General features: G+C 39.1%; 4 protein-coding genes and 1 long non-coding RNA gene across 9 annotated transcripts; 1 reads left to right on the top strand and 4 right to left on the bottom strand.

The window, feature by feature from the left end:
- The first annotated feature begins 1,134 nt into the window (after positions 1 to 1,134).
- On the top strand, positions 1,135 to 7,678 carry LOC148199047 (exosome complex component RRP41 homolog). Of its 3 annotated transcripts, none has more exons than XM_088111192.1 (12): positions 1,135 to 1,603; positions 3,438 to 3,503; positions 4,339 to 4,385; positions 4,471 to 4,531; positions 4,700 to 4,735; positions 4,827 to 4,894; positions 5,670 to 5,748; positions 5,834 to 5,870; positions 5,990 to 6,106; positions 6,231 to 6,316; positions 7,285 to 7,374; positions 7,475 to 7,678. In XM_088111192.1, exons 2-12 carry the CDS (start codon positions 3,450 to 3,452, stop codon positions 7,520 to 7,522), a joined length of 723 nt encoding a protein of 240 aa, XP_087967318.1. In that variant the 5' UTR covers positions 1,135 to 1,603; positions 3,438 to 3,449; the 3' UTR covers positions 7,523 to 7,678. The 3 variants fall into 3 exon arrangements, with proteins under 3 accessions (XP_087967318.1, XP_087967319.1, XP_087967317.1); XM_088111193.1 differs by having other exon boundaries at positions 1,144 to 1,585; positions 6,246 to 6,316; positions 7,475 to 7,669; XM_088111191.1 differs by having other exon boundaries at positions 1,144 to 1,585; positions 7,475 to 7,537.
- Positions 7,679 to 8,914: 1,236 nt separating this feature from the next.
- LOC148199045 (putative glucose-6-phosphate 1-epimerase) lies at positions 8,915 to 26,461 on the bottom strand. 3 transcript variants are annotated; one of them, XM_088112176.1, is made up of 11 exons: positions 26,188 to 26,461; positions 25,997 to 26,085; positions 23,246 to 23,341; positions 12,013 to 12,226; positions 11,826 to 11,900; positions 11,304 to 11,360; positions 11,058 to 11,221; positions 10,765 to 10,899; positions 10,045 to 10,147; positions 9,721 to 9,820; positions 8,915 to 9,605 (listed from the first exon to the last, which is right to left on the bottom strand). In XM_088112176.1, the coding sequence occupies exons 4-11, from the start codon at positions 12,121 to 12,123 to the stop codon at positions 9,397 to 9,399; spliced, it is 954 nt and encodes a 317-aa protein (XP_087968302.1). In that variant the 5' UTR covers positions 12,124 to 12,226; positions 23,246 to 23,341; positions 25,997 to 26,085; positions 26,188 to 26,461; the 3' UTR covers positions 8,915 to 9,396. The 3 variants fall into 3 exon arrangements, with proteins under 3 accessions (XP_087968302.1, XP_087968304.1, XP_087968303.1); XM_088112178.1 differs by lacking the exon at positions 23,246 to 23,341 and adding an exon at positions 12,314 to 12,450; XM_088112177.1 differs by lacking the exon at positions 23,246 to 23,341.
- On the bottom strand, positions 18,409 to 22,911 carry LOC148199046 (uncharacterized). The gene is made up of 3 exons (XM_088112046.1): positions 22,749 to 22,911; positions 22,554 to 22,645; positions 18,409 to 20,738 (listed from the first exon to the last, which is right to left on the bottom strand). Exon 3 carries the CDS (start codon positions 20,137 to 20,139, stop codon positions 18,409 to 18,411), a length of 1,731 nt encoding a protein of 576 aa, XP_087968172.1. The 5' UTR covers positions 20,140 to 20,738; positions 22,554 to 22,645; positions 22,749 to 22,911.
- An 11,947-nt stretch (positions 26,462 to 38,408) lies between the features above and the next one.
- Positions 38,409 to 43,881, bottom strand: LOC148199044 (uncharacterized). The gene is made up of 2 exons (XM_088112045.1): positions 43,524 to 43,881; positions 38,409 to 41,706 (listed from the first exon to the last, which is right to left on the bottom strand). Exon 2 carries the CDS (start codon positions 41,106 to 41,108, stop codon positions 38,409 to 38,411), a length of 2,700 nt encoding a protein of 899 aa, XP_087968171.1. The 5' UTR covers positions 41,109 to 41,706; positions 43,524 to 43,881.
- An 810-nt stretch (positions 43,882 to 44,691) lies between these two features.
- LOC148199043 (uncharacterized) lies at positions 44,692 to 47,448 on the bottom strand. The gene is made up of 3 exons (XR_015786047.1): positions 47,159 to 47,448; positions 46,968 to 47,056; positions 44,692 to 45,416 (listed from the first exon to the last, which is right to left on the bottom strand). It is a non-coding gene; the product is annotated as an uncharacterized LOC148199043 (long non-coding RNA).
- Between the last annotated feature and the right edge of the window lie 24,131 nt (positions 47,449 to 71,579).

Here is a 71,579-nt window from a genome sequence, read left to right as displayed (position 1 = left end):
AAATGTTGGTTTGATTAGCGTTCGTCCTTGTCTGGGGAGCGTTCGGTCTTAGGGGATGATATTAACAGCGTTCGGTCATTGGTTTAAATAACGATCGCTCAAGTTATGGTTTAGTAACGATCGCTCAGGTGTTGGTTAGTAGCGTTCGTTCAGTTGATGGTTTAATTAGCGTTCGGTCAGAGGTTGAATTAGTAGCGAGCGTCCATAAGTAATAGCGAGCGTTCATGTTGGTGGCGTTCGGCCTTGGTTTAGTTGCGATTGTGAGCGTTCAGCCTTAAGTTTGTATTCTTAGGGTTGAATCTTAAGCGTCCGGTCTTGATATTGGTTAGTGATCGCTAGCGCTCGGTCTTCATGTTTGATCGTTGAGCGTTCGTCCAAACAAAGTCCGCCCAAGGGATTTTGACGTTCGTTCAAACAGTGTCCGACCAATGGGTTTTGGACGTTCGTTCAAACAGTGTCCTCCCAAGGGCTCTTGGCGCTCGTCCAAATAGTGTTCGTCCAGTGGTGATATTTTCTGTTATGTTTTCTCTCATTCCAGTAAGTTATGTTATTTAAATATTTCGGTTACAATTTATGAATGCATCTTCATGTGATCCAGATTGGTTGAAAGTGTATGGTTATAAGTGGTTTATGATGTACATTGTTGATCCAAAAGGAATATCATAAGATTTAAAATGGTAGGATTGAATCGGAAATTTAGATCTCTCGGTGGGATCAGTTAGTGTATTGAATGAATGTAAGAGGCTTCCATATGGGGGGTTATTCCTAACACTCCAACGGTCTTTCATTCTCACTTAGAGAGGATTGACGCGTGTGGTGGGAGTAGTGGGAGGTCCTAGGGTAGACGCTATCACTGGAGGTCTATTCCGCGGTAACGGACTAGCCTTGTGTATGGTCGGGTGGAACCCCTCGGCAATGGCTTTGCAAAGTAGTAGAGGCCATCACAAGTGCACAACCCGCCCCAGCTCTACATACATTCTATGTCCGGACGTGTCTAGAGTCTTAACATGATAGGATGCTTGTCTTGATGAATTTTATGAAATAAATGCTTATGTTTATGATGACTAAGGTCACTACAGGAAAAAGCGTTATTATCGACGGTTATTTACCGAGGGCCTTTAGACCTTCGGAAAAATTTTGTGGACATAATATACCGAAGGCATGTAGGCCTTCGGTAATGTCAGTTATAGGTTAAATCAGAAATTTGGGTTTTTTTGCCCCAAATTCTCAAATTTCAGAATTCCCCCTCTCCCCTTCTCTCGTCTCCCCAATTTTAGAGATCCCTCTCTCCCCTTCCCTGTCTTTGCCCTAAGTTGAGGTTGGTCACCGTAAGCCATTGTTGTGTTCCTAACGCGGAGGTGGGTTCGTTGGTGGCTAGGGTTCGTGGCGCTTGCGGTAGGGTGGTGACTCGTGGAAGTTGGCGTTTACGTCAGGAGTGGTGGCGGTCAGTCGATTCAACATTGCGGTTTCACGGTGCACGTTTGGTGGTGTGGATGTTGATGGAGGTTCGTTGGTAGGTGGCGCTCTTTCATTCCCTGCTCTCTATTCCACCACTGCTCGTCGTGCTCAATTGCCACAAGAAAAGGTCGTGTTTTTGTATGATGTGAGATTAGTCTTCAACTTACTGACTAGTTGTACTAATGTAATGTTGTTGTATCCTGTGTTGAGTGCATAATTGCTTGTGGTAGATTGTATATTAGATTTGGGTTGTATGTGAGGATGTTGGCTGGTGCATACTTCATCTTGGGTGTGAATGCTTTAGTAGTGAGTAAATGTTATTTGATGAGTGTTGCCTGTATGTGATATTACAAAGTGCCTTTGTACCTGTCGTGGTGCCTCATTAACCTATTAAGGGTGTCTCTATTGTGCATCCTTCCTGTCTATTCTAGTGGTTATTTATGGGTTAATAGTTAGTGTATTTATGGATTAAAGTTGACTGAAATTAACTAGATGCTATCTTGGGCAGTTTATTTGGAGACTGGTACAATTTTGATTGGTGACTGATGTTTTTTATTTCCTGTTTCTTAGAGATAAGAAATATAAAAGTGAATATGTGTACTATGTTCTACATGTACAATGATGATAGAATGTGGAATGATTGGGTTAAATCGTGTAAAATTGTTGCTGGAGTCATGAAATAGATGTTTTAAATGTGGAAGTGATAAATGCCAAGATTTAATCCATGTGTATTGTAATAATGTGCTTGAAAGTGAAGAGAGCATGGTGCTGTGAGCAATATTGCGTTATTGGAATGTTGTCCTGTCACTTTTAAATGCATTAAATCAATTGATGGATGATAATCAAATGATAAATGTTGTAGTATAGGTAAATAAAACTGAGTTATAGGTAAGTTTGAATAAAGTTGCATGATCGATGTACTGTGTCTCTTTATATGTATAGTTAATATAAGTTGGCTATGGATGCTTTGGTTGTGTGTGATCGGTGCAATCATAAATGTTGTGAGTACTATAATATGACATGAATGGTTAATCTTTGGATTTCATATTAGATGCTACACATCAGTTATTGTGACTGCATGAACTCTGTTGCTGAATAGGATAATGTTGACCATGGAATTTGAAGGTTATTTCATTTGGAAGTGGCAATGAATTTGGGCAAGATTAATAACCTATTGAAAATTATTCCAGTTGTTGAATGGTAGATACTAGGTTTAGAGGTATGTTTGAAAAGTAGTAAGTCGTTGGTGTTAAAAAAAATTTGAATTAGCCTAGATGATGTGGGCCATATGGTGGGATTAATAGGACATTGACAGGGGAGGGATTTTGGTACGTTGGAATTAATAAGGGGTGGGACCCTTTGTGTACTTATGATGATATAGATTTAATGTAATTAATAAAAGGCCTAGGTAAGTACGTAAACAAATGAGGTTGATGATAGAAAACGAATCTTAGAACCCAATAGAAGCTAGATTACGGAAGAAAACGAAATGGGTTGCATGCAACAAGTTCAATCACATGCTTACAACCCTAGGGCACATGAGAAAGGGGGTTTTCTTACCGGTTCTGATTAGAGAAATTGATCGACTAAGAGCAAGACCCGCAACTTTGTGATCGTTGGGGCAGCACCTAATCGAGAATTTAATGGTTCAGTGTGAAGAAGGGAAAGGGAGAAGATATAGGGGGAGGAGAGAGCTTGCAGGAAGAGGAATGGTTTCTCAGACAAGAGGAATGAGTTAAAAATCAATGTTTCAATTTTTATTTTAAAGTACTCAACCTCTCATCTTTTGCCACTTGTCATCCCCTTTTTGCTGACTCAAATCCAAGTCCTTACACAGATTCTGCAAAATCTCACCATTTTGTTTCAATAACTTTAGTAGAAAATATCATTTTTTTTTGGAAGCGAAGAATATAAAGCAAAATAAAACAAAATCCAGCTGCTTATGTCTCATCTTTGTCTCCTTTTTGTCTCTGCCATAGATTGACCTGAGGATGGAATACGTCAGCCCAGAAGGACTTCGACTGGATGGTCGCAGACCCATGGAGGTACAGCTATTATTTTTTTCTTGGGCTTTTTTTTTTCCTCCTTTTTTTCTTCACTTAATATTCATTCCAAAAAAGGTTCCTTTAGATCTTTCAAGAATACTCATGAAGCGTATGAAATGCGGAGTATTAATAAATAATAATATCCTACATGAATTCTTACATAGTCATGAATTACTGAAGCTTTATGTTAATTAGTATATATAAGATCTGTAGATAGTTCTGCATATGGGTTATACATAGATGAGCCATGCCATGGGTAATGGAAATGTGTAAGGGCACATTTTGAACTGCAAAAAAACATATAAACAGATTAGAAGCAGTCAATAACCTTAGTTCTGATAAACATTAAAACCTATCACTTAAAAGCTACAAATGTTGTAGTTTGCCAAATGATAAAAGTAAGAAAATGGAGGGTTCTAACCCTAAGGATGTCTAACCAACCTTTTTTAGTGAGATATATGAACTTGGTCCTATGACAAAATGAGCTAATTGAAAGCAGCATTTTAAGGTCTGGCCTATGGAATTCAGTCCTATTTAACAGCTGTGATTTGGACATGATTTTGGGATTCGACTATTTAAAATGAGGAGATGCACTTTAGAGGATAAGGTGAAGTTATTACTATTTATTAAAAATTTAGTATTTAAGAGTGTGATAAAATATATGTACATGTATAAGAAACTATGAAGTTATTAAAATCTCAATGACTATTACTGCAGTTTATCCTCTAAAGTGTTATTCCTTCACTGCAGAGGATCTAAATCTATGATTTTATATTTCTTTCTCTACTGATCTTTTGCCTTTAACTTTTTCTCCTCTCTTTATGGTATATTGTAGATGCGACAAATTCGTGCAGAAATTGGTGCTGTATCCAAAGCAGATGGGTAAATGAATTTTAGCTTTTTAGAAAATTAAGTTGTGATATCATTTGAAGCATTTGACCATAAAGTTTTTTTATTTTGAAAACAGTTCTGCCATGTTTGAGATGGGTAATACAAAAGTTATTGCTGCTGTCTATGGCCCTAGAGAGGTACTGTTTAATTATTTACCTTGCTAATGAAAATTTGTCTATGTAATTTAAGGATTGTTAACTATCCTTTTTCAGTGTTAGTTGGTTTAGACATTTAAAAAACTTTGATGTTGTAGTTGAGCTTTAGATGATTTGCTGTTTTTCTTTAGTAACTTCTCTGCATTTCAGGTGCAAAATAGAAGCCAAATAACCAACCATGCTCTGGTAGTTTTTCTTTTTCTAAGTTTTGTTGTCTGTATTTATATGAATTGTAACAAAAACTTAATTGTTGCTTATGTGCAATGTATGTCTATAGGTTCGGTGTGAGTACAGCATGGCTAATTTTAGCACTGGAGATCGCATGAGGAAATCAAAGGGTGACAGGTTTTGCTCATTTACTTGCTTTTGTTTAACTTCCTATTCTTTTTGACCTTTCACTTATTTTTTATATATTCGTAGTTTTATACTTATCAAAATGGTATTGGAGCATAGACTACTAGGATGATAGTGAATGTTGCATTAGTAGAATCTATCTTAAGAGTGCCTTGTAATTTGTAAATTGGACTTTTTGATCTTTTTACTGAGGTAAGAATTTAATAGCAATGGTGGTAATGCATGTTTAGACTTTTAGAGTATAAATTTTGATTATTAATTAGTAATATATATATTATTAATTAGTAATATATATATATATATATATATATATATATATATATTGCATTCGTTCATGTGATACAGTATAATTTTTTGTTTAATCTTGCATTCATAATTTTCTATGTAACAACTATCTTGCTATCCACTAACGTATTGTAGTGTTTTTGGGGCTGGCTGCTCCATGCCTTTGATATAGCTGACTACAGGCTCAGCAATGGGTTATGTATCATAAAACAATGAAAAGCTTAACCCCATGCACCCTTTTACTGCCTTTTCTCATTTTTAATCTTTTTTGCAAGCTTTGACTTTTTTGAGTAATCTTTGGCCAAAACTCACTGAATAGTTTTGAATGGCTTAACTATCAATGTTTGCAGATATAAATGTTATCCTGTTTTGCTTTTCCTTCATAGTTTTAATATGGTTCTCATTGTAAGGTTCTCTTACAGAAGGATAATAGGATCACTTCTTATTTTTTACTACGTGATTTGAAGTTCTCATTCTACAGGAGATCAACTGAAATTTCCCTGGTTATTCGGCAAACCATGGAAGCATCTATATTGACACATCTATTGCCTCGATCTCAGGTTTTATTACACATTAAGAACTTATTTTGTCATGTGCTTTGCTTTCCCCTAGTCCTCCCTAATGTTTTACTTATTAAATTTGCAGATAGATATATATGTCCAAGTTCTCCAAGCAGATGGAGGTAACTAAGACTTGATAATGGGATCTTGTGATTCTCTTCTGTCATTGCCATTTTATTTTCTCTCTTTACTCATTTAATATGTACATTAATTTTGGGTGATGTTGACATGTCTTTTATAGGAACTAGATCTGCTTGTATAAATGCTGCAACTTTGGCCCTTGCCGATGCTGGGATCCCTATGCGTGATCTTGTAACATCCTGCAGTGCCGGATACCTTAACAGCACAAGTCTGCTTGGTATATATCTGTATTTACTCTAAATTTGAACTGGCTAAATACAAGTGTGGTATGTCTGTTTTGTTTCTGTCTACTTCTGATGCACGGGCTGCCCTAATTATTAAAGGTTTCTGAATGTGTACAGATTTGAACTATGTAGAAGACAGTGCTGGAGGTCCTGATGTAACCCTAGGAATTCTGCCAAAGTTGGATAAAGTAACACTGCTTCAGGTTAATTCATGTCTTGTTATTTTCTCTGTATCTATTGTGTAGTCAACCAGGTAAATTAGTTCAACAGAAAGGAAAACTTTTTATTGCTCTCTCAGTCATTGGTACTCACGTAGTAAAGAGTCTGGTGGTGTTGAAGCTGTAATTCCTCTTCCTTCAAAAACTGTTCTTGTTATTAGAGATTTTGGAGAGAACAGTAGAGTTTTAACCCTTGATTACTCGAGGGAATAGGTGCATGTTCGGAAATCCCCAAAAGAAGCTTATCTAAGCTCGCCTCAGATTTAACAACTTAATAGTTTGCTGTACACATGAATCTTTTTTCAAATATCAGTTGTTTTTTAATCAACAGATACTTCTTACGAAGGTTCCTGATAGAGTGATTTGCTGTTGTACCCTTTGATGGAGTTATGTTATGACAAATCTTCTTTTTAGTCTGAGTTAATGTTTGATCAAGTGTAACTTAATTTTCACTAGTATCATACTTGGTAACTCTTTATTTGGAATTCCAGTTCAGCATCTTTTACTTTTTTAGTTGCAGATCTTTTGTTGATACTTTAAATTTTGACTGAAGAAATATAGTTGATATATTCTTTCCGCCACCTTATTATAGGATGAAATTCATGTATGGTCCACAAAACAGAGAGGGAGGGTAACTTCATTTGGTGGGGCTGGCATAGATTTTTTCCAATGACAGTTTATCAGTCAGTTTATTGCTCCCATTCTTAGATTGATATTATGGAGTTAAATTTGTTTCGAACACGTGCCACTATGTAAAGGCTGGTTGAGATTGTGAACCTTCAAAGTTTTAATCAGAAATTTACTACTATCATTATTATGAAAAGCATGCAATGCTTTTCTTTTCTCATCCAGCTTATTTCATTCGTTCACTCCCTGCCATATTCCGTAGTTTAGAATGGAAAAGCTCCTAGTTTAATTTTATTTGCACTAATTACTGTTGTTACTGTCTATAGATGGATTCTAAACTACCAATTGACATTTTGGAAAATGTTATGCAACTGGCAATCGAAGGCTGCAAAGCAATAGCAAACTACATTCGAGAAGTAAGAACCTGCTGACACTTTTGTGATTATACTAAGAGGAGTCCAAACAAGTTTTACATTAATTTCACTGCTTAAATCCTGTTTCTTTGATGGCTGACAGATTTTGCTGGAGAACACAAAGCAACTGGAGTATCGACGAGGTGTATAGTTTTTATAGCAGAAATGATGCTATGATTATTATTACCTGTGGTCACGGTTTTCCAGATTTGTAGGTCCGTTCTTTCAGCATTTGTGCTTTTTTTTGGTTATGGAGGAGAATTCTCTTGTATTTACGTGGAACAATTTTGTTTTTAGCATACGGTGCTGAATAAAACGGAAAATTGTTGTAGAATTCGTTTCTCATTTCTGTCACCTTATCACTATGAATAAAAGGTAGCAAAATTATGATTTATTTTGGGACCACTTTCTGAATTTCCACCAATCCCCCAAAATAAGACGTGTAGAATGGAACTAATGATCTGACACTTCAACGAATGAAGAATTAATGATTGAAGTTAGAATCGAAATAATCATTGGGTTGGTGGAGTGTGTGTACATGGTGATTGCATCCTCAGAAAAAGCAATGACATCAGTATTGACAATTTAATTGCTAACTAATTTCAATGGTTAGTTTCCTAAATTTCCTTTTTGGGTACGATACAGTTTGATAAAGACAGCTTTGGTGTTAAATGTTTGTATTGCAGTTAAAGTCTTGATATAACGAGTTAAACTGATTAATTATGTAAATATAAAAAGTAAATAATTTATAGTAATTTCTAAATCCTGGTAAATATAAAGTAATTTAATTAAGTTAACATTTTTTTATTTCTTTTAAATACGTATGCTAGAGCGGAATACTGAAGTTTTTTGGTAGAGTTGAATACTGTAAGTTTGAAACATCACTAATACAGATTTAGAAGAAAAAAAAGTATTTGAAGTAATAATATTGTATGGAAAAATGTTAATTTTTCTGGGAAAAAAATTTCACAGAAAAAGTTAACCTGAAAGTTAATGATCAAGAGAATTTTAGGATTATTTCTATGGTAAAGGAAAGTATTTTGATGGTTGAGTTTGTTTTCAACTAATACCAGACTTCATTAAAAAATATATTATAATACTAACTATTTATAAAAATAAGTTTGAAGTTATGAGAATTATGAATGGAGAGTGATATAACGAGAATATAATTGAACACAAAAATTTTACCTCTTAAAAGAAACCACTGGTAAATGATGAAAAAATTAAGATAATTATAAGTGCAGATGAACATATGAAGCTCAGTTGGAAAAAAGTAAATACCGATTCATAGTTTGAATAACCAACCGCAATGTCTCGAATCTCAAGCAGGAGAAGTGCTATTGCTTTTTGACGCACCACTTTTGACCCACTTTATTGAATACAGACATGAATTCAATTACATCACAGTCAACATCAGAATTCTTGACAATGTCATTCAATTGTAAACATCATTTATAATAAAAATATTGACTTCTAGATTACTTTAAAAGCCATTTATAGCATAATTCAGCCAACTAACCATGAAATAAAAACAGTGAGAGTATACAAAATTTATGTGAAGGTTATTGAATTATGCACGTATCACTGTAAAATGGAAAATGCCAAAAAAAGATGCATGATCACATTGTCCACTAATCACTCGTTTTATCTCTGTCATGAGAGGCAGATCATAGCCGTAACCATCCAATATAAGCAAATTGGAACACCAAAGCTAAATTATCCATGCCGTGGAACATATCATCAAATCCATGGAGAGAATAAACTCGGCACCAACTCAACAAATCTAATGCTTAAAGAAGGAGCATCCATAGCAGAACGGAAGGAACCAACTGACTAATGACCTGGTAACACTTGAAAGCCATTCTCACAAAAAACATAGGCCTCTATAAAGCACTATTTCTAGCCTAAGATCATAACAACATAAAACCTGACACTCCTACTGAACAGCACTATTTCTACAACTAGATGCTGCTACATTGCTGGATGTAGTAGCAGCATTAACTCAGACCCATTTTGTACAATTCCTCAAAGACCACTTCTGTCAAGACCAAGACGGTCACTGCAAAAACTTGATGGCACAACTGATAGCTGCAGCCGACCGGTCCATTCCTCTCCCGGCTTCAAGCTCACCGGTTTCTCTATCACCGCCCCGTCAACACAAAGCATCTGTTTGTACTCTTCATCACCAAAATCTACCATGGATTTTGATTTCTTTTCCCATGGATTCCACACAGCTGAACACACCATAAAAGTTAAGATGAAAAGGACTGATTTTATATTTTCTACAACTCGAAACCTTATCTACGTTTGTATTTTGTTTGTGGAAAAAATTTGCTACTTAGAGCTTACCAACATCAGGGAGACCTTCCTTCCTTGTAACAAATGTTCGCTTCTTCTCATGATCTAGCACTGCAATTATGTTTGGAGAGCTAAGATAAACTCGATCCGCCTGCCATGAAGGAAGTATGGATATTAAAAACATCTTCATTAGCCTTCATTGTGTCAAAACCAAAAGACTTTAGTAGTGGATACTGTGTGTTATTGACAAAACTGCAGCATAGGCCAGGAATATAGTGCTCTATTTATCTCAACCTGAAGTAATAGCTTAAATTGCAGCATGGAACTATAAATGTCTACATTTTGTTAACATCAATATAACCTAGAAGGGTTTACCTCAGATTCAAATGTTATTGCATCTCCTTGTTCAGTAAATCGTTCTTTTTTGAAAAGGTTGTCTAGGTAGTCCAGTGTCTCCAGACCTTCAATCCTTATCTCACTATAAAAATTGTTAATGTGACGTTAATAATGATCGTCAATCTTAAAATAAAATTTCCTGTTCTAAAACAATCAAAAGAGAGGTAGTTCAAGTAAAAATATGTAAACAAGAATCTATATAGGTAACAAGCATTGCAAACAGTAGTTTGCTTCAAATGCTTACAAATTCTATAGGCTGTGTAAGAACTTTGTACTTTCATTACGACTGATCACTTGTTTACATATTTCCCGATAACTGACATGAATAAAACTCATAATTCCAGTATTCGGAGAAGAATCCACCTAATATATAGAGTATCCATGCTAGTTTCAAATGATTAGAGTGTAAGTTGTTATTAGTTTCTAAAGAAGAGAAACAGTCCTCTAAGATCTGCTTGAATGTTAAAATCCCACAATTTAAAGCATTCAGCAAATGCAGAAACTACACGTTTCAGAACAAAAACCAAATATATTTGTCTACTATAAATATTGAACAAGGAAGTACCATTAGTGCTAATAAAACTCCCATCAAGTGTTCAGCAATCAATTTACTATGGAAAAGAAAAATGATGGTTGGACATCATCCCACACACTCAGAAAAGGGAATGCAGACCAAGTACAACAAAGAATTATCCATACCTAATGTCAGAAACCAATAAGTATGTGTGATCCGCGAATGAGAAACTAAATGGCTTGCCATTTATATTCCTGACTCTAGATATCAAAGTCAGGTCCCCATCTGCTGCAAGAGACACCCGAAGACGGAATTCAAAACTGGTACAATTATTAAACAATCGTTAGATTACTACTGCTTGAAATTTACTGCCAAACACAGGAAAAAGTAATATCGAGTGCATATATGCCAGATTCAAATTATCAAACACATGGAGAGTGGATATCCCTGTTATACTGTCACATCATGCTATTCATACCTGTGTGGCCAGCACTTCATATCTTCTTCAGATGATTTTAGCACCAGGTCAATGAAGGATTTCCCACTGGAGTCATTCCCAGGAAGAGGAGGAGGGTTTTCATCAATTGCCCACATTCTATTTCTTGCAAAACCATGCTGCTCCAGCGATCCACAGTTTTCAAACTGTGAAACAAATTCAGCTCAAGATATGTAAGTATGCATGTTACAAGTTATATAAAATGAACGTAAAAAGGAATAAGCTTGCCTGTGGAAAACACATGGGAATTCCTCCTCGAATTGCTTTTGGAGCCTTGAAAATTGCCTACAGATAATGGAAAAGGAAACAAAACAGTTAGTTATTACTACTTGCCTCTTTAAAAAGTATAATTGATTAAAGTTCTGTGTTCCTACAAAAGCATCAGTTAAGAAGTTGGTTTTGCCGTCAAAGTTTTTCATTATACCAGTATTCAACCCCAGTGGTTCCAAAGGACAAAAGCACTACAATGCACCATTCTTCCCTGTTTTTCTCTTGCATCGATGTGATTGATGGACAGCATAGAATACTATGATTCATCAAAATCCAAACTCTTCTTAAATTTATTGATTATTTGGGCAAATGCCCTTCACATGCCAGTTGCAATATAATGCAGATTATCCCAAAATGAAAATTTTCAGAAAGCAAGATTATGAAATATTGACATGTTTTCCTTATCAGCGCTGACAACTAACAAAATTCATATAATTTAAAATGTACAAATTGATTTTCAATCAAAATTGAAAGACATACCTTGCTGCTTGTGAATAGAAGTTCTTCCCCGTGCTCATTCCGCCATGAAGTGACCTGCGCCCCATGTAAGCTTACCTAATTTCGAGAAAAAACAGTTAATCTAAGTAATCGTAGTAATTAAATTTTAAAATCATAACTTTACCAAATGTTAAAACCGACACCAGTTTTGCAATGAACAATTTCTCACCCGTGCCGAAGAACCCCTTGGGGTCCGAAGCAGAACTTGATCAATTCCATTCCAGTCCTTTGTAATTTCAGTTGCTGCTCTATAGTCCCATACGGCTGCAGAATGCCCCATTCAAATTAATGCAGATCCTAAATTTCTTCAGCAAAATCCTATTAAGCTTCTCAAATTCAGAACATGCAAATGTCAGAGGATTGAAGGGGTCTCCACCTCACACCTATACCGTAACAAACACGTGAATTAGCCTCCTCGTCAGTTAAATCCAAAATCCCAACACCCAATTTCACTGAAAATTTCTTCTCACTGGTATGATTCAGATCTACGGAACAATAGACCTATTTAAACAAGAATCTGGAATGTGTGATAGAATTCCACGAAAACTCCAGAAAGCCAAGAGCAGAAACATTACACTGAACATTTAGCAATTGAATACCAATCTACCTGATACACATCCAAACATGTCCTTAAAACTTGTCAGATTCACAGCAGAAAAAGACAATTAAACACTGAAAAAACATAATAACTATCAGTAAATAAATAAATCACGCACGCATACATACATATACATACACACACATACATATATTACAGCTGTAATAAAATTAAAATTTTCTTTAATATAAGCAGAATACAATAACCATAATTTCTTCAGGAAAATTCAAATTAAGGAAGAATGTAACATCCCAATAAATGATAATTACCATTAATCAGAACTAATCACATTTACAGTAAACACAATACAGTCTTAATATAAATAACAGCTGTTCCAAAATAAAACAGCACGTACAGTAATTTACAGAAGCTGTTCAGAAATCTAAAACTGAACATACAGCACATAACAGTACTCAGAAATAAAAAAAAAACAGAACCAGTTACTGGACCAACGTTCTGCAACACTATACAGTCAACGCCAAAATGCTATACAGGAAGACTAACTATTGCTAATACTGTATAAACAGTGCTGTAAAACTACATACAGAATATCAAAATACAGCACCCAAAATTCTAAAAGCTGCTATAGAACGAGCCTCTACTGCTCAGCTTTAACTTCAACTTCCACAAGGTTGGCATCCTCCAAATTTTCTTCTTCCAGCATAGATTCAAGGGGAGCCTCACCGTCTGCTCACATCCACAACGGATGATCATTGCATTGACAAGACGGACATACAGAAACAGTAGACAACACAAGGAAAATTGCAAGGGTAAGCTTAGGTAATTTAATTCAATACAATCAACATGATTTAACATAATAAAATCAATCATACAGTTCATACAACATTAAACATAAATCCACGCATAAAGGAACTCATTCAAATTCTCATAATTATAGACTGTCCGGACTGTATGATCCATGTATCTACAGGCGTTCTTTGCACCCGGGTGATGTAGTAACTGGGATACCCTCAACAGCTGCCACCCGAGGTTAACCCTTATCAGCCCAAGTACTATAAGGACTAGGGCCTCCTGCCATTCCCACGCATGAACTACTCTCCTCTACATGAGGATGAGCAATCACGGAATATCAGGATGAACAGCCATCAGTAGCTTATCCATGGTCATACTACACTACTTCTCATATTCACATCATGGAGACGTTCCTCCTTGGAACGCTCTTTCACAATCCATTCCAAAAATCCATTCAATCCATAATTCGCACATATTCACAATTTCTCTTAATCAAATTTTCATTCTGTATTCACTCTCTTACTTTTAAGGAACAACCATCACTCAATAGATAGGAAGGAACATATTGCAGTACTCATACATCCACGTTTCTGAACGATAGAAACGAGCCATTTATCCCTTGATACTTGATGACACTTAATACTTTAAAAAGCTTGATCTTAGAATTTATGGATAATACTTAGAAAATTTTAAGTATAAAGACTCCAGGCAGAATCCAAAGAATTAAACCAGTAAGAATTATTTAGATAAACAACCAAATATATTGAATTCAGAAAACAACACTGCCAGTCTAAGACCGAACGTTAATTAATAATTTGGACGAACGCCAGATACGTTCGCTCACGAAGCCATGAAAGACGAGCGTTCAATTACAAAACCGAACGCTGCTCAGAACGAACGCCAGATCAATGATCGAGCACCAAGTAGAACGAACGTGTACTTTGAACGAACGCGCATTTGAACGCACGTGCACTTGAACGAACGTCCGTTATCAGACCGAACGCTAACTAGGACGAACGCTCAATCTAAGATCGAGAGTTACTTTGGACGAACGCTCAGTAAAATACTAAGCGCCCCTTATGACGAACGCTGGTAAACAAAACCGAGCGTCCCAACTATACTTAACTATTTTTCAATGGTTGGACACGCTAGGCTAAGCCGAACGCTCACGCCTAACTCTTAACACCAATAACGCTCGTTCTAAATCAGAGTCCTTTCCAAATGAAAGGATCCTCATTTTAAGTGATGTTCCAGGGAAACCGAACGGTATAAGACCGTTCGATAACGAGCGCACATGATCAATCAGAGAAGATGAAATTTCCAGATTTTTCAACTCGATAACTTCACCGATTTTCATATGATTCATAAACTTAGAATTTTATTTCCAACATTATTTCATACCTTACAGAATTTCCCAATTCAAACGTATCATTCCAATCATCCAGAATTCAAATCATAATACAGTCCATACATTTCATTTTCTGCATAATTTCAAACAACATTTCTGATATACATCCAGTTCAACTCTGCTGATTCATGCACACACTCAAAATTCATCTATGGCATACATTTCAGACAACCAGCACACTTCCACAGTATTCATCTTTCATATGCAACCAGTACAACAAGTTCTTTTCACACATAATTACACATCACGTATTTCATACATTTCAGACATTCAACATTATTCATTACTGTCATACAGATCAAACATATATTAAATGAAATTACTAAGCTTCCCTTACCTGTTACTGCAGTATTCTCCAAATTGCTTAAAATTTCACTCTAGCACTCACGGCTTTCTATCCAGTAAATCACTCAACCACTTCCACTAAATCTAATACACCAAAATCATCACAGATCAGATTTCTAATTCTGCATGCAACCAGAATTTTGGTTCGCATAAACTAAATGAACAATTATGCAGAATGAGAACTTACCAGTTCAGTTCTCAATTCTGTTCGGATCAACTTGATACTCACGGTGCAGGGAACTTTTCTACTGGTTCTGAAATGGGATTGGAGTAGATTATGGTGAGTTACTTCAGAGAGGAGATGAAAGAGTGCAGAGAAATGCAGAGAATATGGAAGATCAGAAATTGGAGAGGAAGAATGTGATTGCATGGAATGAAGAGAAGTGTTTTTCAGAGAAATCACTTTCTCTCCCTCGTCAAACGTTGAGCAGTTATTCACTGCCACCTGGTTTCCAATACTGATTTTAGAAGCTTCCAAATTGACATATGGCATTCAGTGCATGTAGAGAGGATTTAGTGGAATTTTGACGTGGCAGGTAATTTAAAACAGTGATCAGAGAATGGATTTAAGTGTGTTAATTTTATCAGGTTCTCACATTCCCCCTAACTACAAAAATTTTCGTCCTCGAAAATTCTAAGGCTTACCAGGGAATAGATGTGGATACAACTCCTTCACTGCCTCTTCAACCTCCCATGTTGAGTCACCAGTCTTTGCATTCCACACCACTTTCACAAGACGAACATCCTTCCCTTTGTAGAGTCTGGTGCGGCTGTCTTCCACACAAACAGGTTGCATCTCCAGTGTTCGATCTGGCCTAAGTTGGATATCTTCTAACTCCAATACGTGTGATGGATCTGCTATATACTTCCGGAGTTGTGAAACATGAAAGACTGGATGCAGGTTGGACAGTTGAGGTGGCAAAGCCAGTTCATACGCCACTGCTCCAATCTTCTTCAGAATTTGATAAGGTCCAACGTACTTGGGAGAAAGCTTCTTTGGACGCAGGACTCTTCCCACACCAGTGACTGGATTCAACCTCAGGAAACACGTGATCTCCAGCAGCAAACTCTAAGGGTCTTCTTCTCTTATCTGCATACGATTTCTGCCTACTTTGAGAAGTCTTCAACGTTCTTGAATCAATTTCACTTTCTCTGTTGTTTGCTGGATTAATTCTGGTCCAGTTACTGCAGTTTCACCTTCTTGGAACCAACACAAAGGAGTTCTACATTTTCTTCCATAAAGAGCTTCAAACGGTGCCATTCCTATGCTTGCTTGATAACTGTTGTTATAGGTAAATTCAACCAGTGGCAGAACTTCATCCCAAACCCCCATATGATCTATCACACATGTTCTCAACAAGTCTTCAAGAGTCTGGATGGTTCGTTCAGATTGGCCATCCGTTTGAGGGTGATAAGCAGAACTCATTTGCAGTTTGCTTCCCAATTCTCCTTGCAGTGACTGCCAAAAACGAGATGTGAATCTCGTGTCTCTATCTGATATAATGCTTGAAGGAACTCCATGCAGTCTAACAATCTCCTTAACGTACAGCTTTGCCAAGTTGGTCATAGACATCTTCAAATTAACAGCAAGGAAGTGAGCGCTCTTAGTCAATCTGTCTACAATCACCCAAATTGAATCGTGGTTCGGACTGTGCGCGGCAGATGAGTCACGAAATCCATAGAGATGCCATCCCACTTCCATTCTGGAATTTCCAATGGCTGCAGCAATCCTCCAGGTCTTTGGTGTTCAGCCTTAGCTCTTTGACAGGTTAAGCAAGTTGACACAAAACGTGCAATGTCACTCTTCATACCCGGCCACCAGAAGGATAAACGAAGGTCTTGATACATCTTAGTCATGCCAGGATGCATGCTAAGACGGCTGCGATGTCCCTCCTCCAATATAATTCTTTTCAACTCTCCATCGTTTGGAATGCACGTTCTACCCATGTAACGTAACATGCCATCCGTTCCAGCATTGAATCCCTTAGCCTGATCTTTACCGAGCACGTTAAAGATTTTCACCAATTCTTCATCTTCACGTTGCTTCATCCAAATTCTGTCAAACACATCACTGGAAATTCTAAGATTACAGCATCTGATAACGTCCGTTCCTACATCAAACTGCAATCTTAGATCTCTAAAACTCTCCACCAAATTCCACTCCTTTATCATCATTGCCGAAACCCTTACTGCTTTCCTACTCAATGCATCAGCCACCACGTTTGCTTTTCCAGGATGATACAGTAATTCAAATTCGTAATCCTTCAAGAATTCAAGCCACCTCCTTTGCCTCATATTCAACTCCTTTTGATCAAAGAGGTACTTGAGACTCTTGTGATCACTAAATACTTGAAACGTTGCACCATACAGATAATGCCTCCAGATTTTTAAAGCAAACACGACTGCTGCCAGCTCCAAGTCGTGTGTGGGGTAATTCTTCTCATGAATTTTTAACTGCCTAGAAGCGTATGCCACTGCCCTTCGTTCCTGCATCAGTACACAGCCCAAACCTTGATACGATGCATCACAATATACCTCAAAAGGTTTGGCCGTGTCTGGAATGACCAACACAGGAGCGCTTGTTAATTTCTTCTTCAATTCCTGAAAGCTCTCCTCACATCTATCAGTCCAAGCAAACGGCTGGTCCTTCCTGGTGAGGTAAGTTAGAGGGGCTACTATCTTAGAAAATCCCTCAATAAATCGCCTATAGTAGCCCGCAAGCCCCACAAAGCTCCTAACTTCTGTTACAGAACGTGGACTCTCCCAATCCAGCACTGCCTTCACCTTGGCTGGATCCACTGCAATACCACCAGCAGACACAACGTGTCCCAAAAATTGGATCTCCTTCATCCAGAATTCACACTTTGAACGCTTGGCATACAGTTCTTTCTCCCTCAATACACTCAAGACAGTCCTCAAATGGTCTTCATGCTCTTCAAAGCTCTTGGAATAAATGAGGATATCATCAATAAACACCACAACAAATTTATCCAGGTACGGTCTAAAAATTCTGTTCATGTAATCCATGAAGATTGCAGGTGCGTTTGTCACTCCAAAGGGCATCACCACATACTCATAATGGCCATAGCGTGACCGAAATGCAGTCTTCTGAATGTCCTCCTCTTTAACTCTGATTTGATGATAGCCCGAACGTAGATCAATCTTAGAAAATACACACGCACCATGCAACTGGTCCAGCAGGTCATCAATCCTTGGAAGAGGATACTTGTTCTTGATGGTCAGCTTATTGAGTTGTCTATAGTCAATGCATAGCCGTGAGCTGCCATCCTTCTTCTTTACCAACAATACAGGCGCTCCCCAAGGAGAAGCACTCGGCCTGATGAACTTCTTATCCATTAAATCTTCAATTTGCTTCTTAAGCTCTACCAACTCAGCTGGTGCCATTCTGTAAGGTTGAACCGAGATGGGTGCAGCAGTAGTTACCAACTCAATGGTGAATTCTACCTCACGGATGGAGGTAGACCAGGGACTTCATCCGGAAAAACATCCGAAAATTCATCTATTACAGTTCGTCCTCCACTGTTATCAATAGTGGATGAACGCTCTATCTCATCATCTCCATACGTCATAATCAGAAAGCAGCTTGCTCCCTCCATAATGTCCTCCTTAAACTGTCCAAGAGTAATAGACAGTTCTTCTTCTTCTTCATTTGGGAAGATCAACTCCTTCTTCCCACAATCAATGAGGATCCGATTGACATTCAACCAATCCATCCCCAAAATTATTTCTAAGTCTTGAAGGGGTAGGCAAATGAGATTAACTTTATATTTACGTCCCTCAACTTCTATAGGACATCTCACACAAACTGTAGATGTCTTAATCCCACCAGCTGCTGGGGTTGACACCACCAGATCAAACTGTAATTCGCTCTCCACTAATCCCAGCTTCTCAACACACGCCTTCGAGATGAAGGAATGAGTTGCCCCCGAATCATACAACACATCACACGGCTTCCCAAACAGTAAGCAAGTACTGGTGATTAGTGTACCTGAACGAGCAGCTTCAGCACCAGTAATGGCATACACCCTTCCTGTTGCTTGTGCACGTCCACCTCTTCCCTGTTGAGTTCTTCCAGCATTTGGAGGTCTCATCACTGCACGGCCTCCCATATTACACTCCTGATCCGAGTGTCCGTTCCTCCCACATTTGTTGCAATGTTTCCCTCCAGCAAGTTGAGGACACGCCCATCTCAAATGCGGTCCTCCACACTGATAACACGTCAGACTCCTCTGCTGCCCAGTTTGGCCAACAGTGACCAAGGCTTGTGATCCACCTGATGATTGAGTTGGACGAACGTATGGGGACCTTCTTACGTTCGTTGTGTTTCTGGATACCACCTGCCCCCTATTCATCTGCTGCTTCTTCAGTTGTTCAGCCTCAGCAACGTTCTTCTCCAGTACCTTTGCTCTTTCAACCATGGCAGGGAAAGACCGAATGCACAGGCAGGATATCAACACTTTCAAATCACTTCTAAGTCCATTCTCAAACTTCCTGCACTGCCATTCTTCGTTTGTAGCCATGGTGTTAAAACGGACCAGATGCTTAAATTTGTTGGTGTATTCCGAGACGGACATACCACCTTGCACCAGTTGAAGGAACTCCACTTCCTTAGCAAACCGCACACTATCAGGAAAATACTCTTCATAAAATTTGGTTCTAAAAACCTCCCAGGAAATTGGATTCTGCGCATCTGTTAGGATGGCCTTCATGCTCGCCCACCAATGACTAGCTTCACCAGTCAATAAGTACTCTGTAAATGCCAAACGATTTTCATTTGGACATCTTTTGGCATCATAGATACGCTCCATATCCCTCAACCATTGATCAGCTTCATCCGGAAGCCCTTTGCCATTGAATTTGGCTGGATGGTGCTGCAATAAACTCTCTAAACTCCATTCTGCATGAGGTGCAGCGTTAGAAGAAGAGGCTCCTGGTGTGCCTCGGCCAGCTGCCAAAATATCCATTAGTTGTCTCTGCGTTGCTTCTGAATGAACACGAGAAGCCTCCATACTTTGCATTGCTTCCTGGTTTTGCCTCATCAAGGCAGCGTTCTGCTCCACCAAAGTTGCGTTCTGTTGTTGAAGCCTGTCTATGACTGCCTCCAACACACGGGCACTAACTGTTGCATCAGATTCGTTCGGCTGAGGTGGGGGAGGAAGTCTAGGAGCCATTCGTTTTCTGGATCAGAGAAAACGTACGTTAGCTATGTTCAAGAGTTAAAAATTACTAACTCATCAAACACATATCAAGCACACAACGAAAAGCACAGTGCACTCATACCCTATATGTCCTTAAAAGAACAAAACTGCTCTGATACCAATAAATGTAACATCCCAATAAATGATAATTACCATTAATCAGAACTAATCACATTTACAGTAAACACAATACAGTCTTAATATAAATAACAGCTGTTCCAAAATAAAACAGCACGTACAGTAATTTACAGAAGCTGTTCAGAAATCTAAAACTGAACATACAGCACATAACAGTACTCAGAAATAAAAAAAAACAGAACCAGTTACTGGACCAACGTTCTGCAACACTATACAGTCAACGTCCCAAAATGCTATACAGGAAGACTAACTATTGCTAATACTGTATAAACAGTGCTGTAAAACTACATACAGAATATCAAAATACAGCACCCAAAATTCTAAAAGCTGCTATAGAACGAGCCTCTACTGCTCAGCTTTAACTTCAACTTCCACAAGGTTGGCATCCTCCAAATTTTCTTCTTCCAGCATAGATTCAAGGGGAGCCTCACCGTCTGCTCACATCCACAACGGATGATCATTGCATTGACAAGACGGACATACAGAAACAGTAGACAACACAAGGAAAATTGCAAGGGTAAGCTTAGGTAATTTAATTCAATACAATCAACATGATTTAACATAATAAAATCAATCATACAGTTCATACAACATTAAACATAAATCCACGCATAAAGGAACTCATTCAAATTCTCATAATTATAGACTGTCCGGACTGTATGATCCATGTATCTACAGGCGTTCTTTGCACCCGGGTGATGTAGTAACTGGGATACCCTCAACAGCTGCCACCCGAGGTTAACCCTTATCAGCCCAAGTACTATAAGGACTAGGGCCTCCTGCCATTCCCACGCATGAACTACTCTCCTCTACATGAGGATGAGCAATCACGGAATATCAGGATGAACAGCCATCAGTAGCTTATCCATGGTCATACTACACTACTTCTCATATTCACATCATGGAGACGTTCCTCCTTGGAACGCTCTTTCACAATCCATTCCAATAAATCCATTCAATCCATAATTCGCACATATTCACAATTTCTCTTAATCAAATTTTCATTCTGTATTCACTCTCTTACTTTTAAGGAACAACCATCACTCAATAGATAGGAAGGAACATATTGCAGTACTCATACATCCACGTTTCTGAACGATAGAAACGAGCCATTTATCCCTTGATACTTGATGACACTTAATACTTTAAAAAGCTTGATCTTAGAATTTATGGATAATACTTAGAAAAATTTTAAGTATAAAGACTCCAGGCAGAATCCAAAGAATTAAACCAGTAAGAATTATTTAGATAAACAACCAAATATAATTGAATTCAGAAAACAACACTGCCAGTCTAAGACCGAACGTTAATTAATAATTTGGACGAACGCCAGATACGTTCGCTCACGAAGCCATGAAAGACGAGCGTTCAATTACAAAACCGAACGCTGCTCAGAACGAACGCCAGATCAATGATCGAGCACCAAGTAGAACGAACGTGTACTTTGAACGAACGCGCATTTGAACGCACGTGCACTTGAACGAACGTCCGTTATCAGACCGAACGCTAACTAGGACGAACGCTCAATCTAAGATCGAGAGTTACTTTGGACGAACGCTCAGTAAAATACTAAGCGCCCCTTATGACGAACGCTGGTAAACAAAACCGAGCGTCCCAACTATACTTAACTATTTTTCAATGGTTGGACACGCTAGGCTAAGCCGAACGCTCACGCCTAACTCTTAACACCAATAACGCTCGTTCTAAATCAGAGTCCTTTCCAAATGAAAGGATCCTCATTTTAAGTGATGTTCCAGGGAAACCGAACGGTATAAGACCGTTCGATAACGAGCGCACATGATCAATCAGAGAAGATGAAATTTCCAGATTTTTCAACTCGATAACTTCACCGATTTTCATATGATTCATAAACTTAGAATTTATTTCCAACATTATTTCATACCTTACAGAATTTCCCAATTCAAACGTATCATTCCAAATCATCCAGAATTCAAATCATAATACAGTCCATACATTTCATTTTCTGCATAATTTCAAACAACATTTCTGATATACATCCAGTTCAACTCTGCTGATTCATGCACACACTCAAAATTCATCTATGGCATACATTTCAGACAACCAGCACACTTCCACAGTATTCATCTTTCATATGCAACCAGTACAACAAGTTCTTTTCACACATAATTACACATCACGTATTTCATACATTTCAGACATTCAACATTATTCATTACTGTCATACAGATCAAACATATATTAAATGAAATTACTAAAGCTTCCCTTACCTGTTACTGCAGTATTCTCCAAATTGCTTAAAATTTCACTCTAGCACTCACGGCTTTCTATCCAGTAAATCACTCAACCACTTCCACTAAATCTAATACACCAAAATCATCACAGATCAGATTTCTAATTCTGCATGCAACCAGAATTTTGGTTCGCATAAACTAAATGAACAATTATGCAGAATGAGAACTTACCAGTTCAGTTCTCAATTCTGTTCGGATCAACTTGATACTCACGGTGCAGGGAACTTTTCTACTGGTTCTGAAATGGGATTGGAGTAGATTATGGTGAGTTACTTCAGAGAGGAGATGAAAGAGTGCAGAGAAATGCAGAGAATATGGAAGATCAGAAATTGGAGAGGAAGAATGTGATTGCATGGAATGAAGAGAAGTGTTTTTCAGAGAAATCACTTTCTCTCCCTCGTCAAACGGTTGAGCAGTTATTCACTGCCACCTGGTTTCCAATACTGATTTTAGAAGCTTCCAAATTGACATATGGCATTCAGTGCATGTAGAGAGGATTTAGTGGAATTTTGACGTGGCAGGTAATTTAAAACAGTGATCAGAGAATGGATTTAAGTGTGTTAATTTTATCAGGTTCTCACAAAGAAAAACCAAACACTAATAAATCTCAAGAGAATACTGAATAATAAATCTCCCATTAACCAAACACTGGTAATAAGTTTACTTACTTCAACAATCCGGAATCAGGAATTCTAAGTCTAAACCGACACCAGGTCTTGGATGCAGAGAGAAGCAGCAGTAGGAGCCAGAATAATGCATGACCTCTGTGAAATGAGTTAAGAAAATTCACACATCCAATGACACGAGCAGCACATGCTCATCAAGTACATAGATACATACATGACGAAGAAGAAGCGTTCAAAAAGTTGAAAGGTACCCTTTTCTTAGAAGTATGCATTCAAGACCATACTTGCAATTGAATCAAGAAAGTTCAAAACTTTCAACAACCCCAAGATTTGAAAAACCAAAAAAACTACAGCAAATGGTAGGTGGCAATGTTGTGTGAAGGCGAGATAAAACTTTTACAGAAGCTTAAGATAAGGAGCAAAAACCGGTCTTGTAAATTCTGTGTCTGTTGGCTGCTGAAGAGATCTAGTTCTTGGACGTGGAGATACGAAAAGTAAATGTACACATGTACAAACCGTTAAAAAATTTAAACATTTTTTAATGACAATTAAACTACATTAATTTTGTGTACAAGATTTAAAACCAGAATAAAATATACACCATTCTAGTACAGGGTTGAAAGCTACTTTTTCTTTGGACTGTGGTGGACAGAATCAAGAGTCACATACACAACACACAGCACAACACAATCGAAGGTGATGGATGAATCCATCTCAAGATGTAAACCAATAGAAAAAACAAAAAAAAACATTTATGTCTTAAACACAGAACACACAACACAGAGACATCACATCACTTCAGCATACTATTATAAGGGCATGCGTAGATGTTCGGTATTTCTTCCAATGAGGTGTGCAAAATGGATTTGTCACCGCAATCCCGGGCTTATCTTTCAATTTCTCTTTCTTTTTTCTTTTAGCACGGTGTAACATCCCAAAATACAGTAATCACCATAAATTAGAATTAATTACAATTAACAGTAATTAAGCAGTCTTTACAAATAACCGAGTTCCAAAATCCAAACGGCTTAAGAGGCAGCGTTTCAATATACAGCTCAAAACAACGAGCACTAATAACGAACGGTTTTACCAAAACATATAACCGAACGTCCAAAAATAAACTAAACATTTACAATCTAATCTAACGAGCGCTCTAAGGCTCGGCCTTTACTTCTACTTCCACCAGATTAGCTTCATCCAAATTTTCTTCTTCCAGCATTTCTTCAAGGGACGCACCACCATCTGCTCACATCCACAACGGATGATCATTGCAAGACAGGACGAACGTACAAGGACAATTGACAACACAAGGAAAACGAAAGGGTAAGCTTATAATATTTAATTCATACATTCAACATACTCATTCAACATTTCAAATGCACACGCACAACATACAATTCAACATAATGTAACATAGTAAATTTATATATATTCTAGACGACCGTCCGGACTGTATGAACCGTGTAGCTACAGGCGTCCTTGCACCCGAGTGGTGTATTAGCCGGGATATACCTAATCAGCTACCACTCGAGGTTAATCCCTCGCCCATAACTAAGCGATGAACGAAGAACCTCCTGCCATTCCCACGCATGACTACCCCCTTCTACATAAAGATGAGTATCACGGACAGTCATACTTTACCAATTCAATATTCAATCATATATGAGACATTCCTCCCTGGAACGCTCGTCCAAAATCCAACATCATAAATTCGCTCCATATGGCGTTCACACTTTAATTTATCATATTTCATCATCTTTTTCATCTTTAGATTTAGAAGTAAAAAAATGACGAACGCTCAGTCCACTGAAAACTTAGGACGAACGTCCAAATGAAGTTACTGGATACTCAGGAAAATATATGTAACGAACGTAATTTCTGTTTGGCCAGTTAAATGAACTGACTCGACTTGAAGTGTACGGGTACTTAGAAAATAATAGTGATAAAAACTTGGTCCAGATTTAATGCACAATGGAGGGTCAAGAACACTTAGAATTTTATTTGAAGAGATTTGCATATGAAAACTAATGCCAGGAATTGAACGAACGTAAAGAAAATAAATACTTAATACTTTGAACGAACGCTATTTTATCAGACATTTATCCAATTAGTACGAGCGCTTGGTATGAGACCTAGCGAGATTTAGAACGGACGCTCGTTATAAGACCGAGCGCTATTTAGGACGAACGTTCGACATAAGGCCGAACGATACTAAGGACGAACGCTCGACATAAGGCCGAACGCTATTAAGGACGAACGCTTCGGTTAAAGACCGAGCGTTACGTATTCATAAAGTTTCAAATATTTATATACAGCTGAGCTGAACCGAACGCTCAGACATTCAATTGGGGACGCTCGTTCTCGAGCAGAATTCTTTCCAAATGAAAGAAATTCCATTCTAAGTTATTTTAAGGGAAACCGAACGGTCTATGACCGTACGATGACGAGCGTCATTTATCAAGGGGATGATTTAAGTTTCAGATTTCTCAAACTTAACAAATTTCCAGATTTTCAACCTTTAAATTTATACTTTATAATTCATAGGATTTTCAATTTATAAACTTTATAACATGCATTCCAGTAACTTCATATTCAACATCAAAATACAGATTTACTTCATACAACATAACATCCATTTTTCATACGTATCAAACCAACATGCAGATCAATCAAAATCAGAAATCATATTCCATAACAGTGGTCGTCCATACAGCTCAAACATCATACTTTTCATACATGCAATCCAGATTACACAACATACAAGTATAAATTAAACATATAAGCTTCCCTTACCTGGTTAGCAGTGTTCGCCCTAATGCAAGGTTATGGTGCTTCCTCTAATAGCTTTCTACTCCAGGTTCACTTACTAACTCCACTTAAATCTATACACAAAAATCAAAATAACTCAGATCTTACTCATGCATGAACCCAGAAACTGGTTCGCATGAAACCTAAGGGACGAATGACGGGAAGAGAGGACTTACCAGTTTAGATCCTACTTCTATTCGGTCCAAAATAACGCCCACGTCTCAGAGAGCGTTCCTATGGTTCTGAAACTGTGATTGGAGAATAAACGTGAGATTTTTCGTAGAGAGAAGTTGGAAGCTTTAGAGAGAAGATGGAGAAAATGGAGGTTTGGGTTCAGAGGTAGAAGATGAATGGTGCAGGTGAGTGGAAGGGTTTTCGAAAAACCACTTTTGTTCCTTCCAATTCCAGACGAACGAGCGTCTCATTTTCGGACACCTGCACCCCCACTCTGACTTCAGAAACTTCCAACGTGACAAGTGGCATGCGTGCATGCAGCGCTTGGTGCGTTTTTAATGCACTGAGCGTGTGACGTGGCGTGAAATGATGATTTTGGACAGATAATTAGCAGAGTAATATTTCTGGGCCTCACACACGGAAACACTGACCATTTTCTTTCTTTTTAATATACTGAGACAGAGCGCACAAAAAAAAAATTGAAATTCCCACAATAAAAAATTTTAGTCTAATAAATTATCATTATCCTCCCTATATTATTAGTATGACAATAATATTAATAATAATAATTATTATTATACTATCATTTCGTCACGGCTGTTCAATTGAGACGATAAGGGCAAAGAGACGTCCATGGAATTCTAGACTCTGCATCACCGTTAGTATTTTGAACATTAAATTTACATTTATTCATACAATATGTTGTTTACTAATATTATCTTCATTATCTTTTTCACTGTGCACATTTATTTCTTTCCTGTCTCTTTCAATCATGATTACATACACATTTTTTGCATTTTGTTGTACTGAAATTATTTTTTCTTTTTAAACTTTTCAATCTTTTCATTCTACAGTAAACCATTGTATTAATGGCTAAGGTTTAATATTTTTAAAAACAAAAACCTTGAACTGATTAATTTTTTAGTTGGAGTCTTAAATTAGAAATTATAATTTTGATCTTCTGCAACTTATAAGGAGTACCTGAAATTATTTAAATCGATACAAAATATTGTTTTTCTTTGACTTCGAACCAGTAAATTAACTTGAACTCGCTTATAAAATTCGCAAACTATAAACGGCATAACTAATTATATATATAGATTAAAGACTTAATTAATTTTTAAAAGTGTAGATGAGCTATTATTATATTATAAGCTTATATTTGATTTTATATGGAAACCCAGTTTGTTTCATTCATCTATTTTTAAAACTTTAAATATATCAAGTATTAATTTTGAGTTATGTCATTATATTTACTGGATATTTAATAAGTTTATATAAAGAGCGATAAATTTATTGAATATTCAAGAAAAAGAATTATATGCAAAACAATTTCAAAACAATGTTGTTTTAGTTTGGGGTTAAGGTTAAGTTTTTTTTAAAAAGGTTTTCCTGTTCGATCGAACCAAAGTTCTACCTACAAAGAATATTTCAGTGTTTATTTGAATGTCCTATATTAAAAGACAATCATTTATTAATATTGATTATTTATTACCTAAATATAATAATATGACATAGAATTGTAATTATTTTTAGTGTAAATTTTACTTAATTCAACCAACCGATTTATCACTGTTTATATAGAATTAAAAGACTGTTTTATATAGAATTAAAAGAATTATTGACTGCTCAATGATTAACTGTAACATCCCAATAAATGATAATTACCATTAATCAGAACTAATCACATTTACAGTAAACACAATACAGTCTTAATATAAATAACAGCTGTTCCAAAATAAAACAGCACGTACAGTAATTTACAGAAGCTGTTCAGAAATCTAAAACTGAACATACAGCACATAACAGTACTCAGAAATAAAAAAAAACAGAACCAGTTACTGGACCAACGTTCTGCAACACTATACAGTCAACGTCCCAAAATGCTATACAGGAAGACTAACTATTGCTAATACTGTATAAACAGTGCTGTAAAACTACATACAGAATATCAAAATACAGCACCCAAAATTCTAAAAGCTGCTATAGAACGAGCCTCTACTGCTCAGCTTTAACTTCAACTTCCACAAGGTTGGCATCCTCCAAATTTTCTTCTTCCAGCATAGATTCAAGGGGAGCCTCACCGTCTGCTCACATCCACAACGGATGATCATTGCATTGACAAGACGGACATACAGAAACAGTAGACAACACAAGGAAAATTGCAAGGGTAAGCTTAGGTAATTTAATTCAATACAATCAACATGATTTAACATAATAAAATCAATCATACAGTTCATACAACATTAAACATAAATCCACGCATAAAGGAACTCATTCAAATTCTCATAATTATAGACTGTCCGGACTGTATGATCCATGTATCTACAGGCGTTCTTTGCACCCGGGTGATGTAGTAACTGGGATACCCTCAACAGCTGCCACCCGAGGTTAACCCTTATCAGCCCAAGTACTATAAGGACTAGGGCCTCCTGCCATTCCCACGCATGAACTACTCTCCTCTACATGAGGATGAGCAATCACGGAATATCAGGATGAACAGCCATCAGTAGCTTATCCATGGTCATACTACACTACTTCTCATATTCACATCATGGAGACGTTCCTCCTTGGAACGCTCTTTCACAATCCATTCCAATAAATCCATTCAATCCATAATTCGCACATATTCACAATTTCTCTTAATCAAATTTTCATTCTGTATTCACTCTCTTACTTTTAAGGAACAACCATCACTCAATAGATAGGAAGGAACATATTGCAGTACTCATACATCCACGTTTCTGAACGATAGAAACGAGCCATTTATCCCTTGATACTTGATGACACTTAATACTTTAAAAAGCTTGATCTTAGAATTTATGGATAATACTTAGAAAAATTTTAAGTATAAAGACTCCAGGCAGAATCCAAAGAATTAAACCAGTAAGAATTATTTAGATAAACAACCAAATATAATTGAATTCAGAAAACAACACTGCCAGTCTAAGACCGAACGTTAATTAATAATTTGGACGAACGCCAGATACGTTCGCTCACGAAGCCATGAAAGACGAGCGTTCAATTACAAAACCGAACGCTGCTCAGAACGAACGCCAGATCAATGATCGAGCACCAAGTAGAACGAACGTGTACTTTGAACGAACGCGCATTTGAACGCACGTGCACTTGAACGAACGTCCGTTATCAGACCGAACGCTAACTAGGACGAACGCTCAATCTAAGATCGAGAGTTACTTTGGACGAACGCTCAGTAAAATACTAAGCGCCCCTTATGACGAACGCTGGTAAACAAAACCGAGCGTCCCAACTATACTTAACTATTTTTCAATGGTTGGACACGCTAGGCTAAGCCGAACGCTCACGCCTAACTCTTAACACCAATAACGCTCGTTCTAAATCAGAGTCCTTTCCAAATGAAAGGATCCTCATTTTAAGTGATGTTCCAGGGAAACCGAACGGTATAAGACCGTTCGATAACGAGCGCACATGATCAATCAGAGAAGATGAAATTTCCAGATTTTTCAACTCGATAACTTCACAGATTTTCATATGATTCATAAACTTAGAATTTTATTTCCAACATTATTTCATACCTTACAGAATTTCCCAATTCAAACGTATCATTCCAAATCATCCAGAATTCAAATCATAATACAGTCCATACATTTCATTTTCTGCATAATTTCAAACAACATTTCTGATATACATCCAGTTCAACTCTGCTGATTCATGCACACACTCAAAATTCATCTATGGCATACATTTCAGACAACCAGCACACTTCCACAGTATTCATCTTTCATATGCAACCAGTACAACAAGTTCTTTTCACACATAATTACACATCACGTATTTCATACATTTCAGACATTCAACATTATTCATTACTGTCATACAGATCAAACATATATTAAATGAAATTACTAAAGCTTCCCTTACCTGTTACTGCAGTATTCTCCAAATTGCTTAAAATTTCACTCTAGCACTCACGGCTTTCTATCCAGTAAATCACTCAACCACTTCCACTAAATCTAATACACCAAAATCATCACAGATCAGATTTCTAATTCTGCATGCAACCAGAATTTTGGTTCGCATAAACTAAATGAACAATTATGCAGAATGAGAACTTACCAGTTCAGTTCTCAATTCTGTTCGGATCAACTTGATACTCACGGTGCAGGGAACTTTTCTACTGGTTCTGAAATGGGATTGGAGTAGATTATGGTGAGTTACTTCAGAGAGGAGATGAAAGAGTGCAGAGAAATGCAGAGAATATGGAAGATCAGAAATTGGAGAGGAAGAAGGTGATTGCATGGAATGAAGAGAAGTGTTTTTCAGAGAAATCACTTTCTCTCCCTCGTCAAACGGTTGAGCAGTTATTCACTGCCACCTGGTTTCCAATACTGATTTTAGAAGCTTCCAAATTGACATATGGCATTCAGTGCATGTAGAGAGGATTTAGTGGAATTTTGACGTGGCAGGTAATTTAAAACAGTGATCAGAGAATGGATTTAAGTGTGTTAATTTTATCAGGTTCTCACATTCCCCCTAACTACAAAAATTTTCGTCCTCGAAAATTCTAAGGCTTACCAGGGAATAGATGTGGATACAACTCCTTCACTGCCTCTTCAACCTCCCATGTTGAGTCACCAGTCTTTGCATTCCACACCACTTTCACAAGACGAACATCCTTCCCTTTGTAGAGTCTGGTGCGGCTGTCTTCCACACAAACAGGTTGCATCTCCAGTGTTCGATCTGGCCTAAGTTGGATATCTTCTAACTCCAATACGTGTGATGGATCTGCTATATACTTCCGGAGTTGTGAAACATGAAAGACTGGATGCAGGTTGGACAGTTGAGGTGGCAAAGCCAGTTCATACGCCACTGCTCCAATCTTCTTCAGAATTTGATAAGGTCCAACGTACTTGGGAGAAAGCTTCTTTGGACGCAGGACTCTTCCCACACCAGTGACTGGATTCAACCTCAGGAACACGTGATCTCCAGCAGCAAACTCTAAGGGTCTTCTTCTCTTATCTGCATACGATTTCTGCCTACTTTGAGAAGTCTTCAAACGTTCTTGAATCAATTTCACTTTCTCTGTTGTTTGCTGGATTAATTCTGGTCCAGTTACTGCAGTTTCACCTTCTTGGAACCAACACAAAGGAGTTCTACATTTTCTTCCATAAAGAGCTTCAAACGGTGCCATTCCTATGCTTGCTTGATAACTGTTGTTATAGGTAAATTCAACCAGTGGCAGAACTTCATCCCAAACCCCCATATGATCTATCACACATGTTCTCAACAAGTCTTCAAGAGTCTGGATGGTTCGTTCAGATTGGCCATCCGTTTGAGGGTGATAAGCAGAACTCATTTGCAGTTTGCTTCCCAATTCTCCTTGCAGTGACTGCCAAAAACGAGATGTGAATCTCGTGTCTCTATCTGATATAATGCTTGAAGGAACTCCATGCAGTCTAACAATCTCCTTAACGTACAGCTTTGCCAAGTTGGTCATAGACATCTTCAAATTAACAGCAAGGAAGTGAGCGCTCTTAGTCAATCTGTCTACAATCACCCAAATTGAATCGTGGTTTCGGACTGTGCGTGGCAGATGAGTCACGAAATCCATAGAGATGCCATCCCACTTCCATTCTGGAATTTCCAATGGCTGCAGCAATCCTCCAGGTCTTTGGTGTTCAGCCTTAGCTCTTTGACAGGTTAAGCAAGTTGACACAAAACGTGCAATGTCACTCTTCATACCCGGCCACCAGAAGGATAAACGAAGGTCTTGATACATCTTAGTCATGCCAGGATGCATGCTAAGACGGCTGCGATGTCCCTCCTCCAATATAATTCTTTTCAACTCTCCATCGTTTGGAATGCACGTTCTACCCATGTAACGTAACATGCCATCCGTTCCAGCATTGAATCCCTTAGCCTGATCTTTACCGAGCACGTTAAAGATTTTCACCAATTCTTCATCTTCACGTTGCTTCATCCAAATTCTGTCAAACACATCACTGGAAATTCTAAGATTACAGCATCTGATAACGTCCGTTCCTACATCAAACTGCAATCTTAGATCTCTAAAACTCTCCACCAAATTCCACTCCTTTATCATCATTGCCGAAACCCTTACTGCTTTCCTACTCAATGCATCAGCCACCACGTTTGCTTTTCCAGGATGATACAGTAATTCAAATTCGTAATCCTTCAAGAATTCAAGCCACCTCCTTTGCCTCATATTCAACTCCTTTTGATCAAAGAGGTACTTGAGACTCTTGTGATCACTAAATACTTGAAACGTTGCACCATACAGATAATGCCTCCAGATTTTTAAAGCAAACACGACTGCTGCCAGCTCCAAGTCGTGTGTGGGGTAATTCTTCTCATGAATTTTTAACTGCCTAGAAGCGTATGCCACTGCCCTTCGTTCCTGCATCAGTACACAGCCCAAACCTTGATACGATGCATCACAATATACCTCAAAAGGTTTGGCCGTGTCTGGAATGACCAACACAGGAGCGCTTGTTAATTTCTTCTTCAATTCCTGAAAGCTCTCCTCACATCTATCAGTCCAAGCAAACGGCTGGTCCTTCCTGGTGAGGTAAGTTAGAGGGGCTACTATCTTAGAAAATCCCTCAATAAATCGCCTATAGTAGCCCGCAAGCCCCACAAAGCTCCTAACTTCTGTTACAGAACGTGGACTCTCCCAATCCAGCACTGCCTTCACCTTGGCTGGATCCACTGCAATACCACCAGCAGACACAACGTGTCCCAAAAATTGGATCTCCTTCATCCAGAATTCACACTTTGAACGCTTGGCATACAGTTCTTTCTCCCTCAATACACTCAAGACAGTCCTCAAATGGTCTTCATGCTCTTCAAAGCTCTTGGAATAAATGAGGATATCATCAATAAACACCACAACAAATTTATCCAGGTACGGTCTAAAAATTCTGTTCATGTAATCCATGAAGATTGCAGGTGCGTTTGTCACTCCAAAGGGCATCACCACATACTCATAATGGCCATAGCGTGACCGAAATGCAGTCTTCTGAATGTCCTCCTCTTTAACTCTGATTTGATGATAGCCCGAACGTAGATCAATCTTAGAAAATACACACGCACCATGCAACTGGTCCAGCAGGTCATCAATCCTTGGAAGAGGATACTTGTTCTTGATGGTCAGCTTATTGAGTTGTCTATAGTCAATGCATAGCCGTGAGCTGCCATCCTTCTTCTTTACCAACAATACAGGCGCTCCCCAAGGAGAAGCACTCGGCCTGATGAACTTCTTATCCATTAAATCTTCAATTTGCTTCTTAAGCTCTACCAACTCAGCTGGTGCCATTCTGTAAGGTTGAACCGAGATGGGTGCAGCAGTAGTTACCAACTCAATGGTGAATTCTACCTCACGGATGGGAGGTAGACCAGGGACTTCATCCGGAAAAACATCCGAAAATTCATCTATTACAGTTCGTCCTCCACTGTTATCAATAGTGGATGAACGCTCTATCTCATCATCTCCATACGTCATAATCAGAAAGCAGCTTGCTCCCTCCATAATGTCCTCCTTAAACTGTCCAAGAGTAATAGACAGTTCTTCTTCTTCTTCATTTGGGAAGATCAACTCCTTCTTCCCACAATCAATGAGGATCCGATTGACATTCAACCAATCCATCCCCAAAATTATTTCTAAGTCTTGAAGGGGTAGGCAAATGAGATTAACTTTATATTTACGTCCCTCAACTTCTATAGGACATCTCACACAAACTGTAGATGTCTTAATCCCACCAGCTGCTGGGGTTGACACCACCAGATCAAACTGTAATTCGCTCTCCACTAATCCCAGCTTCTCAACACACGCCTTCGAGATGAAGGAATGAGTTGCCCCCGAATCATACAACACATCACACGGCTTCCCAAACAGTAAGCAAGTACTGGTGATTAGTGTACCTGAACGAGCAGCTTCAGCACCAGTAATGGCATACACCCTTCCTGTTGCTTGTGCACGTCCACCTCTTCCCTGTTGAGTTCTTCCAGCATTTGGAGGTCTCATCACTGCACGGCCTCCCATATTACACTCCTGATCCGAGTGTCCGTTCCTCCCACATTTGTTGCAATGTTTCCCTCCAGCAAGTTGAGGACACGCCCATCTCAAATGCGGTCCTCCACACTGATAACACGTCAGACTCCTCTGCTGCCCAGTTTGGCCAACAGTGACCAAGGCTTGTGATCCACCTGATGATTGAGTTGGACGAACGTATGGGGACCTTCTTACGTTCGTTGTGTTTCTGGATACCACCTGCCCCCTATTCATCTGCTGCTTCTTCAGTTGTTCAGCCTCAGCAACGTTCTTCTCCAGTACCTTTGCTCTTTCAACCATGGCAGGGAAAGACCGAATGCACAGGCAGGATATCAACACTTTCAAATCACTTCTAAGTCCATTCTCAAACTTCCTGCACTGCCATTCTTCGTTTGTAGCCATGGTGTTAAAACGGACCAGATGCTTAAATTTGTTGGTGTATTCCGAGACGGACATACCACCTTGCACCAGTTGAAGGAACTCCACTTCCTTAGCAAACCGCACACTATCAGGAAAATACTCTTCATAAAATTTGGTTCTAAAAACCTCCCAGGAAATTGGATTCTGCGCATCTGTTAGGATGGCCTTCATGCTCGCCCACCAATGACTAGCTTCACCAGTCAATAAGTACTCTGTAAATGCCAAACGATTTTCATTTGGACATCTTTTGGCATCATAGATACGCTCCATATCCCTCAACCATTGATCAGCTTCATCCGGAAGCCCTTTGCCATTGAATTTGGCTGGATGGTGCTGCAATAAACTCTCTAAACTCCATTCTGCATGAGGTGCAGCGTTAGAAGAAGAGGCTCCTGGTGTGCCTCGGCCAGCTGCCAAAATATCCATTAGTTGTCTCTGCGTTGCTTCTGAATGAACACGAGAAGCCTCCATACTTTGCATTGCTTCCTGGTTTTGCCTCATCAAGGCAGCGTTCTGCTCCACCAAAGTTGCGTTCTGTTGTTGAAGCCTGTCTATGACTGCCTCCAACACACGGGCACTAACTGTTGCATCAGATTCGTTCGGCTGAGGTGGGGGAGGAAGTCTAGGAGCCATTCGTTTTCTGGATCAGAGAAAACGTACGTTAGCTATGTTCAAGAGTTAAAAATTACTAACTCATCAAACACATATCAAGCACACAACGAAAAGCACAGTGCACTCATACCCTATATGTCCTTAAAAGAACAAAACTGCTCTGATACCAATAAATGTAACATCCCAATAAATGATAATTACCATTAATCAGAACTAATCACATTTACAGTAAACACAATACAGTCTTAATATAAATAACAGCTGTTCCAAAATAAAACAGCACGTACAGTAATTTACAGAAGCTGTTCAGAAATCTAAAACTGAACATACAGCACATAACAGTACTCAGAAATAAAAAAAAACAGAACCAGTTACTGGACCAACGTTCTGCAACACTATACAGTCAACGTCCCAAAATGCTATACAGGAAGACTAACTATTGCTAATACTGTATAAACAGTGCTGTAAAACTACATACAGAATATCAAAATACAGCACCCAAAATTCTAAAAGCTGCTATAGAACGAGCCTCTACTGCTCAGCTTTAACTTCAACTTCCACAAGGTTGGCATCCTCCAAATTTTCTTCTTCCAGCATAGATTCAAGGGGAGCCTCACCGTCTGCTCACATCCACAACGGATGATCATTGCATTGACAAGACGGACATACAGAAACAGTAGACAACACAAGGAAAATTGCAAGGGTAAGCTTAGGTAATTTAATTCAATACAATCAACATGATTTAACATAATAAAATCAATCATACAGTTCATACAACATTAAACATAAATCCACGCATAAAGGAACTCATTCAAATTCTCATAATTATAGACTGTCCGGACTGTATGATCCATGTATCTACAGGCGTTCTTTGCACCCGGGTGATGTAGTAACTGGGATACCCTCAACAGCTGCCACCCGAGGTTAACCCTTATCAGCCCAAGTACTATAAGGACTAGGGCCTCCTGCCATTCCCACGCATGAACTACTCTCCTCTACATGAGGATGAGCAATCACGGAATATCAGGATGAACAGCCATCAGTAGCTTATCCATGGTCATACTACACTACTTCTCATATTCACATCATGGAGACGTTCCTCCTTGGAACGCTCTTTCACAATCCATTCCAATAAATCCATTCAATCCATAATTCGCACATATTCACAATTTCTCTTAATCAAATTTTCATTCTGTATTCACTCTCTTACTTTTAAGGAACAACCATCACTCAATAGATAGGAAGGAACATATTGCAGTACTCATACATCCACGTTTCTGAACGATAGAAACGAGCCATTTATCCCTTGATACTTGATGACACTTAATACTTTAAAAAGCTTGATCTTAGAATTTATGGATAATACTTAGAAAAATTTTAAGTATAAAGACTCCAGGCAGAATCCAAAGAATTAAACCAGTAAGAATTATTTAGATAAACAACCAAATATAATTGAATTCAGAAAACAACACTGCCAGTCTAAGACCGAACGTTAATTAATAATTTGGACGAACGCCAGATACGTTCGCTCACGAAGCCATGAAAGACGAGCGTTCAATTACAAAACCGAACGCTGCTCAGAACGAACGCCAGATCAATGATCGAGCACCAAGTAGAACGAACGTGTACTTTGAACGAACGCGCATTTGAACGCACGTGCACTTGAACGAACGTCCGTTATCAGACCGAACGCTAACTAGGACGAACGCTCAATCTAAGATCGAGAGTTACTTTGGACGAACGCTCAGTAAAATACTAAGCGCCCCTTATGACGAACGCTGGTAAACAAAACCGAGCGTCCCAACTATACTTAACTATTTTTCAATGGTTGGACACGCTAGGCTAAGCCGAACGCTCACGCCTAACTCTTAACACCAATAACGCTCGTTCTAAATCAGAGTCCTTTCCAAATGAAAGGATCCTCATTTTAAGTGATGTTCCAGGGAAACCGAACGGTATAAGACCGTTCGATAACGAGCGCACATGATCAATCAGAGAAGATGAAATTTCCAGATTTTTCAACTCGATAACTTCACAGATTTTCATATGATTCATAAACTTAGAATTTTATTTCCAACATTATTTCATACCTTACAGAATTTCCCAATTCAAACGTATCATTCCAAATCATCCAGAATTCAAATCATAATACAGTCCATACATTTCATTTTCTGCATAATTTCAAACAACATTTCTGATATACATCCAGTTCAACTCTGCTGATTCATGCACACACTCAAAATTCATCTATGGCATACATTTCAGACAACCAGCACACTTCCACAGTATTCATCTTTCATATGCAACCAGTACAACAAGTTCTTTTCACACATAATTACACATCACGTATTTCATACATTTCAAACATTATTCATTACTGTCAATAAGATCACAGATCAAACATANCTCTTTGACAGGTTAGCAAGTTGACACAAAACGTGCATGTCACTCTTCATACCCCCACCAGAAGGGATAAACGAGGTCTTGATACATCTTAGTCATGCCAGGATGCATGCTAAGACGGCTGCGATGTCCCTCCTCCAATATAATTCTTTTCAACTCTCCATCGTTTGGAATGCACGTTCTACCCATGTAACGTAACATGCCATCCGTTCCAGCATTGAATCCCTTAGCCTGATCTTTACCGAGCACGTTAAAGATTTTCACCAATTCTTCATCTTTCACGTTGCTTCATCCAAATTCTGTCAAACACATCACTGGAAATTCTAAGATTACAGCATCTGATAACGTCCGTTCCTACATCAAACTGCAATCTTAGATCTCTAAAACTCTCCACCAAATTCCACTCCTTTATCATCATTGCCGAAACCCTTACTGCTTTCCTACTCAATGCATCAGCCACCACGTTTGCTTTTCCAGGATGATACAGTAATTCAAATTCGTAATCCTTCAAGAATTCAAGCCACCTCCTTTGCCTCATATTCAACTCCTTTTGATCAAAGAGGTACTTGAGACTCTTGTGATCACTAAATACTTGAAACGTTGCACCATACAGATAATGCCTCCAGATTTTTAAAGCAAACACGACTGCTGCCAGCTCCAAGTCGTGTGTGGGGTAATTCTTCTCATGAATTTTTAACTGCCTAGAAGCGTATGCCACTGCCCTTCGTTCCTGCATCAGTACACAGCCCAAACCTTGATACGATGCATCACAATATACCTCAAAAGGTTTGGCCGTGTCTGGAATGACCACACAGGAGCGCTTGTTAATTTCTTCTTCAATTCCTGAAAGCTCTCCTCACATCTATCAGTCCAAGCAAACGGCTGGTCCTTCCTGGTGAGGTAAGTTAGAGGGGCTACTATCTTAGAAAATCCCTCAATAAATCGCCTATAGTAGCCCGCAAGCCCCACAAAGCTCCTAACTTCTGTTACAGAACGTGGACTCTCCCAATCCAGCACTGCCTTCACCTTGGCTGGATCCACTGCAATACCACCAGCAGACACAACGTGTCCCAAAAATTGGATCTCCTTCATCCAGAATTCACACTTTGAACGCTTGGCATACAGTTCTTTCTCCCTCAATACACTCAAGACAGTCCTCAAATGGTCTTCATGCTCTTCAAAGCTCTTGGAATAAATGAGGATATCATCAATAAACACCACAACAAATTTATCCAGGTACGGTCTAAAAATTCTGTTCATGTAATCCATGAAGATTGCAGGTGCGTTTGTCACTCCAAAGGGCATCACCACATACTCATAATGGCCATAGCGTGACCGAAATGCAGTCTTCTGAATGTCCTCCTCTTTAACTCTGATTTGATGATAGCCCGAACGTAGATCAATCTTAGAAAATACACACGCACCATGCAACTGGTCCAGCAGGTCATCAATCCTTGGAAGAGGATACTTGTTCTTGATGGTCAGCTTATTGAGTTGTCTATAGTCAATGCATAGCCGTGAGCTGCCATCCTTCTTCTTTACCAACAATACAGGCGCTCCCCAAGGAGAAGCACTCGGCCTGATGAACTTCTTATCCATTAAATCTTCAATTTGCTTCTTAAGCTCTACCAACTCAGCTGGTGCCATTCTGTAAGGTTGAACCGAGATGGGTGCAGCAGTAGTTACCAACTCAATGGTGAATTCTACCTCACGGATGGGAGGTAGACCAGGGACTTCATCCGGAAAAACATCCGAAAATTCATCTATTACAGTTCGTCCTCCACTGTTATCAATAGTGGATGAACGCTCTATCTCATCATCTCCATACGTCATAATCAGAAAGCAGCTTGCTCCCTCCATAATGTCCTCCTTAAACTGTCCAAGAGTAATAGACAGTTCTTCTTCTTCTTCATTTGGGAAGATCAACTCCTTCTTCCCACAATCAATGAGGATCCGATTGACATTCAACCAATCCATCCCCAAAATTATTTCTAAGTCTTGAAGGGGTAGGCAAATGAGATTAACTTTATATTTACGTCCCTCAACTTCTATAGGACATCTCACACAAACTGTAGATGTCTTAATCCCACCAGCTGCTGGGGTTGACACCACCAGATCAAACTGTAATTCGCTCTCCACTAATCCCAGCTTCTCAACACACGCCTTCGAGATGAAGGAATGAGTTGCCCCCGAATCATACAACACATCACACGGCTTCCCAAACAGTAAGCAAGTACTGGTGATTAGTGTACCTGAACGAGCAGCTTCAGCACCAGTAATGGCATACACCCTTCCTGTTGCTTGTGCACGTCCACCTCTTCCCTGTTGAGTTCTTCCAGCATTTGGAGGTCTCATCACTGCACGGCCTCCCATATTACACTCCTGATCCGAGTGTCCGTTCCTCCCACATTTGTTGCAATGTTTCCCTCCAGCAAGTTGAGGACACGCCCATCTCAAATGCGGTCCTCCACACTGATAACACGTCAGACTCCTCTGCTGCCCAGTTTGGCCAACAGTGACCAAGGCTTGTGATCCACCTGATGATTGAGTTGGACGAACGTATGGGGACCTTCTTACGTTCGTTGTGTTTCTGGATACCACCTGCCCCCTATTCATCTGCTGCTTCTTCAGTTGTTCAGCCTCAGCAACGTTCTTCTCCAGTACCTTTGCTCTTTCAACCATGGCAGGGAAAGACCGAATGCACAGGCAGGATATCAACACTTTCAAATCACTTCTAAGTCCATTCTCAAACTTCCTGCACTGCCATTCTTCGTTTGTAGCCATGGTGTTAAAACGGACCAGATGCTTAAATTTGTTGGTGTATTCCGAGACGGACATACCACCTTGCACCAGTTGAAGGAACTCCACTTCCTTAGCAAACCGCACACTATCAGGAAAATACTCTTCATAAAATTTGGTTCTAAAAACCTCCCAGGAAATTGGATTCTGCGCATCTGTTAGGATGGCCTTCATGCTCGCCCACCAATGACTAGCTTCACCAGTCAATAAGTACTCTGTAAATGCCAAACGATTTTCATTTGGACATCTTTTGGCATCATAGATACGCTCCATATCCCTCAACCATTGATCAGCTTCATCCGGAAGCCCTTTGCCATTGAATTTGGCTGGATGGTGCTGCAATAAACTCTCTAAACTCCATTCTGCATGAGGTGCAGCGTTAGAAGAAGAGGCTCCTGGTGTGCCTCGGCCAGCTGCCAAAATATCCATTAGTTGTCTCTGCGTTGCTTCTGAATGAACACGAGAAGCCTCCATACTTTGCATTGCTTCCTGGTTTTGCCTCATCAAGGCAGCGTTCTGCTCCACCAAAGTTGCGTTCTGTTGTTGAAGCCTGTCTATGACTGCCTCCAACACACGGGCACTAACTGTTGCATCAGATTCGTTCGGCTGAGGTGGGGGAGGAAGTCTAGGAGCCATTCGTTTTCTGGATCAGAGAAAACGTACGTTAGCTATGTTCAAGAGTTAAAAATTACTAACTCATCAAACACATATCAAGCACACAACGAAAAGCACAGTGCACTCATACCCTATATGTCCTTAAAAGAACAAAACTGCTCTGATACCAATAAATGTAACATCCCAATAAATGATAATTACCATTAATCAGAACTAATCACATTTACAGTAAACACAATACAGTCTTAATATAAATAACAGCTGTTCCAAAATAAAACAGCACGTACAGTAATTTACAGAAGCTGTTCAGAAATCTAAAACTGAACATACAGCACATAACAGTACTCAGAAATAAAAAAAACAGAACCAGTTACTGGACCAACGTTCTGCAACACTATACAGTCAACGTCCCAAAATGCTATACAGGAAGACTAACTATTGCTAATACTGTATAAACAGTGCTGTAAAACTACATACAGAATATCAAAATACAGCACCCAAAATTCTAAAAGCTGCTATAGAACGAGCCTCTACTGCTCAGCTTTAACTTCAACTTCCACAAGGTTGGCATCCTCCAAATTTTCTTCTTCCAGCATAGATTCAAGGGGAGCCTCACCGTCTGCTCACATCCACAACGGATGATCATTGCATTGACAAGACGGACATACAGAAACAGTAGACAACACAAGGAAAATTGCAAGGGTAAGCTTAGGTAATTTAATTCAATACAATCAACATGATTTAACATAATAAAATCAATCATACAGTTCATACAACATTAAACATAAATCCACGCATAAAGGAACTCATTCAAATTCTCATAATTATAGACTGTCCGGACTGTATGATCCATGTATCTACAGGCGTTCTTTGCACCCGGGTGATGTAGTAACTGGGATACCCTCAACAGCTGCCACCCGAGGTTAACCCTTATCAGCCCAAGTACTATAAGGACTAGGGCCTCCTGCCATTCCCACGCATGAACTACTCTCCTCTACATGAGGATGAGCAATCACGGAATATCAGGATGAACAGCCATCAGTAGCTTATCCATGGTCATACTACACTACTTCTCATATTCACATCATGGAGACGTTCCTCCTTGGAACGCTCTTTCACAATCCATTCCAATAAATCCATTCAATCCATAATTCGCACATATTCACAATTTCTCTTAATCAAATTTTCATTCTGTATTCACTCTCTTACTTTTAAGGAACAACCATCACTCAATAGATAGGAAGGAACATATTGCAGTACTCATACATCCACGTTTCTGAACGATAGAAACGAGCCATTTATCCCTTGATACTTGATGACACTTAATACTTTAAAAAGCTTGATCTTAGAATTTATGGATAATACTTAGAAAAATTTTAAGTATAAAGACTCCAGGCAGAATCCAAAGAATTAAACCAGTAAGAATTATTTAGATAAACAACCAAATATAATTGAATTCAGAAAACAACACTGCCAGTCTAAGACCGAACGTTAATTAATAATTTGGACGAACGCCAGATACGTTTCGCTCACGAAGCCATGAAAGACGAGCGTTCAATTACAAAACCGAACGCTGCTCAGAACGAACGCCAGATCAATGATCGAGCACCAAGTAGAACGAACGTGTACTTTGAACGAACGCGCATTTGAACGCACGTGCACTTGAACGAACGTCCGTTATCAGACCGAACGCTAACTAGGACGAACGCTCAATCTAAGATCGAGAGTTACTTTGGACGAACGCTCAGTAAAATACTAAGCGCCCCTTATGACGAACGCTGGTAAACAAAACCGAGCGTCCCAACTATACTTAACTATTTTTCAATGGTTGGACACGCTAGGCTAAGCCGAACGCTCACGCCTAACTCTTAACACCAATAACGCTCGTTCTAAATCAGAGTCCTTTCCAAATGAAAGGATCCTCATTTTAAGTGATGTTCCAGGGAAACCGAACGGTATAAGACCGTTCGATAACGAGCGCACATGATCAATCAGAGAAGATGAAATTTCCAGATTTTTCAACTCGATAACTTCACCGATTTTCATATGATTCATAAACTTAGAATTTTATTTCCAACATTATTTCATACCTTACAGAATTTCCCAATTCAAACGTATCATTCCAAATCATCCAGAATTCAAATCATAATACAGTCCATACATTTCATTTTCTGCATAATTTCAAACAACATTTCTGATATACATCCAGTTCAACTCTGCTGATTCATGCACACACTCAAAATTCATCTATGGCATACATTTCAGACAACCAGCACACTTCCACAGTATTCATCTTTCATATGCAACCAGTACAACAAGTTCTTTTCACACATAATTACACATCACGTATTTCATACATTTCAGACATTCAACATTATTCATTACTGTCATACAGATCAAACATATATTAAATGAAATTACTAAAGCTTCCCTTACCTGTTACTGCAGTATTCTCCAAATTGCTTAAAATTTCACTCTAGCACTCACGGCTTTCTATCCAGTAAATCACTCAACCACTTCCACTAAATCTAATACACCAAAATCATCACAGATCAGATTTCTAATTCTGCATGCAACCAGAATTTTGGTTCGCATAAACTAAATGAACAATTATGCAGAATGAGAACTTACCAGTTCAGTTCTCAATTCTGTTCGGATCAACTTGATACTCACGGTGCAGGGAACTTTTCTACTGGTTCTGAAATGGGATTGGAGTAGATTATGGTGAGTTACTTCAGAGAGGAGATGAAAGAGTGCAGAGAAATGCAGAGAATATGGAAGATCAGAAATTGGAGAGGAAGAATGTGATTGCATGGAATGAAGAGAAGTGTTTTTCAGAGAAATCACTTTCTCTCCCTCGTCAAACGGTTGAGCAGTTATTCACTGCCACCTGGTTTCCAATACTGATTTTAGAAGCTTCCAAATTGACATATGGCATTCAGTGCATGTAGAGAGGATTTAGTGGAATTTTGACGTGGCAGGTAATTTAAAACAGTGATCAGAGAATGGATTTAAGTGTGTTAATTTTATCAGGTTCTCACAAGAAAAACCAAACACTAATAAATCTCAAGAGAATACTGAATAATAAATCTCCCATTAACCAAACACTGGTAATAAGTTTACTTACTTCAACAATCCGGAATCAGGAATTCTAAGTCTAAACCGACACCAGGTCTTGGATGCAGAGAGAAGCAGCAGTAGGAGCCAGAATAATGCATGACCTCTGTGAAATGAGTTAAGAAAATTCACACATCCAATGACACGAGGCAGCACATGCTCATCAAGTACATAGATACATACATGACGAAGAAGAAGCGTTCAAAAAGTTGAAAGGTACCCTTTTCTTAGAAGTATGCATTCAAGACCATACTTGCAATTGAATCAAGAAAGTTCAAAACTTTCAACAACCCCAAGATTTGAAAAACCAAAAAAACTACAGCAAATGGTAGGTGGCAATGTTGTGTGAAGGCGAGATAAAACTTTTACAGAAGCTTAAGATAAGGAGCAAAAACCGGTCTTGTAAATTCTGTGTCTGTTGGCTGCTGAAGAGATCTAGTTCTTGGACGTGGAGATACGAAAAGTAAATGTACACATGTACAAACCGTTAAAAAATTTAAACATTTTTTAATGACAATTAAACTACATTAATTTTGTGTACAAGATTTAAAACCAGAATAAAATATACACCATTCTAGTACAGGGTTGAAAGCTACTTTTTCTTTGGACTGTGGTGGACAGAATCAAGAGTCACATACACAACACACAGCACAACACAATCGAAGGTGATGGATGAATCCATCTCAAGATGTAAACCAATAGAAAAAACAAAAAAAAAACATTTATGTCTTAAACACAGAACACACAACACAGAGACATCACATCACTTCAGCATACTATTATAAGGGCATGCGTAGATGTTCGGTATTTCTTCCAATGAGGTGTGCAAAATGGATTTGTCACCGCAATCCCGGGCTTATCTTTCAATTTCTCTTTCTTTTTTCTTTTAGCACGGTGTAACATCCCAAAATACAGTAATCACCATAAATTAGAATTAATTACAATTAACAGTAATTAAGCAGTCTTTACAAATAACCGAGTTCCAAAATCCAAACGGCTTAAGAGGCAGCGTTTCAATATACAGCTCAAAACAACGAGCACTAATAACGAACGGTTTTACCAAAACATATAACCGAACGTCCAAAAATAAACTAAACATTTACAATCTAATCTAACGAGCGCTCTAAGGCTCGGCCTTTACTTCTACTTCCACCAGATTAGCTTCATCCAAATTTTCTTCTTCCAGCATTTCTTCAAGGGACGCACCACCATCTGCTCACATCCACAACGGATGATCATTGCAAGACAGGACGAACGTACAAGGACAATTGACAACACAAGGAAAACGAAAGGGTAAGCTTATAATATTTAATTCATACATTCAACATACTCATTCAACATTTCAAATGCACACGCACAACATACAATTCAACATAATGTAACATAGTAAATTTATATATATTCTAGACGACCGTCCGGACTGTATGAACCGTGTAGCTACAGGCGTCCTTGCACCCGAGTGGTGTATTAGCCGGGATATACCTAATCAGCTACCACTCGAGGTTAATCCCTCGCCCATAACTAAGCGATGAACGAAGAACCTCCTGCCATTCCCACGCATGACTACCCCCTTCTACATAAAGATGAGTATCACGGACAGTCATACTTTACCAATTCAATATTCAATCATATATGAGACATTCCTCCCTGGAACGCTCGTCCAAAATCCAACATCATAAATTCGCTCCATATGGCGTTCACACTTTAATTTATCATATTTCATCATCTTTTTCATCTTTAGATTTAGAAGTAAAAAAATGACGAACGCTCAGTCCACTGAAAACTTAGGACGAACGTCCAAATGAAGTTACTGGATACTCAGGAAAATATATGTAACGAACGTAATTTCTGTTTGGCCAGTTAAATGAACTGACTCGACTTGAAGTGTACGGGTACTTAGAAAATAATAGTGATAAAAACTTGGTCCAGATTTAATGCACAATGGAGGGTCAAGAACACTTAGAATTTTATTTGAAGAGATTTGCATATGAAAACTAATGCCAGGAATTGAACGAACGTAAAGAAAATAAATACTTAATACTTTGAACGAACGCTATTTTATCAGACATTTATCCAATTAGTACGAGCGCTTGGTATGAGACCTAGCGAGATTTAGAACGGACGCTCGTTATAAGACCGAGCGCTATTTAGGACGAACGTTCGACATAAGGCCGAACGATACTAAGGACGAACGCTCGACATAAGGCCGAACGCTATTAAGGACGAACGCTTCGGTTAAAGACCGAGCGTTACGTATTCATAAAGTTTCAAATATTTATATACAGCTGAGCTGAACCGAACGCTCAGACATTCAATTGGGGACGCTCGTTCTCGAGCAGAATTCTTTCCAAATGAAAGAAATTCCATTCTAAGTTATTTTAAGGGAAACCGAACGGTCTATGACCGTACGATGACGAGCGTCATTTATCAAGGGGATGATTTAAGTTTCAGATTTCTCAAACTTAACAAATTTCCAGATTTTCAACCTTTAAATTTATACTTTATAATTCATAGGATTTTCAATTTATAAACTTTATAACATGCATTCCAGTAACTTCATATTCAACATCAAAATACAGATTTACTTCATACAACATAACATCCATTTTTCATACGTATCAAACCAACATGCAGATCAATCAAAATCAGAAATCATATTCCATAACAGTGGTCGTCCATACAGCTCAAACATCATACTTTTCATACATGCAATCCAGATTACACAACATACAAGTATAAATTAAACATATAAGCTTCCCTTACCTGGTTAGCAGTGTTCGCCCTAATGCAAGGTTATGGTGCTTCCTCTAATAGCTTTCTACTCCAGGTTCACTTACTAACTCCACTTAAATCTATACACAAAAATCAAAATAACTCAGATCTTACTCATGCATGAACCCAGAAACTGGTTCGCATGAAACCTAAGGGACGAATGACGGGAAGAGAGGACTTACCAGTTTAGATCCTACTTCTATTCGGTCCAAAATAACGCCCACGTCTCAGAGAGCGTTCCTATGGTTCTGAAACTGTGATTGGAGAATAAACGTGAGATTTTTCGTAGAGAGAAGTTGGAAGCTTTAGAGAGAAGATGGAGAAAATGGAGGTTTGGGTTCAGAGGTAGAAGATGAATGGTGCAGGTGAGTGGAAGGGTTTTCGAAAAACCACTTTTGTTCCTTCCAATTCCAGACGAACGAGCGTCTCATTTTCGGACACCTGCACCCCCACTCTGACTTCAGAAACTTCCAACGTGACAAGTGGCATGCGTGCATGCAGCGCTTGGTGCGTTTTTAATGCACTGAGCGTGTGACGTGGCGTGAAATGATGATTTTGGACAGATAATTAGCAGAGTAATATTTCTGGGCCTCACACACGGAAACACTGACCATTTTCTTTCTTTTTAATATACTGAGACAGAGCGCACAAAAAAAGAAATTGAAATTCCCACAATAAAAAATTTTAGTCTAATAAATTATCATTATCCTCCCTATATTATTAGTATGACAATAATATTAATAATAATAATTATTATTATACTATCATTTCGTCACGGCTGTTCAATTGAGACGATAAGGGCAAAGAGACGTCCATGGAATTCTAGACTCTGCATCACCGTTAGTATTTTGAACATTAAATTTACATTTATTCATACAATATGTTGTTTACTAATATTATCTTCATTATCTTTTTCACTGTGCACATTTATTTCTTTCCTGTCTCTTTCAATCATGATTACATACACATTTTTTGCATTTTGTTGTACTGAAATTATTTTTTCTTTTTAAACTTTTCAATCTTTTCATTCTACAGTAAACCATTGTATTAATGGCTAAGGTTTAATATTTTTAAAAACAAAAACCTTGAACTGATTAATTTTTTAGTTGGAGTCTTAAATTAGAAATTATAATTTTGATCTTCTGCAACTTATAAGGAGTACCTGAAATTATTTAAATCGATACAAAATATTGTTTTTCTTTGACTTCGAACCAGTAAATTAACTTGAACTCGCTTATAAAATTCGCAAACTATAAACGGCATAACTAATTATATATATAGATTAAAGACTTAATTAATTTTTAAAAGTGTAGATGAGCTATTATTATATTATAAGCTTATATTTGATTTTATATGGAAACCCAGTTTGTTTCATTCATCTATTTTTAAAACTTTAAATATATCAAGTATTAATTTTGAGTTATGTCATTATATTTACTGGATATTTAATAAGTTTATATAAAGAGCGATAAATTTATTGAATATTCAAGAAAAAGAATTATATGCAAAACAATTTCAAAACAATGTTGTTTTAGTTTGGGGTTAAGGTTAAGTTTTTTTTAAAAAGGTTTTCCTGTTCGATCGAACCAAAGTTCTACCTACAAAGAATATTTCAGTGTTTATTTGAATGTCCTATATTAAAAGACAATCATTTATTAATATTGATTATTTATTACCTAAATAATAATAATATGACATAGAATTGTAATTATTTTTAGTGTAAATTTTACTTAATTCAACCAACCGATTTATCACTGTTTATATAGAATTAAAAGACTGTTTTATATAGAATTAAAAGAATTATTGACTGCTCAATGATTAACTGTAACATCCCAATAAATGATAATTACCATTAATCAGAACTAATCACATTTACAGTAAACACAATACAGTCTTAATATAAATAACAGCTGTTCCAAAATAAAACAGCACGTACAGTAATTTACAGAAGCTGTTCAGAAATCTAAAACTGAACATACAGCACATAACAGTACTCAGAAATAAAAAAAAACAGAACCAGTTACTGGACCAACGTTCTGCAACACTATACAGTCAACGTCCCAAAATGCTATACAGGAAGACTAACTATTGCTAATACTGTATAAACAGTGCTGTAAAACTACATACAGAATATCAAAATACAGCACCCAAAATTCTAAAAGCTGCTATAGAACGAGCCTCTACTGCTCAGCTTTAACTTCAACTTCCACAAGGTTGGCATCCTCCAAATTTTCTTCTTCCAGCATAGATTCAAGGGGAGCCTCACCGTCTGCTCACATCCACAACGGATGATCATTGCATTGACAAGACGGACATACAGAAACAGTAGACAACACAAGGAAAATTGCAAGGGTAAGCTTAGGTAATTTAATTCAATACAATCAACATGATTTAACATAATAAAATCAATCATACAGTTCATACAACATTAAACATAAATCCACGCATAAAGGAACTCATTCAAATTCTCATAATTATAGACTGTCCGGACTGTATGATCCATGTATCTACAGGCGTTCTTTGCACCCGGGTGATGTAGTAACTGGGATACCCTCAACAGCTGCCACCCGAGGTTAACCCTTATCAGCCCAAGTACTATAAGGACTAGGGCCTCCTGCCATTCCCACGCATGAACTACTCTCCTCTACATGAGGATGAGCAATCACGGAATATCAGGATGAACAGCCATCAGTAGCTTATCCATGGTCATACTACACTACTTCTCATATTCACATCATGGAGACGTTCCTCCTTGGAACGCTCTTTCACAATCCATTCCAATAAATCCATTCAATCCATAATTCGCACATATTCACAATTTCTCTTAATCAAATTTTCATTCTGTATTCACTCTCTTACTTTTAAGGAACAACCATCACTCAATAGATAGGAAGGAACATATTGCAGTACTCATACATCCACGTTTCTGAACGATAGAAACGAGCCATTTATCCCTTGATACTTGATGACACTTAATACTTTAAAAAGCTTGATCTTAGAATTTATGGATAATACTTAGAAAAATTTTAAGTATAAAGACTCCAGGCAGAATCCAAAGAATTAAACCAGTAAGAATTATTTAGATAAACAACCAAATATAATTGAATTCAGAAAACAACACTGCCAGTCTAAGACCGAACGTTAATTAATAATTTGGACGAACGCCAGATACGTTCGCTCACGAAGCCATGAAAGACGAGCGTTCAATTACAAAACCGAACGCTGCTCAGAACGAACGCCAGATCAATGATCGAGCACCAAGTAGAACGAACGTGTACTTTGAACGAACGCGCATTTGAACGCACGTGCACTTGAACGAACGTCCGTTATCAGACCGAACGCTAACTAGGACGAACGCTCAATCTAAGATCGAGAGTTACTTTGGACGAACGCTCAGTAAAATACTAAGCGCCCCTTATGACGAACGCTGGTAAACAAAACCGAGCGTCCCAACTATACTTAACTATTTTTCAATGGTTGGACACGCTAGGCTAAGCCGAACGCTCACGCCTAACTCTTAACACCAATAACGCTCGTTCTAAATCAGAGTCCTTTCCAAATGAAAGGATCCTCATTTTAAGTGATGTTCCAGGGAAACCGAACGGTATAAGACCGTTCGATAACGAGCGCACATGATCAATCAGAGAAGATGAAATTTCCAGATTTTTCAACTCGATAACTTCACAGATTTTCATATGATTCATAAACTTAGAATTTTATTTCCAACATTATTTCATACCTTACAGAATTTCCCAATTCAAACGTATCATTCCAAATCATCCAGAATTCAAATCATAATACAGTCCATACATTTCATTTTCTGCATAATTTCAAACAACATTTCTGATATACATCCAGTTCAACTCTGCTGATTCATGCACACACTCAAAATTCATCTATGGCATACATTTCAGACAACCAGCACACTTCCACAGTATTCATCTTTCATATGCAACCAGTACAACAAGTTCTTTTCACACATAATTACACATCACGTATTTCATACATTTCAGACATTCAACATTATTCATTACTGTCATACAGATCAAACATATATTAAATGAAATTACTAAAGCTTCCCTTACCTGTTACTGCAGTATTCTCCAAATTGCTTAAAATTTCACTCTAGCACTCACGGCTTTCTATCCAGTAAATCACTCAACCACTTCCACTAAATCTAATACACCAAAATCATCACAGATCAGATTTCTAATTCTGCATGCAACCAGAATTTTGGTTCGCATAAACTAAATGAACAATTATGCAGAATGAGAACTTACCAGTTCAGTTCTCAATTCTGTTCGGATCAACTTGATACTCACGGTGCAGGGAACTTTTCTACTGGTTCTGAAATGGGATTGGAGTAGATTATGGTGAGTTACTTCAGAGAGGAGATGAAAGAGTGCAGAGAAATGCAGAGAATATGGAAGATCAGAAATTGGAGAGGAAGAAGGTGATTGCATGGAATGAAGAGAAGTGTTTTTCAGAGAAATCACTTTCTCTCCCTCGTCAAACGGTTGAGCAGTTATTCACTGCCACCTGGTTTCCAATACTGATTTTAGAAGCTTCCAAATTGACATATGGCATTCAGTGCATGTAGAGAGGATTTAGTGGAATTTTGACGTGGCAGGTAATTTAAAACAGTGATCAGAGAATGGATTTAAGTGTGTTAATTTTATCAGGTTCTCACATTCCCCCTAACTACAAAAATTTTCGTCCTCGAAAATTCTAAGGCTTACCAGGGAATAGATGTGGATACAACTCCTTCACTGCCTCTTCAACCTCCCATGTTGAGTCACCAGTCTTTGCATTCCACACCACTTTCACAAGACGAACATCCTTCCCTTTGTAGAGTCTGGTGCGGCTGTCTTCCACACAAACAGGTTGCATCTCCAGTGTTCGATCTGGCCTAAGTTGGATATCTTCTAACTCCAATACGTGTGATGGATCTGCTATATACTTCCGGAGTTGTGAAACATGAAAGACTGGATGCAGGTTGGACAGTTGAGGTGGCAAAGCCAGTTCATACGCCACTGCTCCAATCTTCTTCAGAATTTGATAAGGTCCAACGTACTTGGGAGAAAGCTTCTTTGGACGCAGGACTCTTCCCACACCAGTGACTGGATTCAACCTCAGGAACACGTGATCTCCAGCAGCAAACTCTAAGGGTCTTCTTCTCTTATCTGCATACGATTTCTGCCTACTTTGAGAAGTCTTCAAACGTTCTTGAATCAATTTCACTTTCTCTGTTGTTTGCTGGATTAATTCTGGTCCAGTTACTGCAGTTTCACCTTCTTGGAACCAACACAAAGGAGTTCTACATTTTCTTCCATAAAGAGCTTCAAACGGTGCCATTCCTATGCTTGCTTGATAACTGTTGTTATAGGTAAATTCAACCAGTGGCAGAACTTCATCCCAAACCCCCATATGATCTATCACACATGTTCTCAACAAGTCTTCAAGAGTCTGGATGGTTCGTTCAGATTGGCCATCCGTTTGAGGGTGATAAGCAGAACTCATTTGCAGTTTGCTTCCCAATTCTCCTTGCAGTGACTGCCAAAAACGAGATGTGAATCTCGTGTCTCTATCTGATATAATGCTTGAAGGAACTCCATGCAGTCTAACAATCTCCTTAACGTACAGCTTTGCCAAGTTGGTCATAGACATCTTCAAATTAACAGCAAGGAAGTGAGCGCTCTTAGTCAATCTGTCTACAATCACCCAAATTGAATCGTGGTTTCGGACTGTGCGTGGCAGATGAGTCACGAAATCCATAGAGATGCCATCCCACTTCCATTCTGGAATTTCCAATGGCTGCAGCAATCCTCCAGGTCTTTGGTGTTCAGCCTTAGCTCTTTGACAGGTTAAGCAAGTTGACACAAAACGTGCAATGTCACTCTTCATACCCGGCCACCAGAAGGATAAACGAAGGTCTTGATACATCTTAGTCATGCCAGGATGCATGCTAAGACGGCTGCGATGTCCCTCCTCCAATATAATTCTTTTCAACTCTCCATCGTTTGGAATGCACGTTCTACCCATGTAACGTAACATGCCATCCGTTCCAGCATTGAATCCCTTAGCCTGATCTTTACCGAGCACGTTAAAGATTTTCACCAATTCTTCATCTTCACGTTGCTTCATCCAAATTCTGTCAAACACATCACTGGAAATTCTAAGATTACAGCATCTGATAACGTCCGTTCCTACATCAAACTGCAATCTTAGATCTCTAAAACTCTCCACCAAATTCCACTCCTTTATCATCATTGCCGAAACCCTTACTGCTTTCCTACTCAATGCATCAGCCACCACGTTTGCTTTTCCAGGATGATACAGTAATTCAAATTCGTAATCCTTCAAGAATTCAAGCCACCTCCTTTGCCTCATATTCAACTCCTTTTGATCAAAGAGGTACTTGAGACTCTTGTGATCACTAAATACTTGAAACGTTGCACCATACAGATAATGCCTCCAGATTTTTAAAGCAAACACGACTGCTGCCAGCTCCAAGTCGTGTGTGGGGTAATTCTTCTCATGAATTTTTAACTGCCTAGAAGCGTATGCCACTGCCCTTCGTTCCTGCATCAGTACACAGCCCAAACCTTGATACGATGCATCACAATATACCTCAAAAGGTTTGGCCGTGTCTGGAATGACCAACACAGGAGCGCTTGTTAATTTCTTCTTCAATTCCTGAAAGCTCTCCTCACATCTATCAGTCCAAGCAAACGGCTGGTCCTTCCTGGTGAGGTAAGTTAGAGGGGCTACTATCTTAGAAAATCCCTCAATAAATCGCCTATAGTAGCCCGCAAGCCCCACAAAGCTCCTAACTTCTGTTACAGAACGTGGACTCTCCCAATCCAGCACTGCCTTCACCTTGGCTGGATCCACTGCAATACCACCAGCAGACACAACGTGTCCCAAAAATTGGATCTCCTTCATCCAGAATTCACACTTTGAACGCTTGGCATACAGTTCTTTCTCCCTCAATACACTCAAGACAGTCCTCAAATGGTCTTCATGCTCTTCAAAGCTCTTGGAATAAATGAGGATATCATCAATAAACACCACAACAAATTTATCCAGGTACGGTCTAAAAATTCTGTTCATGTAATCCATGAAGATTGCAGGTGCGTTTGTCACTCCAAAGGGCATCACCACATACTCATAATGGCCATAGCGTGACCGAAATGCAGTCTTCTGAATGTCCTCCTCTTTAACTCTGATTTGATGATAGCCCGAACGTAGATCAATCTTAGAAAATACACACGCACCATGCAACTGGTCCAGCAGGTCATCAATCCTTGGAAGAGGATACTTGTTCTTGATGGTCAGCTTATTGAGTTGTCTATAGTCAATGCATAGCCGTGAGCTGCCATCCTTCTTCTTTACCAACAATACAGGCGCTCCCCAAGGAGAAGCACTCGGCCTGATGAACTTCTTATCCATTAAATCTTCAATTTGCTTCTTAAGCTCTACCAACTCAGCTGGTGCCATTCTGTAAGGTTGAACCGAGATGGGTGCAGCAGTAGTTACCAACTCAATGGTGAATTCTACCTCACGGATGGGAGGTAGACCAGGGACTTCATCCGGAAAAACATCCGAAAATTCATCTATTACAGTTCGTCCTCCACTGTTATCAATAGTGGATGAACGCTCTATCTCATCATCTCCATACGTCATAATCAGAAAGCAGCTTGCTCCCTCCATAATGTCCTCCTTAAACTGTCCAAGAGTAATAGACAGTTCTTCTTCTTCTTCATTTGGGAAGATCAACTCCTTCTTCCCACAATCAATGAGGATCCGATTGACATTCAACCAATCCATCCCCAAAATTATTTCTAAGTCTTGAAGGGGTAGGCAAATGAGATTAACTTTATATTTACGTCCCTCAACTTCTATAGGACATCTCACACAAACTGTAGATGTCTTAATCCCACCAGCTGCTGGGGTTGACACCACCAGATCAAACTGTAATTCGCTCTCCACTAATCCCAGCTTCTCAACACACGCCTTCGAGATGAAGGAATGAGTTGCCCCCGAATCATACAACACATCACACGGCTTCCCAAACAGTAAGCAAGTACTGGTGATTAGTGTACCTGAACGAGCAGCTTCAGCACCAGTAATGGCATACACCCTTCCTGTTGCTTGTGCACGTCCACCTCTTCCCTGTTGAGTTCTTCCAGCATTTGGAGGTCTCATCACTGCACGGCCTCCCATATTACACTCCTGATCCGAGTGTCCGTTCCTCCCACATTTGTTGCAATGTTTCCCTCCAGCAAGTTGAGGACACGCCCATCTCAAATGCGGTCCTCCACACTGATAACACGTCAGACTCCTCTGCTGCCCAGTTTGGCCAACAGTGACCAAGGCTTGTGATCCACCTGATGATTGAGTTGGACGAACGTATGGGGACCTTCTTACGTTCGTTGTGTTTCTGGATACCACCTGCCCCCTATTCATCTGCTGCTTCTTCAGTTGTTCAGCCTCAGCAACGTTCTTCTCCAGTACCTTTGCTCTTTCAACCATGGCAGGGAAAGACCGAATGCACAGGCAGGATATCAACACTTTCAAATCACTTCTAAGTCCATTCTCAAACTTCCTGCACTGCCATTCTTCGTTTGTAGCCATGGTGTTAAAACGGACCAGATGCTTAAATTTGTTGGTGTATTCCGAGACGGACATACCACCTTGCACCAGTTGAAGGAACTCCACTTCCTTAGCAAACCGCACACTATCAGGAAAATACTCTTCATAAAATTTGGTTCTAAAAACCTCCCAGGAAATTGGATTCTGCGCATCTGTTAGGATGGCCTTCATGCTCGCCCACCAATGACTAGCTTCACCAGTCAATAAGTACTCTGTAAATGCCAAACGATTTTCATTTGGACATCTTTTGGCATCATAGATACGCTCCATATCCCTCAACCATTGATCAGCTTCATCCGGAAGCCCTTTGCCATTGAATTTGGCTGGATGGTGCTGCAATAAACTCTCTAAACTCCATTCTGCATGAGGTGCAGCGTTAGAAGAAGAGGCTCCTGGTGTGCCTCGGCCAGCTGCCAAAATATCCATTAGTTGTCTCTGCGTTGCTTCTGAATGAACACGAGAAGCCTCCATACTTTGCATTGCTTCCTGGTTTTGCCTCATCAAGGCAGCGTTCTGCTCCACCAAAGTTGCGTTCTGTTGTTGAAGCCTGTCTATGACTGCCTCCAACACACGGGCACTAACTGTTGCATCAGATTCGTTCGGCTGAGGTGGGGGAGGAAGTCTAGGAGCCATTCGTTTTCTGGATCAGAGAAAACGTACGTTAGCTATGTTCAAGAGTTAAAAATTACTAACTCATCAAACACATATCAAGCACACAACGAAAAGCACAGTGCACTCATACCCTATATGTCCTTAAAAGAACAAAACTGCTCTGATACCAATAAATGTAACATCCCAATAAATGATAATTACCATTAATCAGAACTAATCACATTTACAGTAAACACAATACAGTCTTAATATAAATAACAGCTGTTCCAAAATAAAACAGCACGTACAGTAATTTACAGAAGCTGTTCAGAAATCTAAAACTGAACATACAGCACATAACAGTACTCAGAAATAAAAAAAAACAGAACCAGTTACTGGACCAACGTTCTGCAACACTATACAGTCAACGTCCCAAAATGCTATACAGGAAGACTAACTATTGCTAATACTGTATAAACAGTGCTGTAAAACTACATACAGAATATCAAAATACAGCACCCAAAATTCTAAAAGCTGCTATAGAACGAGCCTCTACTGCTCAGCTTTAACTTCAACTTCCACAAGGTTGGCATCCTCCAAATTTTCTTCTTCCAGCATAGATTCAAGGGGAGCCTCACCGTCTGCTCACATCCACAACGGATGATCATTGCATTGACAAGACGGACATACAGAAACAGTAGACAACACAAGGAAAATTGCAAGGGTAAGCTTAGGTAATTTAATTCAATACAATCAACATGATTTAACATAATAAAATCAATCATACAGTTCATACAACATTAAACATAAATCCACGCATAAAGGAACTCATTCAAATTCTCATAATTATAGACTGTCCGGACTGTATGATCCATGTATCTACAGGCGTTCTTTGCACCCGGGTGATGTAGTAACTGGGATACCCTCAACAGCTGCCACCCGAGGTTAACCCTTATCAGCCCAAGTACTATAAGGACTAGGGCCTCCTGCCATTCCCACGCATGAACTACTCTCCTCTACATGAGGATGAGCAATCACGGAATATCAGGATGAACAGCCATCAGTAGCTTATCCATGGTCATACTACACTACTTCTCATATTCACATCATGGAGACGTTCCTCCTTGGAACGCTCTTTCACAATCCATTCCAATAAATCCATTCAATCCATAATTCGCACATATTCACAATTTCTCTTAATCAAATTTTCATTCTGTATTCACTCTCTTACTTTTAAGGAACAACCATCACTCAATAGATAGGAAGGAACATATTGCAGTACTCATACATCCACGTTTCTGAACGATAGAAACGAGCCATTTATCCCTTGATACTTGATGACACTTAATACTTTAAAAAGCTTGATCTTAGAATTTATGGATAATACTTAGAAAAATTTTAAGTATAAAGACTCCAGGCAGAATCCAAAGAATTAAACCAGTAAGAATTATTTAGATAAACAACCAAATATAATTGAATTCAGAAAACAACACTGCCAGTCTAAGACCGAACGTTAATTAATAATTTGGACGAACGCCAGATACGTTCGCTCACGAAGCCATGAAAGACGAGCGTTCAATTACAAAACCGAACGCTGCTCAGAACGAACGCCAGATCAATGATCGAGCACCAAGTAGAACGAACGTGTACTTTGAACGAACGCGCATTTGAACGCACGTGCACTTGAACGAACGTCCGTTATCAGACCGAACGCTAACTAGGACGAACGCTCAATCTAAGATCGAGAGTTACTTTGGACGAACGCTCAGTAAAATACTAAGCGCCCCTTATGACGAACGCTGGTAAACAAAACCGAGCGTCCCAACTATACTTAACTATTTTTCAATGGTTGGACACGCTAGGCTAAGCCGAACGCTCACGCCTAACTCTTAACACCAATAACGCTCGTTCTAAATCAGAGTCCTTTCCAAATGAAAGGATCCTCATTTTAAGTGATGTTCCAGGGAAACCGAACGGTATAAGACCGTTCGATAACGAGCGCACATGATCAATCAGAGAAGATGAAATTTCCAGATTTTTCAACTCGATAACTTCACAGATTTTCATATGATTCATAAACTTAGAATTTTATTTCCAACATTATTTCATACCTTACAGAATTTCCCAATTCAAACGTATCATTCCAAATCATCCAGAATTCAAATCATAATACAGTCCATACATTTCATTTTCTGCATAATTTCAAACAACATTTCTGATATACATCCAGTTCAACTCTGCTGATTCATGCACACACTCAAAATTCATCTATGGCATACATTTCAGACAACCAGCACACTTCCACAGTATTCATCTTTCATATGCAACCAGTACAACAAGTTCTTTTCACACATAATTACACATCACGTATTTCATACATTTCAGACATTCAACATTATTCATTACTGTCATACAGATCAAACATATATTAAATGAAATTACTAAAGCTTCCCTTACCTGTTACTGCAGTATTCTCCAAATTGCTTAAAATTTCACTCTAGCACTCACGGCTTTCTATCCAGTAAATCACTCAACCACTTCCACTAAATCTAATACACCAAAATCATCACAGATCAGATTTCTAATTCTGCATGCAACCAGAATTTTGGTTCGCATAAACTAAATGAACAATTATGCAGAATGAGAACTTACCAGTTCAGTTCTCAATTCTGTTCGGATCAACTTGATACTCACGGTGCAGGGAACTTTTCTACTGGTTCTGAAATGGGATTGGAGTAGATTATGGTGAGTTACTTCAGAGAGGAGATGAAAGAGTGCAGAGAAATGCAGAGAATATGGAAGATCAGAAATTGGAGAGGAAGAAGGTGATTGCATGGAATGAAGAGAAGTGTTTTTCAGAGAAATCACTTTCTCTCCCTCGTCAAACGGTTGAGCAGTTATTCACTGCCACCTGGTTTCCAATACTGATTTTAGAAGCTTCCAAATTGACATATGGCATTCAGTGCATGTAGAGAGGATTTAGTGGAATTTTGACGTGGCAGGTAATTTAAAACAGTGATCAGAGAATGGATTTAAGTGTGTTAATTTTATCAGGTTCTCACATTAACAAAGACATAAATTTTATTTCTGAATTAATATGTCACCTTAGTAAGAATAAATAGATAAAAAGAACGAAAGTGTTATTACTTTTATTTATGGTAATTGACCATCACCGTTCATCATATATATTGAGTAATGATAAAGTAAAGTAATATATTTTAGAGATTTGGTTTGGCTTGGTTTATTGTGGTTTGAATATAGTTTTGATAAAAATAATGAAACAACCTTTTACTGTCTGTGGTTTGAAACCCAGAAGACCAATATGAGGAATTTAAATTCCAGAATGATGATTTTGAAAAGGAAAACTTTATCACTCACTGTGTTCATGTGGGTGTTGAAGATTCCTCATGTGAGTATTGAAGACTATGAATAAAAAAAACATACTTTAAATAAGATGTGTTGAAGGAAGGTGCGATGTGAAGGATGATGGGAGAGTCAGCAGAAAATAACAAATGTAACACATTCTTTCCCAAACATGAACCTTCCAAACTCATTCGTTCACTGTTTATTGAAAAGGAAAACGATACTTAGACAACAAATTTTGACAACATTTGGACACAGGACGCGTGTCTAAATGTTACTGGTGCACGTGGAATTTTTTTTTAAAATCGAAGAATGATGTGGCAATGGCAGAATTGGGGCAGATTCAAATTTTTAGGGTTGTTTCGAAAATTTCAGATTCAAATGTTTTGAGAGAGAGAAAACGGAGAACATTTGATGGAGCACCTTCTCTCCTTCTTTCCTTCGAACCAGCCACCACAGCTCTCGCCAGATACGCCAAGCCAGTAGACGTTGCCGTTTTCGCTCCATCCAGTGCCGCCGGTGTCCGTCGTCTTCCACCCAGCCACGCAGTTCGGTTTGCGGGTCGCCGCATTGCCGGTGTTGGCAGACGAACCGAAGACGACATCGTCTTCCCTCCGGCCAACCAACCAAGTTTGCGTTTTGAGTATCGATTCCTCCCACCCGCTTCCTTCCCTGTGTCGGACCCTTGCGGTGGTCGCCGGACTGCCGTCGGAGCGTCGCCGGACCAAAAATAGTCCCACTTGGTCCCTTCCCTTCCCTTGATGATATTTTATGGACTTGCAAATCTCTTTTGCCAGTAAACCAACTTCCTTAAATTCTACTGATTCATTGGATGGTAGAAATACATAAATTTGTTGCAATATATGCTGTCTTTTTGGACGAAGAGTTCTCTGCCTGATTTCTAATGTCGCCGGCAGTTCCCAGGAGTTTCCAAGGCCGCCACTGGCCGCAGCGTCAGATCTTGCTCCCACTCTGCTGTTGATGGTGATTTGGGAATGAGTTGGGTCGTTTCTGTATTTCTTGCAGGTTTGGTATGGTTCACGGTGGTCGGAGGTGAACGTTGAGGGTGGAGAGGATAATGATGAAGGGTGTTGAGATGGGGAATTTGGAGTGAAAAGGAAGTGTGGTTGATGGGTGGAGTTGAACTGGAAATTGAATTGGATGTTGACGAGTGAAAGGGAAATGCTGAGATTAGGAGGGTGGGTGTTTAGATTTTCAAGTTTTGATGTTGGGGAGATGAAGTGGAAGTTGGGTGGAAGGATGGTGATTGAAGATTGTGTGGTGGCCGTGAGTTTAGGATGTTGAAGATGGTGTGAAGGATGATGAATTCCAGTAGTCGTGGGTGTATTTGGGTTGTTGGGAATGGATGAAGAAAGGTGGCCGTGAGGTGTGTTGGTAGTGTTGATGGGGCACGGGTATTGGAGATGGAGAAGAAAGGGGTGAAGATTCATGAGCTGCTGGAGGTTGGCCTGCAACCATTAAATTGGTAGAAGGAATGTGAGTGTCGGCAGCTCTGATTGGTGGAATGTGTGGTGGAATGTGAGTGTCGGTAGCTGTGGTTGGAGGGTTGCAGAAATTATTGGGTTGGTGAAGTGGGGAAAGGTAGAACTGGGGAAGGTAAAAGTGGACCCTTCGAAGATTTTGGAAGATTGTGGAAATGGGAAAATCTGGACGAGCGGCAGTGGAGAACGATGAGGACGAACAGTATAAGGGGAGTGTCTTGGACGAGCGGCAGTAATGATGAGAGCAATTGAATGATTAACGAACGCTCATTAGAGAACGAACGTCCATAGAGAACGAGCGCTCAATAGAGAACGAATGTACACTAAAAACAAACATCAAGACCGAACGTGGATGAAAATGACCGAACGTGGATGAAAATGGTCAATACCAAGGTTCATCTCCAAGGACGAGCGCTCTGTTTTTTTTTTATTTTTATTTTTATTTTTATATTTGTTTTTTTTCTTTTTACATATATATTATTTTATTTTTATTTTTGTCTTTTTATGGGAAAATGCAATAAACTAAATTTATTTGTCAATCCGGACGAAATTAAGTGTTGACACACATAATTCAAACAAGTTCATGCATTAATAGAAAAATTACATAGAAGTTCAGAAATTTACTCTCAACCCCAGTGAAATGGAGTTTTAGCTACACATATACATCATAGAAAAGAGAAATGATGGATTGGATGGTGGAAATTGGTGATTTTCCACCATGGAAGCCCTTGGAGCAGCTGCTGCAGCGTCTCCCCTGGTCTCCTCTCCGTCCAAATCTGCTTCCCGTGAATTCTGGATCTGGTTTTAAAAGAGAAGCTCCAATAATTGAGTCACGGGTTCTTTCTGGACGAGCGTCCAATTTCGGGACGAGCGTCCAATTTTGGGACGAGCCTCCACTTTCGGGACGAACGTGCTTCTCTGCTGGACGAATGTGGACGAGCGTCCTCTGCTGGACAACAAGCGTCTGGACGAATTCCCCAGTTCTACCTTTCCCCACTTCACCAACCCAATAATTTCTGCAACCCTCCAACCACAGCTACCGACACTCACATTCCACCACACATTCCACCAATCAGAGCTGCCGACACTCACATTCCTTCTACCAATTTAATGGTTGCAGGCCAACCTCCAGCAGCTCATGAATCTTCACCCCTTTCTTCTCCATCTCCAATACCCGTGCCCCATCAACACTACCAACACACCTCACGGCCACCTTTCTTCATCCATTCCCAACAACCCAAATACACCCACGACTACTGGAATTCATCATCCTTCACACCATCTTCAACATCCTAAACTCACGGCCACCACACAATCTTCAATCACCATCCTTCCACCCAACTTCCACTTCATCTCCCCAACATCAAAACTTGAAAATCTAAACACCCACCCTCCTAATCTCAGCATTTCCCTTTCACTCGTCAACATCCAATTCAATTTCCAGTTCAACTCCACCCATCAACCACACTTCCTTTTCACTCCAAATTCCCCATCTCAACACCCTTCATCATTATCCTCTCCACCCTCAACGTTCACCTCCGACCACCGTGAACCATACCAAACCTGCAAGAAATACAGAAACAACACAACTCATTCCCAAATCACCATCAACAGCAGAGTGGGAGCAAGATCTGACGCTGCGGCCAGTGGCGGCCTTGGAAACTCCTGGGAACTGCCGGCGACATTAGAAATCAGGCAGAGAACTCTTCGTCCAAAAAGACAGCATATATTGCAACAAATTTATGTATTTCTACCATCCAATGAATCAGTAGAATTTAAGGAAGTTGGTTTACTGGCAAAAGAGATTTGCAAGTCCATAAAATATCATCAAGGGAAGGGAAGGGACCAAGTGGGACTATTTTTGGTCCGGCGACGCTCCGACGGCAGTCCGGCGACCACCGCAAGGGTCCGACACAGGGAAGGAAGCGGGTGGGAGGAATCGATACTCAAAACGCAAACTTGGTTGGTTGGCCGGAGGGAAGACGATGTCGTCTTCGGTTCGTCTGCCAACACCGGCAATGCGGCGACCCGCAAACCGAACTGCGTGGCTGGGTGGAAGACGACGGACACCGGCGACACTGGATGGAGCGAAAACGGCAACGTCTACTGGCTTGGCGTATCTGGCGAGAGCTGTGGTGGCTGGTTCGAAGGAAAGAAGGAGAGAAGGTGCTCCATCAAATGTTCTCCGTTTTCTCTCTCTCAAAACATTTGAATCTGAAATTTTCGAAACAACCCTAAAAATTTGAATCGGCCCCAATTCTGCCATTGCCACATCATTCTTCGATTTTAAAAAAAAATTCCACGTGCACCAGTAACATTTAGACACGCGTCCTGTGTCCAAATGTTGTCAAAATTTGTTGTCTAAGTATCGTTTTCCTATTGAAAATATGAAAATGTTGGGTTAACAGTGAAATATAAGCATGTGTTCACAGTTATTGATGTTGTAGGGTTTATGGTTGTTTCGTGTAACATCCCAATTATATACGTCATGCATATATAATAAAGACGTCATCATGCATAATAATATAGGAAAGCAGTCAAGAGTTAATCAAGGATTACAGTCATCCTTATTAAATAGTACGGAATTGGCAACTAGAGTATTGGAATTTTCCATGGAAATTACGGAAAATTTAAAACTTAAAATACAACAAATATAATTAAACGAGTCCACGAAATAAGAACTAGCTAGTAAATATAGGTTGCAGCACTGCCGTCTTCATCAAGAGCTGCTCCTAAGGTATCCTCCCCGCCAACTGCTCCCATCCAAGTGGATGATCATCGCCAAAGAAACATACCCAAACAGCACACAACACAAACAATGCAAGGGTGAGCTAGATATAAAAAACATGTTATCATACATAGATTCATATAAAAGAACGATTAAAGCATACTCATTAAATCATAATTCATACACTCACACGACATGTGAAAGTTCATCAATCATAGTAAATTGACATTACAAGACTTGTTACTTTATACCCCGACTTGTTCCTTTATAGACCGACTCGTCCGGACTAGAATGATTACCGAGCTATGGCGGGTCTTGCACTCGTGGTGGCTTTATGAAATTTGGGCACTCCCGCCCTGGCACTACCGCCTTGTGAAACTTTGGGCACTACCGCCCGGTGGAACTTTGGGCACTCCCACCCGGCCACAATCACGAGGTTAATCCGTTATCACTCACCTTGGATCATATGGAAGCATCCAAGACTAGGACCTCCTGCTACTCCTCACCACATGTTCAATCCTCTCTACATGAGAAGAAAGACCATTGGAGTTTCAGGATGACCCCCAAAACTGAGCTACCATGTAATCATTCTATACAACCCCAAAACACCACCATGTATCCTTTCCTTGAGGATCATGGAATTACGTCCATGAATTATACTGCTACTTTAAACCTTATCCCAAGTCATGAATAACCAGATACCTCCAAAATATCACAATAAATCCAACGTATTGCATACATTCACATAAATCCCATCACAGTATATATTTTCCAAACATTTTGCACATAATTCAATTCAAGAGGAATGAACTTAACACCCAACATTTGCATAATACTATTTGGACGAGCACTGCTCACCGAACGAACGCTACTGGACGAACGCCATTGGACGAACGCTATTAACACCATAGACGAACGCTAATTACCAAACACCAGGCCGAACACTGTTTGGACGAACGTTATTAAATCCTACACTATCAGGCCGAACGCTAAGTCCGAGTACAATATTAAATTGCACACCATTTGGCCGAACGCTGAGATTAATACTTAGGACGCACGTTGGGATCGCGTACTTAGGCCGAACACTATTTTACCAATTACCATATTGATTTAAACACTATTGGGACGAACGCTACAATTTCTAATACACTAAGACCGAACGTTCATGATCCAACCTTAAGAATATCAATTTACATTCGAACGTCCCAGATCTAAATTTAGGAATATAAATTTAAAACCGAACGCACACTAACACATCTAAACCGAACGTTCAAGATTAAATCCTAAGAATATCAATCTAACACTGAACGCTTACGAACAACCGTACACCAAAACGGATCACTCAAGATCAAACACTGTTAAATTCAGCATCCTTAGAACGAACGTTTATACTTACTAATACACAAAGGCCGTACGTCTAAGATTCAGACTTAGAATACTAATTATAACGAACGCTCACAATCAGAATTAAACCATTACCGAACGCTCACAGAACAAAACCGAACGCTCCAGATTTAAACTTAAGACTATCAAATTATTACCGAACGTTCACATCACAATTAACCAAGGCCGAACGCTTACTAATACACCAAAACCGAACGTTTAAAGATCCAGACTTAAAAGTATCAACTTAAGGTCGAACGATCAAGATTAAACTTAAGAATCCATATCAAGGACGAACGACTGCAATTTCTAATACCCAATGTCGAACGCTCAAGATCACGTAAATATCAATTTAGGGACGAACGCCTAAAATTTCTAATTCCCTGTATACAGTTGGGACGAACGTCTAATATATCACTGATAACGAACGAACGCTCGTTAACACAAAACCGAACGCTCATGCTATTTTGGCCGACCACTAATTGGTCGAGCCATTTGGACGAACGTCCAATTTGGCTTTCCAAATTGGACGAACGCGCGATCTGCAGAATTCTGCAGAATCGCACCAGATTTCCAGAGAGAACCCAGAAACCCTATTTTCATCCCCTTCTTCCCAGATTTGCTTCAACAACAATATTCTACCATCACTCATACAGATTCATACACGATAAAGTCACTCTAAGTACAAAATTTGTTCATCAACGACACTAAATCATAGATTTCAGTACACACATACATGGTTCATACAATCCAGAGAAAAGGATCTAGCTCCCCTTACCTCTTGAAGACTTCCTTGGAAACCTTGAATCAATCCCTGAGTTCTTCTTCTGCCGTTCCAGTTCTCTGCTACAGTGCCCAGCTCTCCTTCTCTTCTCCCAGATTGCAGCAAGCCTCTCACTCCTCCAGAATTTCAGAATCCCCCAAAACCCTTTGAATCCATGGCTTTTACCTTTAAGAAGGAAGAAATGGTGCTCCCCACAGCCACTCCTCAGTGCTATGCCCACCAACGAAGGAGATGATGGTGTTCCTTGGTGGTTGGAGCACTTCCAAGTGGAGTGACTCACCCTCCACCGGCAGCTGCACCATTGCTGAACATGGAGTCCCACCACTATGATAATGCTAAATTTTACCATATTTTAAGCATCAATTTAGTAGCAAAATCAACTCCTTTCTAACTTATAACTTGCTTAATCCTCTTATTTTGTCTTGTTTTCTAAATAATTGTGTTTTTGGCTACTTTGATTTACTTTCATCAATAATCCCTTATTTTGTAGCTAAAAATGAGCTTGGAAGAGTCTCCAACAAATTATAGAACTGGACCAAGAAATGTGCACGCAGACGCTCGTCCAAGATTTAGGACGTTCGTCCAGCAAAGAGAGAGGACCCTCGTCCAGAGTGGAAGCACGAGAGGACGCTCGTCCATGCAGAAAGGGACGCTCGTCCAAGCCAAGCAGAGTGGACGTTCGTCTAACAGAGAGGACGCCCGTCCTGGTGGAAGAGGACGCTCGTCCAGACAAGAGGCTCGTCCCGAGAGAGTTAAGATTACGCTCGTCCAAGCCAGGCAGAAGAGGACGCTCGTCCAGAGAGGACGCTCGTTCGGCCAAGCAATCAGAGAACGATCGTCCAGCAGAATTGGACGTTCGTCCGTGCAGACAGAAACGGACGCTCGTCCAGAACGGACAAACGCACGAGTGGGCGCTCGTCTATGCAAAAGAGGACGCTCGTCCAGATTTAGGACGCTCGTCCATTGCAGAGAAGAGGACGCTCGTCCACTTTCAATTTTTCCAGAGAGTTTCACGCCCGGGCGTGAGAAATGGGGCGCCCGGGCGTGACTTTCCAGTGAGTTTCGCGCCCGGGCGCGAAACAGAGGGGGCGCCGGGCGCGACTTTTGCTGATGTGGCTATTTAACCCTAAAACGCGAAGGGGAAACGGTCTTTGGTTCGTTGGAGGCGCGATTTCACTGAGAGGAGAGCTTGGAGGGCTGCTAGGGTTCGTGGGAACACTCCCTTCTTCCTCTTGGGTTCTTCATCTTCTTCCATGGCCATTTTGTAAGCTTAAAGGCTCTCCATGGAAATGGAGAGCCAAACCCATCTTGTTGGGATTAGTTGTAGCCTTTGAATTCTTGTGTAATTGTTGAATGATTTGAATATATATATGCCTTTTCTATCAATTGCTAGTATTCTTGTTTCCGATCTTAAAGCTTGCATGTAATGGGGACGTTCATGACTTGATTTTGGGGTTTTATGGATTATGGGGACGTAAGATGAAACCCAGAACTGAAATAGGAGTCCTTGTGGGTCATTGATGTTACCAATAAGGAGTATTGGTAAATCTTGAAGAAATTTGTTTTGATGATGCTACAAGAAGTTTTAGTTGAAGAAGATATTAGAATTAGTTAAAAGCAAGTTGTAGAAATTAAATGTAGTAGGAAATTCTTGTAAACCTTGTAAAACTTGCATTTTTAACCTGCAATAATCGATTATGATTAAGCAATAATCGATTATCACAAGTCATACTTGAATAATCGATTATCACTTCCTATAATCGATTATCACATCTTTGAAAACCTGTAACGGACTTGAATAATCGATTATCACTTACAATAATCGATTATTCATGGCAGTTGGGAGCTGTCCTTTGGCATTCAGTGTACTTGGTATATATTTTGATTTGGAGAAATCAGAAGGTAACGTTGTTGAACAGAAGCTCTTGTAGAATACTGTTTGTCAGAGGAAGTTCTCAGAAGCTATAATTCAAGTTCCCTTGCTTGGTCTCGTGAACAGGAGAGGCTCGTGTGTCGTGTGTCGATAGTCGGAGCAAGCTCTCTTCGAGTTAGCAAGGTGCTCTGCCTGGTCTCGTGAATAGGAGAAGCTCGCGTTTCGTTTGTCGATATTCGGAGCGTTTCTCTTCGAGTTGGCAGAGTGTTCTTCTTCCTGTTCGTTCGTCGAAGGAAGGTTTATTTATCTGCTTTATTCACTATTTGTTGTAATCTGTGAAACCATTTTTAGTGAAAAAGGTTAATCACTATTTATAGTGATTAACGACTGGAAGTAGAATCTTTTGATTCGAACCAGGATAAAAATCCAGTGTATCAATTTTTCTACTCTCTATACTCTTTACCTTTTACGCATGTTAACTGTTTGATTAATTTTCTCTAAGAAAATTGTTTTTCTAAAACGAACCATCAAAACTTGATTTGTGACCGTAACACGCTTTCCGAATATTTTATTCCGCTGCGCAACTCTATAACGGTACCGATTGTTCCAACAATTGATTCTAGGGATGGAAGATGATTCACATGTTGTCTTAGATCCCAGCTCTTTAATGCGGGTTTTGCTTGTTAGATTGTCCAAGGGATTGGAGTTTGATAAGGAAAACCTAGGCTCTTTCACCTAAGGGATTAGGGCTAGAGTGTTTTAGTGGATTGACTTTAGTAAATTGATAGAGAGGAGATGAAATTGGTCATACACAAGAGTGCATTGGTGAAAACTAACCTTAACAATGTCATTTCATACCATTTTTAGTCTTTTCCATTTCCAAGTGCCTTCAATACCAAAGTCCAACCTTGTAATTACTTGTGAAGTTATGTTTCTGCACTTGTTTTGTAAATTGATGTTATGTTATTGAGTCTATATGAGTTGTTAATCGCACAATTCTTTAGTATTACGAGTCTCTTGGGAAAACGATACCCGGTCTTACCGGTTTATTACTTGAACGATTCGGTACACTTGCCGAAATCTCTTAACACACTACCAAAAGGGAGAGAACGTGCGGTCATTACAGGAAGTCTCTCCACTGCTTGTGAACGTGCAGCCGCCCACTTGAAGTCCCTACCCCACCACTAACATTAAAATGAACGTGCAGGTCCTTACATTTCGTGTTGAGGAATGGGTGTAGCAAACTACCTTCTGATGTAGCCAACTACCACCGTCCCACATATCTCATCCTTTTAATGTCCACTATTCAACGACATTGCTTTCCATACATGTCACATCTCTCACACCACACCCACACAATCCTCAATCTTCAATTCTGCTTAATACTTATATTCTTTCGAAGATAACGATAATCTAAAAATGATATTTTAATAATATTTTAACTTTATTTATGTATCATTATATAATTAATTTAAAATTATTTTATAATTAATAATAATAATTATAAATATTAATATAAATCAATTACAGAATGATACATAAATAATATTAAAATATTATGAAAAAATATTATTGAAGTATTATTATCTTTGTCTTAATAATTCCCGATAACATTTTAGATCACTCCTTTCTATAAAATTTGGTTTGAATAGTTATTATATTTTCTTCAAAATATAAATTTTAAATCTAATTTAATTTAAAATAATTGATATTTAAATTTAATTTAATTTTATAAAATCAATATTATTTTGATAGAATAGTTAAAATTAATTACAGTTTAAATATTATTTTCTATTGATGTCGTTTGTAAGGACTTGGATTTGAGTCAGCAAAAAGGGAATGACAAGTGGCAAAAGATGAGAGGTTGAGTACTTTAAAATAAAATTACATTAGTTTTGAAACATTGATTTTTAACTCATTCCTCTTGTTTGAGAAACCATTCCTCTTCCTGCAAGCTCTCTCCTCCCCCTATATCTTCTCCCTTTCCCTTCTTCACACTGAACCATTAAATTCTCGATTAGGTGCTGCCCCAACGATCACAAAGTTGCGGGTCTTGCTCTTAGTCGATCAATTTCTCTAATCAGAACCGGTAAGAAAACCCCCTTTCTCATGTGCCCTAGGGTTGTAAGCATGTGATTGAACTTGTTGCATGCAACCCATTTCGTTTTCTTCCGTAATCTAGCTTCTATTGGGTTCTAAGATTCGTTTTCTATCATCAATTGATGATTTATAGGTGATTCTAACATTTTGAGAGTGCAAGCAAGTGGTCTAGGGTTCCTACTTGAGCTTGGTTGTCTACACTAGAGGTAAGGGGAGCTAGTTCTACTTTTGATTTTACTGTGTGGAGTGAATGCATGATAAAATTTGTAGTGGTTTGTGGTGGAAGCATGAACTTGGTTCTAGCTAAACTTGAAATGCATGTATGGAAGTGTGTGTTATGTGTATTTGGTGATTGATGTCTATAAACTGTTTGGAATGACTTAGAATGATGGAATTGTGTATGTTGGAACTGTTTTAGCGTGAAAATTCTATGGTAGTGCTGTTAGAAAGGAAATAAAGTGTCTTTAGGGTCAATTTTAGGCCATTTTAGAGGAAGTGAGGTAGGGATTTTGAGTAAATGAAGGCTGCAGTGTTCCTGGACTGTTTGGGCAGCCTAGACAAGTCCATTGTGACTTGTTAGAAACATAAGAGTGGTCGGAAACATGTTCCAAGTAGTAGAATCAAATTTGGGTCCCTAAGTTGTTGAAGTTAGTGTTTTGGAGCTGAAAGTGAACTTTAATCACTTAAAAATGGTAGTAGGAATGCTTAGAATCAGTTGGACAAGTTTAATTAAGTCTAAAACGAGAATTAAGAGTCTAAGAAGTTGAGAAAAGTGGTTAGAAATGGTCAAAGGGAGGTTCTGTTACCATTCTGCAGAATTCTGCATAATTCTGCAGAATTCTGCAGAATGCGCAAACTGACCGTTCGTCCATGTCGGATTTGAACGCTCGGTCATGCCATGTGCTGAGTGACGTTCGGTCAAATGTTGGTTTGATTAGCGTTCGTCCTTGTCTGGGGAGCGTTCGGTCTTAGGGGATGATATTAACAGCGTTCGGTCATTGGTTTAAATAACGATCGCTCAAGTTATGGTTTAGTAACGATCGCTCAGGTGTTGGTTAGTAGCGTTCGTTCAGTTGATGGTTTAATTAGCGTTCGGTCAGAGGTTGAATTAGTAGCGAGCGTCCATAAGTAATAGCGAGCGTTCATGTTGGTGGCGTTCGGCCTTGGTTTAGTTGCGATTGTGAGCGTTCAGCCTTAAGTTTGTATTCTTAGGGTTGAATCTTAAGCGTCCGGTCTTGATATTGGTTAGTGATCGCTAGCGCTCGGTCTTCATGTTTGATCGTTGAGCGTTCGTCCAAACAAAGTCCGCCCAAGGGATTTTGACGTTCGTTCAAACAGTGTCCGACCAATGGGTTTTGGACGTTCGTTCAAACATTGTCCTCCCAAGGGCTCTTGGCGCTCGTCCAAATAGTGTTCGTCCAGTGGTGATATTTTCTGTTATGTTTTCTCTCATTCCAGTAAGTTATGTTATTTAAATATTTCGGTTACAATTTATGAATGCATCTTCATGTGATCCAGATTGGTTGAAAGTGTATGGTTATAAGTGGTTTATGATGTACATTGTTGATCCAAAAGGAATATCATAAGATTTAAAATGGTAGGATTGAATCGGAAATTTAGATCT

Source organism: Vigna umbellata, chromosome 4 (assembly GCF_029865625.1).
Source record: "Vigna umbellata cultivar VRB3 chromosome 4, Vumbellata_1.0, whole genome shotgun sequence".
Taxonomy (NCBI): domain Eukaryota; kingdom Viridiplantae; phylum Streptophyta; class Magnoliopsida; order Fabales; family Fabaceae; genus Vigna; species Vigna umbellata.
Note: the sequence above shows the minus strand (reverse complement) of the source record. Positions and strands in the feature narration are given on the sequence as shown.

Excerpts from the sequence above, each read along its gene's own strand:
- LOC148199047 (XM_088111192.1), top strand. The coding sequence starts at position 3,450 with ATGGAATACGTCAGCCCAGAAGGACTTCGACTGGATGGTCGCAGACCC. Across the intron at positions 4,532-4,699 it reads CTGTCTATGGCCCTAGAGAG|GTGCAAAATAGAAGCCAAAT; the intron begins GTACTGTTTAAT and ends TCTGCATTTCAG. Across the intron at positions 6,317-7,284 it reads ATAAAGTAACACTGCTTCAG|ATGGATTCTAAACTACCAAT; the intron begins GTTAATTCATGT and ends TACTGTCTATAG.
- LOC148199045 (XM_088112176.1), bottom strand. The coding sequence starts at position 12,123 with ATGGGGCATTCTGCAGCCGTATGGGACTATAGAGCAGCAACTGAAATT. Across the intron at positions 11,361-11,825 it reads TTCTATTCACAAGCAGCAAG|GCAATTTTCAAGGCTCCAAA; the intron begins GTATGTCTTTCA and ends CATTATCTGTAG. Across the intron at positions 10,900-11,057 it reads ATGAAGTGCTGGCCACACAG|TTTTGAATTCCGTCTTCGGG; the intron begins GTATGAATAGCA and ends TAATTGTACCAG.
- LOC148199046 (XM_088112046.1), bottom strand. The coding sequence starts at position 20,139 with ATGGCTCCTAGACTTCCTCCCCCACCTCAGCCGAACGAATCTGATGCA.
- LOC148199044 (XM_088112045.1), bottom strand. The coding sequence starts at position 41,108 with ATGGCTCCTAGACTTCCTCCCCCACCTCAGCCGAACGAATCTGATGCA.